General features: G+C 46.6%; 1 protein-coding gene across 1 annotated transcript; it reads left to right on the forward strand.

Annotated features, from left to right (window-relative positions):
- The first annotated feature begins 25119 nt into the window (after positions 1 to 25119).
- Positions 25120 to 47764, forward strand: Eva1a (eva-1 homolog A, regulator of programmed cell death). The gene is given in 3 exon segments (XM_059256732.1): positions 25120 to 25137; positions 25139 to 25226; positions 46450 to 47764. Coding segments are annotated over 3 exon segments (480 nt in total). The 3' UTR covers positions 46824 to 47764.
- Positions 47765 to 72089: the final 24325 nt, after the last annotated feature.

Raw genomic sequence — 72089 nt, forward strand, 5'->3', positions numbered from 1 at the left:
CACTGGACACTAGGTTACAGCTCGTCGCTTTACCAGCTTAGAATCCTGTTTCCCTCAAAGCAGCTTCCTTTGGCTTTGAGAGCTGAATCTGCTTCTTGCTGGTTCTGGGGCCTTGCTCTGTTGGGCCAAGTTTGACTCCATTGCCCTAATCCCTGCACATTTGTGTACTCTGCCTTGGCACTCAGCTGTTCCACACAGAGTTTGCTCACTCCAGCAGGCTCTTCCCTAAACTCTAATGGGATGAGATCACCCTGTGTGGTCTGGGAAACACTCTGATGAGGGCTCCTTCACAGGGCGTATCAGGGTGAGCGCTTTCCTGTCCACTAGTCCATATGAGAACTTGCAGTTTCCCACCCTAGACCCTTTCTGTCACTTGCCCCCTTGCTCCATCACCAGAAGCAGGTTTCCCCAGGCTATTAAAGATGGGAAGGAAAAGCCAGACCCAAGACCTGGGCATCTCTTTTATTTGACATTTGGATAGTCTGACCCAGAAAATGACCTGCTCAGAGTGGTGGGTGGGGAGTCAGTTGGTACCAGGGCCTCTGAGGTCATGCCCCCCATTGGCTTTCTCCATGTGTCATTCTTCCTGGTCTCTGTGAAAGGTACCCTGCTGTTAGACTCCATGCAAATCCCACATTTGGCTTATGAAGAGATGTTTTGGTCCAATATTATGATCACGACCTGAATCTTTGTGTGTCACTTTGAACTTGGAATGCTGGTGTAATGTGCAGCTCAGTGCTCGGTGCTGGAGACACACAGACATGACCCTTCTCAACCTGGTCATAGACCTTGATGTGATAGACACATGATCACCAAAGTGCGATCAGTAAGAAGGAGAAAAATGAGTGTTCAATAGAGTCAGTCCATCTTGCAAGAAGAGTCTAGAAGAAGCTTGCTGGGCTTGGGGGCGGTGCGAGGCCATCAAGGAGCATGAGTATCAGGAAACCCATTCACAAAGCAGGAGATCTAAGAAGGGCTCTGCAGATCTTTAGAGGTTTGGTGGGGACTGGAGGCCCAGAGATGGGCTTGGGGAGGCGTGGCTTGTCAGCAGTCCAACTGTCTGTCCTTGTATTGCTGGGGACAATGGAGTGGGCGTTCCCAGTTCAGGTGTGCAGACTGTGTTGAATGGTGACTCTGCTTTCTATCTCTGCTGGCCTTGTTTCCTCCTGGGGCCAGGGGATCAGAGCTGTGGGGGTGGAGCAGGGACACTGTCTCCAGTGAGCAAAGAAACCGTAGTCCAAAGAAAGCTGAGCCCAGAGGCTGTGCATGGTTGTTTTGTTTTCTTTTCAAAGCCCTGGCTGGTAAACTGTGTGGATGGGCCCTCTAGAGCCCTGGCTTTGGAACGGTTCCCTGGATAGCAACTAGAAATCTGTATGGATGCCTAAGTAAGGGGTCAGTTTCTCAGACTTAGGGAGAGAGGGGCCGAGGTAGAAAGGGAGGAGGGAAAGGAAAGGGAGACAGAGATCCGTGGGGAACAGAGAGCGTGAACTGGAAGAGATGGAGTGTGCTATCCGGGCCTATTCTAATCCAGCAGGTCAGTGGCTATCAGGGGTGACACACTTCCGGGAGCCCAAAGCCTTTTGTGTACACTTACTGCATAAAGCTGCTGCCGCAGGTGATGGACACATCTGCTTGCTGATTCCCTAACTGCTGCAGGCACCTCTGCACTCCAAACTTGACTCTGCCCACCGTTCAACACTCCTGGGCAAATGCAGGCACTTTCGGAGAGACGAGTGAACAAAAGCCCTCGTTAGCACCGGAGGCAAACGTACCCCCACCTTCAGGATGTCCATAAACGGAATGGAGAGATAGGAAGACAGCTCCACAACACAGGGGTGAGCGAGGACAAGACAAAGATGATAACAGTCCAAAAAGTTCCCCGCGAGTCCCAAGATAGAAGAGGGAAAAGACTCAGGCCCTGCTGCCAGCCAGAGCAGGAACTTGTCTCCCCAAGAGACTTTACACAGTACTGACCGCTTCTCAGACCACCTCCCCAAAGACAGTGAGGATGAAGGACGAGGACCACATCCTGACCAGACCTGAGCCGCACTGCTTAGATTTAAACCTGGATTTCACATGAGGACCTGGAGTGGGGAGTGTCACTGGACCTCTTTCTTTCTCTTCCTAATATCTGATGAGCTCTCTTTCATCTGGTTTTTAATGTTTGTTTTATTGTTGCTTAACTGGCTTAGTGAGGGTGGATGGCTGACTCTGGCTCTTTAGAGGCACCAGGGCCCAGGCCTTGACCCTAACAACTCCGGAAACAAGGACACAGGAAATTTATTCCATCTCAAGCTCAGGGGATGGAGGCAGGAGAGGGTATCCTCTTCTGAAGACCATCTAACCTACCCTGGAGAAAAGGACTCTAAGAGGGATGGAGCTTTATTGACATATGTTTGTCTCATTGAGTCTATTCTCTGAGGGGTGTGTGCAAATGTGTGTGTGTGCGTGCATGCATTCGGGTGTGTGTGTGTGTGTGTGTGTGTGTGTGTGTGTGTGTGTAGGAGGAGAGAGGGAGGAATGGAGAGAGAGAGAGAGAGAGAGAGAGAGAGAGAGAGAGAGAGAGAGAGAGAGAGAGAGAGAGAACAGGAACACCACATTCATAGCTAAAAGGCAGACCCAGTACCAGATGCCAGCCATAGACTCAGCCATCCAGCCCAGCTCCAGACTATCTCAGGACAGTGTCTGGCTATTGAAGATAGGCTACATGAGATCTTGCCCACCTGACAATAAGAAAAATGATTTTGCATTAAGCCCTAGGTTTAATTCCCAGAACTGCACAAACTGGGTTTGGTGGAGCATGCCTGTCATCCCAGCACTTGGGAGGTAGAGGTAGGAGGAGGATCAGAAGTTCAAGGTCATTGTCAGCTACATAAAATAAGTGCATAAGTTCAAGGCCAGAAAGCAAGCAAGCAAGAGAGCAAGCCTGTGGGAACAGCCATTTCCTCCTGCTCTCTTTCCCCTCAGGCTTGCCTTCTCTGCTTAGGAGAGGGCTCTTTTACTTTCTTCCTTCTCTTGCCCCAGATTTGATCCCGGAGGCAGCCCGCACTTTGTCCTCCACTGTGAGAGGAGGCGGAAGTGCTACTCAGCAGAGGGGCCACCATAAACTTGTCTGGAAAACAAGGCTTTTGCCAGAACACCCGCAATGAGTGAAACCCCACCCCTTGCCCTGTGCCCTCCTGTCACTCAGAAGGGCAGTAGCCTGGGGGAGCATACTTCAGGGGATCTTCTTCCTGTTCAGAGAGGGATAGTCACAAGGGTTGGCTCAGTCTGTCTCCCCAGGCGCCTGTACAGACAGCCAGCTGTCCTTTGCCTTGCTCGTCTTGTTTGGACAAGACAGGTCACAGCAGCCCTCAGGGTAGGGGCTGGTGGCACCTCTAGGGGAGGAAGACAGGCGCATGACTTTCCCAAGGTTCTCTGGCCAGTGTGCCTGCCTCTGCATTGGCTCCCTGAGGTGCAATAGTGAACCCCTGGATGGGGCTGTAGCATTTACAGGTGTGGATCTGTGTCCCGAGGGACACCTGCTGAAGTGTCCAGGTTCTTAGGTCCCGCTGCAAAGAACTGGACCAGTTGGGCATGCTTAGAAATAGAAACAAACAGTTTGTTAACAAAAAGAAAAGCACTCCCCGGAGTGGGAACGGGCTGGTGAGCTGAGGGAACACCTGTGCTCCAAACAGAGAACTGGCTTTCTCTCTCTTTTGTTTCTGTTTGTTGAGTTTGTTTGTTGAGGCCCAGACAGGGAAGGGCTTCATCTTTCTCTATGAAGGATGACTTTCATATGTTAATATTGACGTCACTTTCTCTGGTCTTCACTACTCAGCTACTGGAAGGGGCTCTGAACTGCCACTGATCTACCGCAAGGACTTTCTCCAGGGTGACCCCCTGAGAATCTTATGCAAATCCTAAAACACCTTGGACATTGTTCCTGGAAGCATGCTGTGAAAGTGGGACATCTTGGCCTCATACAGACGGCTTGGTGGCCTTGCTGTGTTTGCTCAGCTCAACACATCACCATTTACTGATAACTCACATACAAGCTAGGCTTCATTCTAGGCCCTGGAGACAGAGATACACAAGGTACTCTATTTGTCCGAGAAGTCAGAGACCCAGTGTAGAGACAGATGGAGCCAGAGGTAGGAATGTAGCATCTCACTGTCCATCCTTTGTATTGAAATACGTTCTCTGGAAGCAGGGAGTACCCTGCCAATACCTAAATTGCTAAGGCCCACTATGAATGGGAGTTCTCACATATTCCAAGGACTCAATAAATGAATGTCTTCCTAGTTTGTTTTCTGTGGCTGTAATTGCCCAGGTTGGACATTTTGTTATTATTACTTTTTAAAAGGTCTTTTTAATACACAGCTCTGAAAGCCTAGCTTAGCCCTAGTGAAGGCTTCCCTGCAGGATCTTGGTGGTGTAGATGGCATCATATGGCCAGACAGAGCAAGCAATGTAGCTCAGGTCTTGCCCCTTCGTCTTATAAAGTCACCCATGCAGGCGGGCATAGGACCTAATCCATGACTCTGTCTCATCCTAATTGACTCCAAAAGGCCACCTGCAAATGTCATTTACACATAACTTGGGGATGAGGTTTCTAATAAGTGAATTCTAGGAAACACATCCAAGCCATTTTAGATGTGACCATCTGAGATGTAGGGAAAGACAAAGTGATGTGAGCTTCCAGAGGAGGGACACATCAGCCGAGTCTGGACAGCAAGTCTGCAGGTCCAAAGGGAGAGGGGAGGGGAGAATGAGAATAGAGATGTAGGTAGAGGGGCGGATGAGGGTGCTGTGGTGGGAGAGAAGGGAGGTGAGTCTGCCGAAGTGCGAATTCTCCATCGGGAGGGTCTTGATGAAGCATCTGAACTTGACTTTGAAAGCCCTGGGGAACTCCTGCAGGGTTTCCTAGAGGAGAGACCACATCCAGGTGTCACTGTAATGATAGGACTTCCTGGCTGTGGAGGAGACACTAGAAAAGAACCCGGCAGATGTCAGATGAGCAGCCATGATGTCACTGTAGTGTGAGGTGTGTAAAGGGCCTGGAATCTGGAGTCAGATGGACCTCTGTTTGCTTCCCAGACCCCAGCACACCCTTTTGCTACTTGGGCTAGATGGTGAATGAGAGTCTGTCTTCTCTGAAGGCAGGAATTCCGGTTCCTCATTCATGGGTAATACGGCTAGTGTCGGAATTCTGTATGGCATGAAATGCCTCCAATCATGTTTTAGCCGTAATGGGCATGTGATATATTTTTTTTTAATATTGTGGCTATCATCCAAGGCAGAAACTAAGAAGTTTCTAAGACACCAGTAACACGGGTGGAGAACTGGGCACAGACTCAGGAAACACTTGGCACTGAAGTCACCACGATCTGGTGACTGCTTGGATGAAGGAGTACAGAAGGGCAGGAGCCCATGATGACTGGGGCATTTTGGCCAGGGCAACCTGGGGAAGGATAGTAGAGCCATTCATTGGCAGAGGGGAGGGAGGGGAGGAGCGGGGGTGGGATGTGGGGGGAGGGGAGGTGCAGCATGGCAGGAGAGGGCAGTGAGCTCAGTTTCAGACTGGCCAACTTGGAAGCCTGAAGGACAGGTGGTGAGAGGTGTCTGGGCAGATGGCTTCATGAGTTTGGCATTCAAGAGAGGCCTGAAAGAAGATTCATGAGCCAGCTCTTAGCCAGAGGCAGTGAAGTCATGTTACGTGTCATTTGATCAGGGAGAGTTATGGGGTATGGGAAGAGGGCCACAAGTAGCGCTTACTTTTCAATGTTTACCTATTGTTTATTTTAAGACAGGGTCTTATGTAGCCCAGGCTGGCCTCAAACTTTCTGTATAACTGAAGGTGACCTTGAACTTTAGATCCTCCTGCCTCTGGGATTACAGGTGTGTATTACCAAGCCTGTTTTATGTGGTTTATGCTTGGTGAGCACTCTACCTATGGAGCCACACCACTAGGTCCAGATAGTGGTTTTTATGCATACTGTGCATTCTAAAGCCTTATATTAATAATCCTAATTACGAGCAACGAAACACCATCAGGCAGGGGATTGTTGAAGAGTCTGAACTTCAGAATACAAGGGGCACCAAGGAGGACTCCTATTAATGTACCTATTTTATAGCTGAGTAAACTGAGGCACAGAGGTGGTGAATGACTTATCCACATAACTCTCAATGGCAGACCCAGGATTTTCACCCAGCTTGTCAGGATCCATGCCTGTGCCAGACTGCTGTGAGAGCAGGGTTTGCTAGGATGCCACACAGAGCTCCAGGAGAGGAAAAGAGAAGACTCTGAAGGCAGGATTGGAAGGGGACTTGCAGAGAGCAAGACTACCCAGGAGACTGGACTGTGGAACAGAAGCATTTCCGGAAAGCAGGATCAACAGCCCAGGATCAGGTCAAGTTCACGTAGGATGAACTTTGACCAGGGGATAGGAAGGCTATTGAGTGATGAGCTGGTGACGGGGTTATCGAGAAGACCGGGTTAATGAGCAAGTGGAAGGTGAGGAAGTACCACTGAGCTGCACGGGCAATTATTGACAGAGCTCGTGTGGAGGTCAGAAAAGAGAGAAGACAGGCAGAGTCCACACAAAGGGATGAGTTCCAGGAAGCCCAGAAGAAAAGCCCCAGCACATTGGGGAGAATGCCTATGATTGTAGCGGGTGTGGGAAAACCTTCTGGTGCAGCTCAGCTCTTGTTCACCGTGAGAGGATTCACACTGGAGAGAAGTTTTTGAATGTAATGGGTGTAATTAAAAAATTCTCTCAGAGTTTCTGCTGAATTAAACACCAGAGGATGCACATGAGAGAGCCATATGCCATCTCCTGGGGTGAGCATCTCTTTGCTCACTTTCCTTTCCAGAAAGATCTTTGATATTTTGGCCTATGTTCTGGGCCACATGCACAGTGAAATAAGGAAGTCCTGGAGGGGCCTGCTGTACAAGACCTGAGTGAGATATCCAGAATCTATGTGAAAAGCATGTCATGGTGGTGCATGCTTGGAATCCCAGCAATGGGGAGGTGGAGACAGGGGCATGGATCTCTGGGACTCTCTAGCCAGGCTGCCTAGCATACTTGGTGAATTTCAGGCTGATGAAAGACCCTGTGTCAAAAGGAAAAAAAGGGGGGATAGAAAAGGTAGGTGACACTTGAGGTGTTGACCTCTGGCGTCCACACACACATGCACCTATACTTGCACACACATGTGCACACGTGTACACACACAAACACCAAAAGTACCGGGTGGATGTTTCAAACACTCTACCATTCATAGGTGGAGCACAGAAACTTTCTTTCACAATACCCAGTGATGAATCATCACTTGTAGAATCCAGACAGGTAAAATTCAGGGACAACATGCCACCCCCCAGTCCCCACCCCTGCCAGCTCCTGGGGTTTGTCCTCAGAAGGGTCTTCAAGGTACCATGGCATGCTGGGGTGCCTTATCCTCTGTGGGAATAGGCACCTTCTCTGTAGATGTCAGGGAGTTGAGAGTGACTGCTGGCATAGGCCTTGAGGAGGAAGGAGGGGACCCCCAGGGACCTTGCCCTGGGAGGTTTATGGGGAAGAGTCACCTGTTCCTGCCTGGACCCAAGAATCCTGGTTCTTGGAGCCGAGGGGGAAGAGATGGAGATGAAGACTGTGAGGGAGGGCCAGGGTGAAAGGGAAGGTGTGGCTTTCAGTGCATCTGCGTGAATGACTCCGGGTGATATGGCTTCTGTCATTCAAGTTTGTCATATGAGAAAATCTAGTTCCCTTGTAACGATTTGTTGCTGGGCACAGGAACACCGACTCAGCAAGCCTTCCGAGGTGACTTCCTCATCTTGGGGCAAAGACATCTGGGCTTTGGGGACCTAGGATTCTTTTCCTCAGACAGGGACCATGGAGGCTTAAAGCCTTAACTCAAGCAAGAAATGCTGCTTTGTCCCAGCTTTTGACGCTAACATCCCAGAGGCACAGGGCTAGAATTAAGATCTGGCTTCCAACCTTGTAAATATTCTGTGGTTGAAATGGCATCTTTGCTCTTGGAAGTACTTGGTGAAACGGACACACCTTCTCAGAGGGCCTCTGACAGGCTTTCCCAGAGACATGCTGCCCTGAATCCAAAGGCCATGGGAAAGGGCCTTGGGTGTGTGTGTGAGCTTGTGTATGTGTGCAAGTATGCTTGTGTGTATGGGAATGTGTGTATGTGTGTGTCTATCTATAGGTGTGTAGCATGAATCTTAAAGGTACTTATTAATAAAATCAAACCTGAGGCAAGTTATTGGGGTGAATGCTGGAAGATCAGAGAAGCAGAACAAGCCACAGCTACCTCACCTCGCCAGTTCCTCAGCTCATCTTGTTTTCCCAGACTGGAAGCCTCTGAATCCTCATTCAGAATGGATCTCAGCTGAACTGCTGCTCAAAAGCCTGAATGCTTAACCAGGCTCTAGTTCCTGGTCCTCATGCCTTATATACCTTTCTGCTTTCTGCTATCACTTCCTGGGATTAAAGGTGTGTGTCACCATGTCTGGCTGTTTCTAGTGTGGCCTTGAACTCACAGAGATCCAGACAGATTTCTGCCTCTGGAATGCTAGGATTAAAGGCATGAGTGCCACCATTTTCTAGCCTCTGTATCTAGTGGCTGTTCTGTTCTCTGACCCCAGATAAGTTTATTAGGGTGCACAATATTTTGGGGAACACAATACCACCACAATAGGTGTGTGTGTATGTGTCTCTCTGTGTGTATGTATGTGTCTGTGTGTGTGTGTGTGTGTGTGTGTGTGTGTGTGTGTGTGTGTGTCTGTATAAGTCTGTGCAGGTATGCATATCTGTGACTGTATGTGTATGGGTGTATGTGTCTGTGTGTTTCTTTGTGTCTTTACACCTACAGCAACAATTCAGCTGAATTATTTGCTTCATTTTCTTCCTCTGGGTGTCAGAAAACATGAACATGGCGTCTTTCAAAAGTTGTGGTTCAGACTTGGAGGTTTCCTGGGTCTGTGGATGAATGGGGATATGGGCACAGTGCACAGGCCTCTGGCTGGGTGGTGGTGGTATGCACAAACAAGACACTGCGGCAGAAGAGGGAGCAGCCACAGGTGCCTTGCCCCACCCTTCTTTGGTAGACCAGGGGAAGCAGACATTCTTCCCCAGGAGGGTGTGCCTATGGCTCAGCACAGATGTGACTCTGAAGACACCTAACCCTTGATGTGGCTTTTGTCCAATCCTCTGCTTCTGAATGTTCTGTCAAGGGAAAAGGCTGGGCATGTGGAGTGAGTGCAGAGAACAGTGTGTTATATGATAATTAATAGTTTATCATCTATAATAGTTTATCGTCTATACGCCATTATAGAGAACACTGGAGTGTCATGGTACACATGGAAACTTGGGACTGAGGTAGACAGGTACTTTAGACAGGATGCCTTATAGATTCAGCCTATACTGAATGAAAAAGGGTCTTCATGCAGGTGTGATGGCCCACACCTTTATTCCAGCACCCAGAAGGAAGCAGCAGGTAGATCTCTGTAAGTTTGAGGTCAGCTGGTCTATATAGTGAGTTTCAGGCCACACTGGTCTACAAAGTGAGTTCTAGGACAGCCGAGGCTACACAGAGAAACCCTGTCTCGAAGAACCAAACTAAACCAACCAAACAAATAAAACCCAACCAACTAAACAAAAGCTCTCATAACTTGGAAGAGGAATTATTTTAGTTAGGGTTACTATGGCTGTGACGAAACACCATGAGGGAGCGAAGGGTTTATTTGGCTTACACTTTCTCATCACTGTTCATCATGAAGTCAGGACAGGAACCTGGAGGCAGAAGCTGATGCAGAGGCTATGGAGGAATACTGCTTGCTGGTTCACCCCCCATGGCTGGTCCAGCCTCATCATTCAGAGTGCTGGGATTGCAGATATGAGCTACATGCCACATACAATCGTGTCTTTATAGGAGGATGCATTCCATAGGAGTTGCTGAGCCTGCCTGGTGTTTTCATTGAATACCACGCTGGAAAGCTGGAGTGGTAACAGTGTACTTGTGTGTACAGTTTCACAGCATGAACAGACTTGCACGGATTTGAATTGTTAAGGGATCTTTTTGCAACTCCAGATTTCCTAATTGATGACACCTCAACATCTGTGCTGGTGTAGTCATAGTTTTGGCAGGAGACCCTTCATTCTGAAGTAGCACTAACGTAGCCAGCTGGGCCTGTAAACCCACTGGGCCTGTGGTTGTTCACGATGGGCACAGACCACCATTGAGTGTGTCTGTTTACAAGTTTTAAAAAAATAATGTTACGTTTTTATTGCTCTTTTATTTGCGTGACTATTTTGCCCGATATATATCTGTGCACCACTTGGGTACTGGCAGAGGCCCAAGGGGTGGTTGGACCCCCTGGCACTGGATTTATAGGTGGCTGTGAAAGTTGCCTCTGGAAGAGCATTCAATGCTTAATTTTTTTTTATTTTTATATTTTAAGTTTTATTTTTTATATATAAGTGTTTTGCTTGCATATATGTGTAGGTACCAGGCGCCAGCCTGGTGCCCAACAAGGTCAAAAGAGGGATCCCCTGGAACTGAAGTTATTTACAACCCTGAGCCATCATGTAAGTGCTGGGAATTGAACCTGGGTCCTCTACAAGAATAAGTACTATTAACCAATGACCTGTCTCGCTAGCCCCTAATGTTTTTAGAGAGATGTATTTTATTTTTAAATATGTATGTGTTCTTGTACAGGTATTTGCGTATGAGTGTGGGTACCAAAGGTGTCAGAGTCTCTGGAGGTGGAGTTACAGGTGGCTGTGAACTGCCTGATGTGGGTGCTGGAAACTGAACTCATATCCTCTGGAGGAGGAGTATGCACTCTTAACCACCGAATCATCTCTCCAGCCTCTCTGTTTGCAGTTTTAAAAATATTGTCTTAGTATGATGTGGATCAAACATCCATAGAGCCCTTGATACAGATGGGCTGAGTGCCATTGGGTTGGGGAGAAAGATGTAAGACAATGGTGGTCCTGGCTGGGATGTTGAGCAGGGTTGGCTGGGGAAGACCTCTATGTTGTGATCAAGGAAGTATCCAGCTTCGGCTCTGCCCACTCAAGTGATCAGCAGCTTGTTTGTGCTGCTTGGAGCTGAATCTGCATGGAGCAGGCTCTGTGTGCCTACCAGATCAGCTCCCCCCAATGAAGAATGATCCAGGATGTACAGGTGGAGTATGATTTCTTCCCACCCATAGGGTAGCCAGCTCAGCCTAGGACTCCCCCCTAGCTTTCTCTAGATCCCTGCTGGTCTTCCCTGAGACTCCAAGGTCTCTAAGGTTTAGGATTTTTAGTTTCCTTTTAGATTTCTCAGACTCCTTATATGTATGCTCTGGTTTTCACAAGAAGTGTGTCTTGATTTATTCTTTGACAATTTCATGCATGCATATATATTTTTTGATCATATACACAGTCCATTGCCTTCCCAACCCCAGGGAACCCATTCCTCTTCCCAACAGGTTCCCCCCTCTACTCGTGACTTTCGTTTTGTTTCTTGTGACCCTCTGAGTTTAATTAGGGCTGTTTGCATGAGTATGGGCAGGAGCTTATTTTCTGAAGCTCTAGCAACTTTACAGTGGCTACCCTCCCAAAGAAAGTGAATCTGACCGACACAGCAGCTATTACCTGCCAACAGCCCCTTGGGCTGGAATGGGCATGGGCTAGGGTGGTTCCAGAGCCTCCACATCTACGTTAAGTTCTGTTTTCAGCCACAATAGTGTCCTTACAAGTCAAGTTAGGAACTGTGAGGTCAATGCAGCAGAAAGTGTGATCAGCAGGAAAGTAGCCTTTGTGTGTGTGTGTGTGTGTGTGTGTGTGTGTGTGTGTGTGTGTGTGTGTTGTTTTTTTGTCATCTGCAGATGCCTGGGATACATCCGTCTCAGGAGGCCTGCAGTAGAAGAGGAAGGTTTTGTGGATGAAGCCCAGATAGGAATAAAACAGTGGCTAGTGGACCACATGTTTTAACAGGTGTCCTGAATTACAGAGCCAGGGATCTGCCAGCATGTCCTTCCTAGGCTGTCCACAGTGCTGGAAAGGTTGGATGGGGTTCGGTTGGGATTTTTCAGACACGTGGTGGTGAGGCTAGAAATCTTTCCATGCCCATTGTGGTATGGATTTTGTGGTTGTCTTCAATTCTATACAACTATTTCCTGCCAGTCTGTGTGTGTGTGTGTGTGTGTGGGGTGTGTGTGTGTGTGTGTGTGTGTGTGTGTGTGTTCAGTTAGGGAGAAGAGAGGTTTTTGTTGGGTGACTTTCTCAATCATACTTTGTCTTATTAGACACAGGGCCTCTTGTGTCTAAACTGAACCTGGAGTTGACTGGTTTCTGCTAGGCTTGCTGGCTAATGAGCCCAGGAACTTCCTGTCTCTGCCTCCCCAGTGCTGGGATTACAGGTGCACACTGCCATGCTGACTGTTTCTTTTAGTATTTATTTATTTTTATTTTATGTTAGAGTTTGTCTGTATTAATGTATGTGCATGCAGTGCCCACAGAAGCCAGAAGAGGGGATCGGGTCTGTTGGAACTGGAGTTCCTCACCCGGTCTCAGTGTCTTGACTTCCTTTTCATGGTCGACACATTCTGCTTCCTCTGCCTACTTCTTCTTCCAGCCCAAAGTGGTCCCCCTTTGTTGTCAAGGAGTTTCTGACCTGAGGCGGGGGGCTGTAGTGCAGTGGGTGTAGAGATTAGGATCTCGGTCTTGCCAGCAGCACTTCTAAGTGAGCACACTAAGATCTTGAACTTTTGATCCTCTCGCCTCCTTCTTCAAAGTGAGAGACCAAGTGTACCATCTTGCCTAGTTTATATGGTGCTGGCAACTGAACCAGGGATTCATGCATGCCAGGCAAGCACTCGACCAACTGAGCTAGATCCCAAGCAGGTCATTCATGATGTGAACATTTTGGTAATGATTTCTAGCATGTGAGCTCTACAGGACCAGCTGTGAATATTTTTTGGAAATTCTCACTCCCTTTCTGATGCTGTGCCTCACTCATACAGGCCCTACTGGAATGGAAAGCCCTGCCCTCAGGCTGGTTCCAGGAACCTTATGTCCATGGACAGAGCCCAGAGGTGGTAGAAAGCCTGTCTTTAGAGACAGTGTCCTGGGCTTCCCACCGGTTTATCAGACACATTGTAGCTTCTGGTCTTCAGTTTGTTTTGGGGTAAGGGACATGGTCTCAAGTAGCCCATGCTGGCCTTGAACTTGCTATGTAGCCAGGGATAACTTTGAACTTTGCTCCTCCTGCCTCCACTTCCTGAGTGCTGGGACTATAGGTGTGTGCTACCACGCTTAGTTAGTGCTGTGTTGGAACTAGAGCCTGGAGCTTTCTGTGTGTGAGGCAAGCATAATTAGTTATGAAGTATCAATGAAAATAATTTTGTGGCTGGGGTCATCACAACATGATGAACTGGATTAAAGCGTCACAGTATTAGGGAGGTTGAGAACCGCTGCTCTAGATACTCATCTCTGGTTGTGGGAACCTGTGACTAGATATCTGATCTCCACACTTACACTGGAGGTCTTTGGATTGCTGGTTCTGGTGTCTCCTTCTTGGCTCTTTCTGCTGATGGTTGTGTCTTGGGTGTGACGGTGCCATGTGAGCTGCCTGTGTGTTGTGTCTCAGGGTCTGCGGAAATAAACCGAAGCCAAAGAGAAGTCTGGGACCCTCCAGCGCCTCGATGGAGGGGGTTACATCAAACATCTTCAGTCACGTCCTTCCCATTCCGGAGACTTCACATAATTAAAAACATCCCCAGCCAAACACTAAATACATTTTACACATGCTGCTTGAATTACTTTGCAGCCTTATCCCAGGGTGGCTTTCTCAGAGATTAATTTTTTATTGAAATGATTCCTTGGGGTAGGCTGAAGTCAGAAACTGTGGAAACTCAAACATTTGCTTTATACGCTGAAACTTCAGGGTAGGGCTGCTTTGTGAATCTTTTGGGCAGTGTGTGTGTGTGGGGGGGGGCGGGTGGATAGGATGCTCCCTTGGAAAAAGTAGAAGCGCTCTTAACAGAGCCCGTGTGGCATGAGCCCCAGACTGTGTTTCTATCTATTCAGACATAAAACTGAGAGAATGTGGCTCTAGATGCTATCATATGACACGGGAGCGTAGCAGTTAAAATTTTTGCTTAGTGAGCAGTGCTGTGGTTTGGATGTGGCGTGCTCCCCGAAGGCTAATGTGTCGGAGGATTGGCCTGCAGTGTGGGAATGGGGGAGGTGATGGCACCCTTGGGAGGGGGGCCTTGTGTGTGTGGGTCTTTACATCATTGGTGGTGAGTATTAATGGTCTTTCTTGTTGCTGTGACAAACACCCGATACAAACAACTGAAGGAAGGGAACGTTGGTTTTACTTCACACTCTGAGGGTGTGATCCATCGTGGCAGGGACAGCATGAGGCAGGGGAATAAGATGGCATGGCTCCACCATCAGGAAGTAGAGAGAGATGAGCTCTGGTGCTCATCGCTCTCTCTCCCTTTTGTCCAGGCTAGACTCCAGCCCATGCTCACACCGAGAGTGGGTCGCCCCTCCTCAGGTAAGCCTTTCTGTCAGCATTCTCTTAGGCACACCCAGAGGTGTTTCCTATGTGATTCCAAATCCAGTCAAGTTGATGAAGATTGATCATTACAAGGTGTGACTATGGAAGAGTTTAGTATCGTTCAGTTCCAGGAAGCTCTTCAGCTTCCTGTCTGGCCATGTGACCTCTTCCACGGGTCTGTTCCTCCCTTGTAGTGCCATCCTTCATGAGGTGACTTAGCTAAGAGGACCCCACTAGGGTTGGTCACATACTCTTTTGACTTTCATTCTCCAAAACTATGAGCGTCAGCCTTGTGAATATGGTAGATCACATTAATTGGATTTTTTAGTAGCAAACACGTCTTGCATCTTTAGAATAAGCCCCACCCTATCATGTCATAAAAAGTCATGAGAAAAACCCCTCAGTTGCTGTTAATCCTGTTAGCTGATACTGTGTTAAGGACCTTTATGTTTCTGTGCCCTAGGTTTTTGTTTGTCTGTCTGTTTTCTCTTTTCTCTTTCTTTAGGTTGGATATTAGGATCATGCTAGTTTGGTGATATGCACTGGGGAGTAGACGTCTCTCTTTTACTTAGAATATGTATTAATTATTCTGGAAGTGGTAGAATATTAGAGCAAAACAATCTGGATCTGAAGATCAGAGGGTGGGGCTGGGGATAGTTAAACTAGTAATTCACTTTTTTCTTTTCTTTTCTCAAGTGTGTGTGTGTGTGTGTGTGTGTGTGTGTGTGTGTGTGTGTTTCTAGGGATTGAACATAGGGCCCCACACAATGGGAAAATATTATCCCATTGAGCTATGTCTTTGTTTTTTCACTTTTTATTCTGAGATGGGGTCTCACTTAGCTGCCCGGAATGATGGCCCAGACTGTGGCTTAGGCAGGCCTTGAACATCCCATGCTCCTGCCCCCAGCCTCTTGAGTAACTGGGAATATCGGCCCACCTTGGAATTCAGTTTATTCAGTTACAGCATTGCTTGAATCATCTCTGTCTCGATGCGGGAGCTGAGATGGGAGTCTGTGCTTTACTCTGGGGGCAATAGCTCAGAAGTTCAGAGCACCGGGGTTGACCTGCAGCCTCTGTTACTTTCTCACTGGTCTTCGTGGAAGAACTTTCTCCATGCCTTGATTTTCCCATTTGAAAAATAGCAACAATCACGCCTACCTCATGGGCAGAAACATTCAGCCAATTCAAGGGAAGGCCTTGGCGATGCATGCTGAGAATATAATTAGTAATTGGTACCCTGAGCACTGCCTCTAATGGAGCCTTTATGGCTTTCCCTACTGCTACCCCATTGTTGGAATTAATTACTCTTTCCCCACTGCCCCTCTAGCACTTAATTTACATTGCTCTTATACTTCTTTCTTGTTGCGTCTCAGGCAGTTAGACTGAAGAGTTCTCCCTGGGCCACATTCATTCAGTCCATCATTCGTTCAGAGGAAGCCCCCCGGAGTTAGGCAAAGAGGTGAACAAATGTGGACTGTTCCTCTGCATTGTCAGTCCCTGTGAGCAGCAAACTGCTTAGCTAAATAAACGGTTCCAGTGGGCCTTTATTAATATTTACTGACACAAGATTGGCAGGCTATCTACCTTGGGACAGGAAGGTAGTCCGCTCCCTTTCAGGCTGAAAGGCATTCGGATTAGAAACTTCAGTGAGCTGTTCCTATTGGAGACCCCTGCCTAGTCCCAGGTGAAGCATCAGGCTGTTAGATCCCTGTCAGAGCGGCACCAGACTTCTGAGCATGGGGGCCATCATGTTGAGTCCTGCCTTGAGCCAGACCAGGTCAAGCCAGTTCCGTTAACTCAGAGCTTTCGTTCAATGAAGACAGAGTCCTTGTCAGTCTCTCAGGGGTTACAGAAATGCTCCTGATGGTCCAGACAGTGTCAACTCTGCTTGTAAGCCTGGGAATCTTGCCCCGCCCCACATTTTGTTTCCAGTCATGTGATAGGATTTGTGTTCATGTGCTAGGCACTGTGATCACCACTGTTGGGAAACGGTGGGGCTTGAGACCCTGACAGCCAGTCTCCTTCCTCAACAGTCTCTGGCAACACGGACTTGATGGTGTCACCAGGGCTGCCTGGCTAAGGATACTTGCAAGATACACTGGTCATAAAGCCAACTTTCATGGGCCAAGAATTGGATGTGAAAAGCGATGGAAAGTGTAAATGTCTGTGAAGATGCTTGTCCGGGACGTGTGATGGTTTATGTTGATTGTAAATGAGACGATGTCTAGAGTCACCCAAGGGATAAGCCTCCAGATGCACAGATTAGATTAGGCTGTGGGTATGCCTGGGTGGGGGCATCTGGATTAAATACAGCGGGGACACCCATCCTAAATGTGTGTGGCACCATTCCCGCGGGCTGGAGTCCTAGAACTGAAGGAAAAAGAGAACGTGACAGCCCTGGTGCTCACGGCTGTCTGCATCCTGACTGCAAGCTGCTGAACAGCTGCCCCAGGCGGCTTCTGCCGCGGGCTCCCACCATGCTGGACTGCACCCACAAACCATGAGCCGGAACAAACCCTTCCCACCGCCAGCTGTTTTTGTCACAGCAACAGGCACCAAGGTAGAAAGGAAGAAGAGTAGGTGTCAAGGATCTGTAGGGGAGGTGGACCAGAGACAGGGTGAGTTACGTGTGGGGGCAATTAAGTAAGTTTGTAGCAGATAAGGGAAATAGATGAAAAGATGGATAGAGGGAGTGAAGGACTGGAAAGAATAGGAAGACGTTGGAGAAAGACGTACATATACCCATACAAATGCATATATCCACATACATTTGCATATGTGAGCACTCACATCTGTGCATTATGTACATACATATACATACATATCTCTGCATCTACATACACATACGCACATGTACAGGTGGAAGAAAGTATAAAGAGGGAGTGGGGAAGTCTGAGAGAGAATTATGCACACATATGTCATTTCTCTCTATTATTTCAGTCTTCCGCCTGTGTGCCCACTTGTTGTTAATATGTAAAGATGAAGAGGTGTTAAAAGAGGGAAAATGAAGAATGAGTCGTTGTGGGAGTGTGACCCATAGGAAGGAGGAGGTGATCGGATAGATAGTGCTGGTGTCAGTTCTCTAGGCCAGCAGGAAGGCTGGGGTGCCACCAGGAGTCGGGGAGGAGGGTGGGACTATGGGGTGTGTGGGAGCTCAAGTGTGGGGGAGTTGTCTCTGCTTCCTCAGGAAAGCTGGGAGGATGATACAGACTGCAGATGCTTTTGTTGTTGTAAGTGCTGAGTCTTAGACAAGAGACCAGGCAGGCAGGGGGTGGAGTGGTTAAGAGATGGGCCTGGGGGAGAGAGGGGGTGTCAGATAGGTCCTGGTAAGAACTGTGGGGTACGGTTGCAGTAACCAGGCTGTGTGGAGAGAATCACTGAGCCTAGGATGATGTGCCAGATGAAGACAAAGAAGAAAGGGGGTGGGGTCGGGGCTCCCAGAGAGGTTGGTGAACACGGGAGCTTTGACTCCGTCCTGGGGAAGCAGGTTCTGATGGAAAAATGTGATTTCCCAGGGAATCTCTCATCCAGCAGCCACTGAGCATCAGCTCTGCTCAGTTATGGGTGACTCTGGGGATTAAGATACTTCTCTGCCCCTAAGTGTTTCACAGCACAGGACTCAGGGCTGAGGAAGCCTCTCAAGGGGCTGACGGGGTTCAAGAGTGTCACTGGGAATGACTTGCTGCTGGAGGGGCAGAGGTCAGCAGATGGTATGTCTCATGGGTCACCACGAGTGCTCATGAGTGCTACAGAGAAAATTCAGATTTCTGTTGGGTTGGTTATTTCTCTGGGACCGTGAACATCTTCTCCCACAGCCAAGGTCTGGGGACTGTGCCCCAGCTCCAAGTGCTGACCCTGTGTATGTGTGTGTGTGTGTGTGTGTGTGTGTGTGTGTGTGTGTGTGTGTGTGTGTATGTGTTAGCTGAGTTGTAATCACTGACCAAACAATGTAAGGAAGGAATTCTCATCTTGACTCACTGTTTCAGAGGGTTTAGTCCAGGCGTGGCTGACCTCTTGCACCTGGCAGATGAGAATTCTAGCTGGAACCACCAGTACAAGTGACTCCATGCGTCTGGACAGAGCATCATAGTGGCAGGGGTGTGTGGTGGAGGCTGCTTTCCTCTTGGTGGGCAGGAATCAAGGAAAGTAATACAGGAAAGGCCAGGGCAAGATATAATCCCAAGGACATGGCCCCAGTGATCTGCATCCTCCAACTAGGATCCACCTTTTACGTTCTCCCACCTCCAAACGGTCTACTTAGATTTTGAATCTATCGGGATTAATCCATCCATGTACCAGTCAGAGTTCTCAATAGAGCAGACTCACTGGGATGGATGTATATGTATATATGAACTTAAGTCAGTTTCTGTGAAAAGAGTAACAGTAGCTGAGTTATACCTGAGAGCTGTGACCCTCTCGGTGGTTACTCAGTCCTTGAGTGTGGTGTACCCCTGGAGTGTCTGCCTTACACCCGGGAGGCCAAGAACCTGTAGTCATTCAGTCCACAAGGCTGGGTGCCTTAGCAACCCCAGTCTGTCACCGAAAACCTGAAAGGTTCCTGGAGAAGCCGCTGGTCCTTAAGACTTATGATGGAAGGCTGGAAAATGCTGGTTCTGGTATCATCGGCAACAATAACAGCGTAAATTAATTCAGTAGCAAGAGGGACCCTGTCTTAGTTAGGGTTTCTATTGTAAAGAGAAACCACGGCCACTGCAACTCTTATAAAGGAAAACATTGAATTGGGTGGCTCACTTACAGTTTCAGAGGTTCAGTCCATTAACATCATGATGGCACCTGGTGGCGTGCAGGCAGACATGGTGCTGGCTACATCTTGATCAGAGGCAACAGGAAGTAGACTAAGACACTGGGCGGTATCTTGAGCATATGAGACATCAAAGCCCACCTCTACAGTGACACACTTCCTCCAACAAGACCACACCTACTAATAATGCCATTCCCTATGCGCTTACGGGGGCCAACTACATTCAAACTACCACAGTGCCTAAGCAAGCCCAAGGTGAAATCTCTTCCTTCTGCCGCACCCTCCATCTGCACTGCTACCAGAAGATGCTGTCTACAGTCAGGGCAGGGCTTCCCAAGTCAACTTAGGCAACCAGGATAATCCTCCAGTTGAGGCTCCCCACTCAGGTGATTCTAGAGCTGACATTAAAACCAACCACATAATCCATTCATGAAGACAGGGATCTCATTATCAAACCATTTCCTAAAAGCCCATGGCAACCAGACTGCTTTACCACGAGCCTATGGGATCTTTTATATTCAAACCATAATGGCCAGTCCCTGATTGTTTTCATGAGTGTGGACCCATGAGCCTCACAGACCTGTTTTTGCATGTAGCTACAGGAATTCGTACAGAATTTCTGATCTGCAGGTGGAAGGGGATATTGCACACAGCTGGCAAGAATGTAAGCCAGTTGGGCCACTGCAGAAATCAGTGTGGAGGTTTCTCAAAAACTAGACAGAGCCAGGCGCTGGTGGCGCACGCCTTTAATCTCAGCACTCGGGAGGCAGAGGCAGGTGAATTTCAGTGAGTTTGAGGCCAGCCTGGTCTACAGAGTGAGCCAGAACTGTTACACAGAGAAACTCTGTCCCCCAAAAAACAAAAACAACAAACAAAAAACAACTAGACATAGATCTTCATATGACCTATCTATATCATTCCTGGTGGTTTAGATGAAAGCTTCCAAGTCCATGAATCACAGAGGTACTTGCATGCCAGTGTTTATTATAGCAACATTCACACAGTTAAACTATAGAACCAACCTAGGTGTCCAGTGACAGAGGAACAGATAAGGAATGTGACACACGCACACGCACACGCACACGCACACAAAGAAGAGTGAAGTTATCTCATTGGTAGGAAAATGGATGCAACTGGAAAGAATCATACGAAGTGAATTAAACTAGTCCCAGAAACACAAAAATCACATATGTTTTCTCTCATTTATAGTTCCCAGATGTCAGACAGATACGTAAATTATGTTTGTACATGACATGAAAGTAGAAATAAAACTGTCTAAGGGGCAAGGGGGAGGGACTGTTGGGACGGGGAAGGGGGAGAAAACGGAGGGTGTCTCAGTTTGCTTTTCTGTTGCTGTGACAAAATGCTGACCCAGCCAACTTTGGGAGGAAAGGGTTAGCTTGGTTTAACACTCTCACTCAGGATTCATCACTGAGGGAAGCGGTGGGCAGGAACCTGGAGACAGGAACCGAAGCAGAGGCCCTGGAGGAACAGCACTTCCTGGCTTGCTAAGCCTGCTTTCTTGTAGAACCCGGGTCCATCTGCCCAAGCTTCACACCACCTACGGTGGACTGTGCCCTCACAGCACTGATCATTTACGAACACAATGTCCCATTGACTTGCCCACAGTCCAACTGCATAGAGGTGATTCCTCATTTGAGGTTTCCTCATCCCAAGGGACTCTACTTTATATCTGTTTGATATAAATAAAATAACAAACAACAAAACAAAAACCCCAACTAGCATAGAGGTTAAGGGAATAGGGCTGGGATATGCTCACTGTACAATATATAGGTATGAAAACTTTAAAAATTAAGAAAACAAAACAAAATGACAACAAAGGAATTGCCAGTTGGAGAATCCAAATTCAAATGCTAGCTGCATGCCTGTGAGCCTAGAGCTCAGAAGGCTGAGCCAGGAAGATCTAGAGTTTGGGGCTAGCCTGGGCTAAAAGAGAGACCATGTGTTCAAAACAAAACATAAATAAAACAGACAAAGAAAAGAACTAAAGATCCTGTGCTTTAAGTTTCCTGTTCTTCTTTAATAATAGTTTTTATGTGTGTGAATGCTCTGCCTGCCTGCCTGCCTGCATGTATGTGTGCCTTGTGCCCACAGAGGTCAGAAGAGGGAGTTACAGGCCGTTGTGAGCCACCATGTGGGTGCTGGGAATCAAACCTGGACCATCTGCAAGAGCAGCCAGTGCTCCTAACCAGTGAGCTGCCTCTCCAGCCGGGACTTCCTCTTCATTCTCATTTGCATCCCTGTAGAGAGAAATAGTCATAGGAGGGTGCTGCAGCCTCCTTTGTGAAGGGAAGCCTTGACATAAAATCTACAAAACATGCAGGAGGCTGTGTGCACAGGGAGCAGGACACTTGGCAGTCCGGGAGTTCCACCACTGGTCCTGTTTATTCCTCCCACTTACTCAAAAGAAGCTGGTGACAAAGCGCCCCTATTCTGGGCTGAAGAGAGAGGCTTCCTGTGCAGCAGGAGCAGGCTGTGGGAACAGATGTGTCAGAATTTACTGGGTTTTAGCTCCACACAGAGCTGCATGAGATTTTTTTTATTTGTTTGTTTCATGGTGCATCTGGGCATTGCTATCTGGGAACTGAATTCCCTTCCTTCCTGTTCCAAGGAAGTGGCTTGCAGGCTTCACTGATGTGGGGCCAGACAGACTCGTCCCTCACTAGCTGGGTTGTGAGTTTTGGCTGAAGAGAAGGAAGAGGAAGCCGGTGTCTCTGATCATCTGTCTCTTGCTTCCTTTCTGTTATGAACCGAGGAGCCTGGATTCTCCAACTGGGTAGATAAAATCCCAACCCATGGTAACTGGAGAGATGGCTCTGTAGTTCAGAGCCTTGGCTGCTCTTGTAGAGGACCTGGGTTTGTTTCTCAGCATGTACATGGGATTCCTAAACCCAAGGTTGGCTTAGGCTGGACTTGGAAGTAATGATACTCGATCACCTAGAACCCTGTGAACACTTTTGGGCCAGATTGTTCTTTGTGGCAGAAGCCTGTCCCGTATATTTTGGAAGATTTAGCAGCATCTCTAACCTCAACCCTGGATACCAGTGTCACCTTGTGTTGTAGCTATGACAACCAGAAATGATGCTAAATGCTGTCAAATATGTGCTAGCAGGCAAAGCCACCTGGGCTGAGAACCAGTCCTCACGGAGCTAAGAAGGGACAGAGAGCTTCCTGGAGGAACATGGCATAACCCTGTACATAGGAGTGGCTGAATGTTTCTGTCCTGTATCTCTGTGCTAGTGTGTCGATTCACAGTGTGCTGGCCACATGAGCCCACAGGGTCATATAGTACAACACGTTTCAAACAACTCAACTGGGTGTCTTAGAAACAGATTTGGATTTATTAGGGCTGGGGTGGTGCCTAAGATTATGTAGACCTAACAAGCTGCCAATCAGTGTTGATGCTGCTGATTCTCAGATGATGCTCTGGGCAGTGAGGATGTAGGCCAGGGATCTACATGATAGAGTACCCGGACCAACTTGAGATCACTATATGTTGGTTTTTTTTTTAAGGTTTTTTTTTTTTTTAATTTTAATGATGTGTATGTATGTGGGGGTATTTGTCTGTGAGTGCGGGTATCTGAGGAAGCCAGACAAGGGTGTTGAATTCCTTGTAGCCGGAGGTGCAGGTGGTTGTGAGTTGCCCAACATGGGTGCTGGGAAACAAATTCAACTCTTCTGTAAGAGCAGTAGGTGCCTGCCGAGTGAAGATCGCAGTCAAATGCATGGAAAGATGAAGGAGCTTGGCGCCCCTGGGAACTAAAGACAATCTGGCATTGTCGGAGCACTCGGGGAGCTTGTATCTGCATCTGTAGGTGTGTGGCCTGCGGAGGAGGTTCCGTAAGAACCGAGGTTAGAGTCATAGAAGTGCCTGTGTTTGTTATGAAAGTGAGTGGAGACTGGCTGTGGGCTTCGGCTGCAGCTGTGTGATCAAATCTATGTTGTTGAAATATGTCCCTGCTGGTGAGTGGGTACTCGCTTGAGTCAGGAAGAAGAGGCATCCAAATGAGCATGTGGGAGACAGTTGCACCCCTCAGAAGTGAGTGATGTGGCCTGCATCATGGAGCATTGGTGAGAACAGGTGGGAGGGGATGGATCTGAACTGAAGAGTCCAGCAGCTTCTTCCTCTGCCTGGATCCTGGGCTCCTGGAACCTGCTAAGCCCACAAGTGGTGGCGAGGGGCTGGCCAGTGGCCTGGTCTCCTGCTATTTACCTGTATCCTTCAGTGTTCACCTTTCAGGAATGCTAATGGCTAGTGAAGGACATGCCCTGCTGTGGCTCAGAGGCTAGGGGGAGGGGAGTCACCCTCCAGCAGACACCACCCCCGAGCAGGCAGCCTCTTTTCAGAGTCCCTTAGCTCCCATTCTTCATTCTGAAATTCTGAGTTAAAAAAAAAAAAAGTATCGGAGGGTGCCTGAACTGAACTGGCTTGCCCCAGAGATCAGACCAGTGAATACCCTAACTGTCACCACAGAACTTTTCTCCAATGACTGATGGAAGCAGATGCAGAGACCCACAGCCAATCACTAGACAGAGCTCCAGGAGTCCAGTCAAAAAGAGAGAAGAGGGATTCTATGAGCAAGTGCATCAGGATCATGAAGGGGAAACATGCAGGGATGACCAAACAAAACTAGAGGGAACTCATGAAAGTTGAATTAAAGGCTGTGGAGCCTACATGGGACTGGACTAGGCCCTTTGCATGGTGAGACAGTTGTGTAGCTTGATCTGCTTGGGGGGCCCCCTGGCCGTAGGTTCAGAATCCATCCCTGGTGCATGAGCGGGCTTTGTGGAGCCCACTACCTATGATGGGACACCTTGTGCAGCCTTGAGCCAGAGGGGAGGGCTTGGTCTTCCCTCTATTGAATGTGACTCCACATGGGAGGCCCTTGCCTTCTCGCAGGAGGGAGTGGGGATGGGTTGGGAGGGGAGGCTGGGGGCATGGGAAGAGGAAAGAGGGAGATCTTTGATTGGTGTGTAAAATGAATGAAAAAATTGTCTTAAAAAAAGATTGGGTACCTTTTCAGGGGAGTCCACCTACTACCATGTCTGAAACAACTTTACTGTGCCATCCCCCTACCTACTACTCTGCTTTATTGTTTTGTTCTGTTTTTTAAGAAAATCTTCTCTCTCACTTCTGGATTCTGAGATTCCCCCCATCCTTGTTCTAATCCCTGACACATCATTGCCGTGAAATCTCGAAGCTGGGATCCAGGAGCAGACTGAGCTCCCAAGTTTTTATGGGCGTTTTAGAACTGGACACACGGTGGCAGCTGTGGGATGGGCGTAGCTGACCCCTCTCCAAGGGTGGCATATTTTGACCCGAGGGACAGGGCACCTGATCAAAGTACATGCGTGTCATCGGTGTGGGCTTCCAGCAAGGCACGGGAGCAGAGCGGTCACCAAGGTGATGATGTGGCTCTAATGGACTGTCCCTCAAAGATGAACCAGGGAGAATGCAGTGAAGCCTATGAGGAACAGCCTGGGGGTGGGCCGCAGCAGGGCAGAGAAAGGAGAAAAGTCAGGAACAACACGTAAAGTGTTACCGCCTCCTGAAAACCAGGCGCCTCACCCCATCGAAGGACAAGACCCAGATCCTTGTGGCTCCCTGCCTGGGATAGGTGGCTTCCTTTGGGACCCCGGCTCTTTGTTACTGAGCACAGGCTGCTGGAAACACAACCCCAGGAAAGCAGACTGTGTGTGCCTCACTGTTCACCTTATGTCTCCACAGAGGAGAAGAGAGGGAGGGGGCCACGCTGATCCGGAAGTGTCCAGGAGCTCTCCTCCCCATGCCATATGAGGCTGCCCCTCAGCCCCAGCACGGAGCCAGTGGCCAAGGAGCCCTTGGAGATGGCTTTGCTCAGCAGCATCCTGGCAGCCTGTTCCTATATCTCAGGTGGGTGCTGGTGTCTGCTGGCCAGGGCTGTGACCCTGGACTGAGTCCTGGGCTGCTTCCTGCTGGCCAGGTCTGGTCTTGTACTAGGAGAGAAGTGAGTGGTCATCACGGGGAGGCTCTGTTCCTCTGGGTTTGAGAGGAAAGTTTTTCAGGTTCTTATTTAAGTGTGATATCCTCTAATTTAGCAGGTGAGTACTCCCGACAGCTTTGTCTTTCTGGAGAAATGTTTAGCAGCCTTTTGGCCATGGGCTGCCGCTGGCTTCTGTCCTCAGCACATCAACTAATAAGCAAGGTGCTGAGGAGTCCACACCAGCCTGAGGATTTCTGTAGGTTCTCAACCCCACACAGGTTTCTCTGTCTGTGAGTATGTGTGGGTATGTCTGTGTGAGGGAGAGTGTGTGTATATGCATGTGTGTGTATGTGTGTGTGTGTGTGTATGTGTGTGTGTGTGTGTGTGAGAGAGAGAGAGAGAGAGAGTATGTTTATTCATGTGAGTGTGTTTGTGTGTGTGTGTGAGAGAGAGAGAGAGAGAGTATGTTTATTCATGTGTGTGTGTGTGTGTGAGAGAGAGAGAGAGTATGTTTATTCATGTGAATGTGTTTGTGTGTGTGTGTGTGAGAGAGAGAGAGAGTATGTTTATTCATGTGAGTGTGTGTGTGTGTGTGTGTGTGTGTGTGTGTGTGTGTGTGTGTGTGTTGTGTTTCAGGGGCCATCTAAGGTATTTAAGAGCCTTCGGGAGGAGAGGGAGACAGAAGGTACGTGACTCTCAGAGACCTGATGTTAAACTCTTCTTGATTCAAAGTCATGCTCTTCAGCAAGATGGCTGACTTTCTCCTTTTTTTTTTTTTTTTTTTTTTTTTTTGTTCTGGAGACCAGACACTGTTCATATAAAAGGTGCTATTTAATGTCACATGGAAATGCTCCCTCGTTTGAATGATCAGACTTGTGTTGCTGGAGTGAGTGTTTTAATTTTTCATGTTTTGATAACTTGCTTGTATTTTGTTTTGTTTTGCCTGGAATTGTATGGCTACTGTATGAAGAAGGGGCTGATGTTTTGATTCCACCCCCTTTGGGGGAAGAGTTTTATTTTCTGATTTCCTAGCCAGAGTTCATATTGGTAACTTAAGAATTCAAAGGAAAAGCCCAATGCTCTTATTTACAATGGCTCAGCCACTGTAAGGGAGCTCCTGAGGGCTAACCCGTCTGGCTCATTTGTGGTTGGCAAGACGGGGCATGTCTTAGTTACTTTCCTGCTGCTGTGACATGCATTCCGACAAAGCAGCTTAAGAGAGAGAAGGTGTACGTTAGCTGATAGTTCAAGGTTACCCCATCATGTCGAGAAGTCAAGGCAGCAGGAGCCTGAAGCAGCCAACCATATGGTCTCACAACCAGGAACAGAGAGCTGTGAGCACAGGCATGTTGTTACCTGGGTCCAAGATCCTCTGCTCTGCCTAGGGGATGGCTCCACCGTTCCCAACTGAGATTGATTTTCTCACATTAGTTAGCATAATAAATATGAACTCCCAAAAACATGAAGTTGGGAGGGAGTAAGAGTGAGTCTAGGAGGGGCTGGGGGAAGAGGGTGGGTGAATATGATCAAAATACAATGTATGAAAGTATGAAATTCTCCAAGAATTAATAAAATATATATTTTTTAAAAAGAGATAACCTCTCCCAGACGCTCTCAGAGGCTAACCTTAGTCTCGACAACCCCTCACAGGTGCACCGAAGTCTGTCAGTTGACCATTAACACTGACCATCACCAGGCATCTAGTCCACGGCTGCCATATGTCCTGGTTCTTCTTTCATGATGCAGAGAATGCAATCCTTTGCCTTATTTAAGGAAATCTGGTAGCTGCTTCCTCCTTCCTGGGTATCCACACAACAGAGAGATTTCATTCACCTTTTTTTTTTTTTTTTAAATGGAGACAGAGTCCCACAGGCTGTCTCCAAATGTCCCAGGAACTTGTGCCACCACCTGTGGTGGTTTGTGCTGGAGACTGAACCCAGGGCTTCATGCAAACTAAGCTAGCACTCCACACGCTGAGCCACACACACTTCCAGCCCCTTTGCTGTTCCTTTGAGCTGTGCTGGGGATAAAGGACACCAAAGCTGGAGAAGGGAATTCAGGGGCTGTGACAACATGTTTGCACAGTGACCAGAGGAGGCTGTACTGACTCTGTCCTGAATACTTCCCCACAGTGAAGTCGTGGACAGCCGGGGGTCTAGGATTCCCACAATCTGAGGGACACCTGCAAACCAGCTCTTGGATGGAAATGCCTCTGATGAAAGCAAACAGAGTGCTGGACTTTGGCTCTCTGCTCAGCACAGGAGGCACTTGGCGAGTTTCCATTTTGACCAGCCTGACCCTGAGTTGTGACCACTGAATGTGGTAATTCATGGAATTGGCTGCTGCTTACTGGGTGTCTTGTGATCATGTTGAGGCTGAAAAAGCCCATGGCCCCATTTTTCTGTCTACTCCAACCTCCATTTCCCCTACCCCGTTATACTGGAATTAATTAGTATGTGGGATACAGTAAAACTTTTCCTTCTTTTAGGGAAGTGTGTGTGTGTGTGTGTGTGTGTGTGTGTGTGTGTGTATGAGAGAGAGAGAGAGAGAGAGAGAGAGAGAGAGAGAGAGAGAGAGAGAGAAAGAGGCAGGGGGGGGGGGGAGGGGGAGGGATGCTGAGGAGATGGCTCAGCAGGTGAAGGCACGTGCTACCAAGCCTGGCAATCTGAATTTGGATCCCAGGATCCACACGGCAGAAAGACAGTACCAACTCCAGGAAGTTGTCTTCTGACCTCCACGTTCATGCCATGGTGCAAGTGCCCCCCCCAATAAATAAATACATGTGAACAGTTTTTAAATTAAATAAGCATGGACTAAGATTTAAAGTGAATGCCAGAAAATAAAATCTCTTATGTGTAATGAAAAGACAGTGATTAAAATTGATTCCGAGTGCCTAAACAGGTAGCTCGGCAGTTAAGAGTGAATATTACTCTTGTAGAGGAACCCCAAGTTCAGTTCCCCTCACCCACACTTGACAGCTCACAACCTCCTGTAATTTCAGCAGTAGGAGATCTTGTATCCTCTTCTGGCCTCCACAGACACCTGCATGCAGGTGCACATAGCCACATACAAATACACAAATACATAGGTGCACATACCCACACACAAATTTCCTTTTATTCTAACATCAGGACACTCCTCAATTATAACGGCAATGAAAAAAATCTAAATGCAAAGATGAATACAATAGATAAAAATATTACTGTCCTTAAAGAAAATGTAGTAATAGATCAGAAGCAAAGATGTAAAACATGGCAGGAGAACTTGGAATATCTTGACCTTGCCTTGCCTCTCTCCCATGCCCTTTCTCCTCTAGTTGGCCGGTAGTTTCAGTGGGACCCAACACCTCCTGCTTACTCCAGGGCTTCAGTTGTGTGCTGGTTGATCTTCGTTGTCAATCTGAACGGATTGAGAGGTGCCTAGAACTTTGGCACATGTCTGGGTTTGTCTAATAGGTTTTTCGGAGATTGGCACAGGACAGTGGACTGACGAAAAGACTCATCTTGAGTATGGGTGTCTCCATTCCTAGGCTGAGGGTCTAAGTGGAACAAAAATGAGGAAGAAGGAGGAAACTTGTACACAGGGTGGTGTCTTGGTGTTTTCTGCCACTGTCATAAAAACCCTGACAAAAACAACCTGGGTGAGAGAGAAAGAGTTCACGTTAGCTCACAATTCCAGGTTAGAGTCCAGAACCACAGGAGAGTTAAAGTGGCTTGAATTTGAAATGACTAGTCATATCCACAGTCAAGAACAAAGAGGATGAATGCATACATGCTTGTACTCAAGCTCACTTTCCTCAGTCTTCTACAGTATAGGATCCCCTACATAGGGAATGGTGCTGCCCATAGCGGGGTGAGGCCTTCTCACCCAGATGAACTCAGTCAGGACAATTTCCCACAGACCTGCAAACAGGCTAACTTGATCTAGACAACCATCCTTGAGATTCTCTCCCCATAAGATTAAGTTGGTAATGACAGCGAACTGTCACAGGTAAGTGTAACTCTTTCTGAGTGGTGCTTTTCTTGCTGCTGGCATTAATCATTGACATCAGATTCTGGGTTAGTCCATCTTTCAACGGGGACTTCTACCAGCATAAAACCATTCCAGCCCTTCAGCCTGATTTCTGGTCCCTCTTATTCTGGGGCTTTCAGCTGTTCCAACAACTGAGCAGCGGTTGGCTTCCTCGGTTCTCCAGCCTGTGAGTTTTAGGGGTCATATGAGGTGTTTGAACCTCCCAGGAGAGAGAGAGAGAGAGAGAGAGAGAGAGAGAGAGAGAGAGAGAGAGAGAGAGAGAGAGAGAGAGAGAGAGAGAGAGAGGAAGGTTATGTATGTAAATCTGGGAGCCCCCTCTATTTGTCTCTTCCTTAGCTCAAAGTTGTGCTTTTCTGCAAGATGACTGACTTATTGAGGTTGTTTCTGTGGACCAGACATTTTTATACAGTAGCAGCTCTTTGATTACATGGAAACCCTCCTGCCCGCTTGAGTGAGTTTTTCATCTTTTGGTAGCTGGCTTTTGTTTTGTGTCTGTTAGCTGTCATTTCTGGGTGTTGTTTGAAGAGGAAGGGACTGTTTTTTTTTTATTTTTTTATTTTTTATTTTTATTTATTTATTTATTTATTTATTTTTATTAAGTTTCCTTTGTGAGAGGGCTAGCTTTACTTTCTGATTCTCTAGGTAGGGTTGATGTGTGTGCATGTGGAAGCCAGCAGACTCACATGGCCTCTGATCCCAGCTGAGCCTGTGACATGGTACTGTGATCTTGCTGTTTGCTTCTGGATAAATGTTGTCCAGTGTGTGTGTGACATGACTATTACACCATAACTGTTGTAGAATGTCACCGTTCTTAGAACAGCCTCAACATTGAATATTCTAATAATTAACAGTACCAGTTCAACAAAATACTCCCTGAAAAGAAATGATAAACTGCATTGCATAGGCTGTCCTCTAACTTGTGGTGATGCCTCTGCCTCATCTTCACAAGTCCTGGGATTACGATTGCAATCACTATACTAGACAGACTCTTTCTTTAAGAAAAAAAAAAAGTTACTAATGATAAACTGTTGAAATATGTAACATAAAATTTCACAAATTTAAATAAAAGAGTCCCCAAAGAAAAGGCCACAAAGGACCAGAATTGCCGGTTTGCAGAAGGAAAAAATGCAAATGGCTGATAAAACCGAACCGTTTAAAATTCTAGCAAGTGCATGAAAAATGAGGACAGGATGGAAGTGCAGGGAGGCCAGTGCTTGCACGCGAAGCCGATGGAGTCACAGACCGAGGGAAGCTCTCTAGGGAATAGTTTTGCAATATCTGCCCAAAGCCTTACATGTGCATATATTATGTATTTAGGAATCCACTGCTAAGAATTTCTTCTAAGGACATAATTAGAGATGTAGGCAGCCACATTGTTATGAGGACAAGAACTCTCAGAATAATTTTGATGGAAAAAATGTGAAAATGTGTTGAATATGAAATGAAATAGAAATATGTAACTGGTGTGCTATTAAGGGGATAGAGAACATACATGTATAATGTGTGGTACGTGTACTCCTGCTATCTGTCAGTTTTAAATGTACTGCATTCTACTGTGATTTGTATGTGGGTGCTGAGATCAAGTGGGTGTCTGTGTACTTTTATATTATTTTGATTACCTCTGTTTTTTTGTATGTTGTTTCTGTGTGGTACTGGGTGTGCTGGGGCATGTATATACATGTGCACATGGAGACCAGAGGATGACCTCAGCTGTCATTCTGCGGGTTCTATTTGGTTTTTTGAAACAGGGCTGCTCTCTGGTCTGAAATTGGCAAAATAGGGCGAAGCTGGCTAGTATGCCCCAGGAATCGGCCTGCCTCCGCATATCGGCGCTGGGGTTACGAGCAAGCACACCCATGCCTGGATTTTTTTTTTTTTTAATATGGGTTCTGGTTACCAAACTCAGATCCTTGTGCTTGCAAGACAAACACTTTACTGACTGAGCCACACCCCCTCCCCAGCCTGCTTAGCTGTATCCTGTAACTTATGGGTGGCGCCTTATAGGAATAATATTTGACTAGACTATTAATTTCTAATAGTGTCATACATACATTAGTAAATTCCCATTTCTCTGCTTTCTTGCGCTCCATAGCTTCTAGACTAGACTGCTCTTTATACCTACTCAGAAATAAGATTCTTACCTGTGTCGTCTTTGTAGACCACACCCCATTGGTTAGATCAGTCTGTTCACCCCTTGTGGTCCTTCCATTGTGTTCCCCTTCATGGCCCCCGGCACTGAGTTAGTTTGAACTTCATCTTGCATTTGCCCAAATTACCACAGTGGTGTTGTCCACCATCTTCCTGCCTCTAATCCATAATTTGTATTTCTGTAGCAGAACGATCCATCTAAAGTGCACGAAATACACTTCATTTTGTTGATGAAATTCGCTTTATTTTGTTGCTGTCTTTGAGCTTGCTATGCAAGCAAGCATGAGGATTGGAGTTCAGATCCCCACCACCCACATAAATGCCAGTGAGTGTGGCGCCCTGCCTGCAATCCCAGAACAGGGGAGCTGGAGGCAGGAGATCCTGGAGCAAGCCGGCTGGCTAGACTAGCCAAATGGGTGAGTTTGGAGCCTAAGGGAGAGATGCTGCCTCAGCGTGTAAGTGTCAAGGAAGACACTAGATGTTAACCTCTGGCTTCTACGTGTATGTGTGCACACACATGTAAGCATGCATACACATAGGCACACATCACAGGCACATACACATACCAAAATAATCCAGATGCTTTGTATGCTTTAACTGTTAATGCTTTTTGTTAGCTACAGGTAGTGTAGAATCTTAACTTGGTCGCTGTGGAGTTCTCTCGCCCCTAGGAGACTGGAGAGTTCTCTCACGGGTGGAGTTCTCTCACTCATCCACATTTCCTTGATTTGTATTTTAGTCCTCCTGTCTCAGCACTTGTATTTGAGGGAATTAACATTTCCCATCTTAACTATTGCAAGCAACTCATGAACCAGAATATAATGCTTTATAAAGAGGATAATAATGTCATTAATAATAATAGCCTCATTAATAATTTCTAATAGGGTCATTAGAAAGAATAAATGGAATAATTACTCATTTTAACTTAATGATTGGGCTCTTTAGTGTATATGCCTGGCTCAGGACTCCATTCTTTCAGGGTTTTCCTTGAACGTTACCTTCTCAGTGAGTTTCTTGCTGGTAACTGTCTACCTGTTCCCATCAGCACACTTTGAGCACATCCTGTCCTTTCTCCTTATCACCCTGTGAAAAGACATAGAAAGAAGTCTAATCTCACGGCTGGCCCTCCACCCAGTTCCGTTCATGGGCTTTGGTGTACCCTTCTCGTCACCTTTCCCCTATTTCATAGATGAGTAGTGAATCAAATATACTGTCTGTGCTTGCTTGTCCACTAAGCATTATGTCCTGGAGACACTCGGGTTAGCAGAGAGTAACCGTCCTGGTTCTGTTAGACAGTTGCCTAGTTCTCCATTGCACAGACGGCCCCAAGCTGAGCCAGCCCTGTGCAGATGCCAGTGGGGATGGCTCAGACCTTTCTCAAACAGACCAGTGATAAGTAACCACAGCATACATGTTCAAGTGCATTTCCAGACTTGGTTTCCCAAAGAACACTGGCTGGATCACGTCCCATACGCATTCAAAGGAAAAATGTCACCAACTTGCCGCCTAAAGAGCTTTACTAATCTTTTTAAAGAGAAGTATGCAAAGCCCCAGAACGGTGTTTTCAGTTGTTTTTGGAGTTTTGACAATCTGATAGATGGAAAAGGCCCCCTAAATGTAATTTAATTTCTGTTGGCCAGGGGTCAGCAAACTTTGTTTTCCTATAAAATGCCAGAGAGTGTTTTCAGCTTTATGGTCCAGCTTATATCCTACCAATTTAACTCCACTGGAACATAAAAGCAGACAAAGGCTATATAACTGAACAGACATGCCTGCTTTTCATTGGAGCTTTGTTTATAAGTACAGGAGTCACGTCAGATGTAGTTTATGACCCACAGTGTCCCAGTCCCTGTTCGGGGACATTTTTCATATACCAAGACCCATACCAATTGCTTTTTTTCCCTGTGAATTGCTCAGATCCTTTCCAAAATTTATTTGTTAACTGTTACTTACTTTGTTTAAAGATATTTATTTCTTTATTTTAGGGGTACAGGTGTTTTGCCTGCATGTATATGTACCACCTTTGAGGAGGTCAGAGCAGGGCATCAGATCCCCTGGAACTGGAGCTACAGATGGTTGTGAGCTGCCATGTGGGTGCTGGGAATTGAACCCTGGTCCCCTGGAAGAGCAGCCAGTGCTCTTAACTGCTGAGCCATCGCTCCAGCCCTGTTGCTGTCTTTCTTAATGCTGTTTCTAGGTATTCTTTATATATTGATCCCATGTCTCTGCTAATATAACAAATATTCTTTTCTAATTTGCCATTTGATTTTGTGTATAGTAGTATATTAGTAAAGAGGTTTGGTGGATCACTAAAGGTAAGTGTGTGTGTGTGTGTGTGTGTTGTATGTGTGTAATATTTATACTCTTGTTGTTTACTGAGATAGGGTCTCATGTAGCTGTGGCAGGCCTTGAACTCCTGACCTCCCAATTGCTAAGATTGCAGGCAAGCTCCACTACTTAGCTTATATGTTTTTCCTATTATATATGTGTGTGTGTGTGGTGTAAGTACATGTTTGTATTGGTGTGTGTGTGTGTGTGTGTGTGTGTGTGTGTGTGTGTATGAGTGTGGCTTTGTGAGGTGTCGATGTCAGGTGTCTTCTGCTATTGCTCTCCACCTGATTATCTGAGACAGGGTCTCTCATTGAATCTGGAGCTCACTGATTGGCTGGAAGAACTCCAAGTGTCTGCCTGTCTCTACCACTCCAACACTGAGATTACAGGTATAAGCCACATGCCCAGTTCTTATTATTACATGGATGCTGCAGATTGAGTTCAGGTGCGCATGCTTACACAGCAAGGACTTTATCGACTGAGCCAGTGCTCTAGCCCCCGGCTTACAGTTTTTGTTTAACTGGTAACCTGCAGATTCAGCTGTCCTGACAGTGCAGTAGTTTGCCGGAATCTGGCTAGAGTTTCTCGTGAGCTTGGTGTGAAGGAGGTGGGCTTTCAGCAGTAGAGGGCCTTAGACTTCCACAGCTCAACTGAGCGGGTTACACATTTGAACATGGGAGAAAGTGTTGAAATTTCAGGCTCCTGTTACTGTCTGAGAGCTGAGGACTTCGTGCCCTGAGCTGCTGAGAGGTTCCAAAGCACTTGGCTCACAGTGAGACTGTGGCATAAAACAAGTCCCCTTTAACTGAACGGTGTGCTCTATAAAGTTTCTCAAAAATTCGTTATTATTTATGTATTTTTAAACTTCAAAGGGATTGTGTGTGTGTGTGTGTGTGTGTGTGTGTGTGTGTGTGTGTGCGCCCCCCCCCAAGGAACCCAGATGATGGTGTTGGATCCCCTGGAGCTGGAGTTGCAGGCAGTTATGAACAACCTGACATGGGTTCTGGGAACCGAACCTGAGTCCTCTGCAAGAGTAGCAGGTGCTCTTAACTACCAACCCATCTCCTCAGCTCCCCAAATTTTAACAGTTGGGGTCTCCCTTGCTAGGAAGAGTTTGATGAAAGAGGATTTGCTTTCATGTGAGGCTGAGGGCCAGCTTTGAGAGAACACTTGGCAATATGTATGAGGAGCTATTGTGATGTACAGCCTGTTTGACGCAGATTCCTTTCTGAGAATCCCTGAAAGGCAGTAAACAATAAATAAGCAAAAAAGGAAGCAGTATTTGACACAAAATACTGCTATCCTCCTTTGATTTGATTTTATGTGTGTAGGTGTTTCACCTGCATACACACATGTGTACCATGTGCATGCCTGGTGCCTAAGGTGGCCAGGAGAGGATGTCAGATCCCTTGGAACTGGAGTTATAGATGGTTGTGAGCCACCATGAGGGTGCTAGGAATTGAACCTGGGTCCCCTGGAAGATTAGTCAGTGCTCTTAACCACTGAGAAATCTCTCCAGTACTCATTATTACTATTTTTTTTAATATTTATTTTAGCCGTGGTGAACATGTAGAGGTCACACCACAGCCTGTAAGAGTTTTTTCTCTCCTTCCACCATGTTGGTTCTGGGGATCCAACTCAGGTTTCAGGCTTGGCAGAGAGCACCTTTTCCCACTGAGATACCTTGCTGGCCCCGTTTCCTATTCTTCTGAAGTTATTTCATCATATATGCATACATCTACACACACATATGCATGTAACACACATACTGTTCAGATGTAAAGTGTCTCTCACAAGGCTATGTGTTCTGGCTGGGGGTATTGTTATGGCGGTTTCTGGAAACTTCAGGAAGCAGAGCCTCGTTGGAGGAGTATGTCACTAAGGGGTCCTTGTAGATACTTTCCCCCTGGCCTCTTCCTGTCTTCCCGTCTACTTCTTTTGTGCCACGAGGTAAGGTGACCTGCTGTGCTCTGCCACGCACCAACACTGCCATGATGTCTGTCCACGCCATCATGGATGGAACTCGCCGTCCCTCAGTTTCTGTTGCTGTGATACCATCCCCTGACTAACATGACTTTAAGGAAGAAAGGTTCCATTGCGTTGACAGTTGCAGATGACAGGCGGTCATTGCAGGAAGTCGAGGCAGTGATTTGAGCAGCCGTCGTATATCATATCCACTGTGAGAGCGGAGAGAAATGAAGGCACCCGTGCCTACTGCTCTGCTTTCCTCTGTTACACAGTCCCGGACCCATGCCCAGGGAATGGCGCTGCCCACAGTGGGCTTGAGTTGCTCACGTCCATTAAGATCAGCAGGACAATTCTCCACAGGCAGATCTGATCTAGATGGATCCCCTTTGTGACTCTCTTCCCAGGTAATTCTGCATGGTGTCAAGATGACAGTTGAAACTTCGGTTCTGAAACAGTGAACCAAAATAAATCTTTAAATCGTTTATCTTAAGTATTTTGGTGACAGAGACAAAAAGCTAACTGATAGCACATATCCATATCCATAGACACGTTCACACACCCAGACATGTGCCACGCTTATGAACATATAATAAATGTATTAACAGAGCTTTTAGAATTTTTATTCATGATTTAATTTAAATGTCATTCATGATTTAAAGTATTCATCGTATTTATGATAAACACACGGATTGGGTTCTGAGAACCCATAGTGACTCATAGTTTCTGCCCTCAAATTTCTCACTGTCATGTGGAGAAGGTAATGGCCGTATAGATAATTATAGCAGAAGTACATAACGTGCTACCTAGCTGGAGAGACTGATTAAACTCAGACAAGCATTGGACTGTAGTCTCCAGCAGTGGAAAAATCGGAGTCAGGTATGCATCTCAGCCTTCCTTCCCCTTCCTTTCTCGGGCCCCAGGGAAGCCAGTTAGATTTCTGTTGCTGTGATGAAACACCGTGACCAAAAGCAACTAGGAGGAGGAGGAGGAGGAGGGTTTATTACGTCTTAGAGGTCACAGTCCATCATCAAAGGAATCCAGGGTCAGGACCTGCAGACAGGAGCTGAAGCAGGCATGGAGGAATGCTGCTTGCTGGCTTGCTTCCCTTGGCTTGCTCAGCCTCCTTTTTGACACAGCCCAGGCCCACCTACCCGGGCATGGCACCTTCCACTGTGGGCTGGACCCTCCTCTGTCAAATAGCAGTTTAGACAATGCCTCAGAGAAATGGCCCGAGGCCAGCATACAGGCAGTTCTTCAGGTGAAGTTCTCTCTTCCCAGGTGACTCTGCTTTATGTCGAGTTGACAAAAACCACTGAGTAGGCTAAGGGGAGAGAAAGCCAGCCGTGGGCTGGATAAGAACTCGGGGTGTGGAGTTTTCCTGGTAGGGTGTTTACTGCCTAGGAGGAGGGAGGAAAAGGTGAACGGGACCAAAGGAGCAGAAGTCAGAGCTGGCCTGGCAGGGACAGATTCTGTGTGCAGTATTCCTCAGTCCTGAGCAGGACAAGCCTGGAGTGGAAGAGACTGAGGGAGCCTCCCTCGACATTTCAAAGAGGCCTGGAGTGTTGGTGGAAGACTTCCCTTCCCTATGGTGTGGGACAGAATCCCACAAAGAGCCATCTGTATAATGATGGAGAACTCAGTGAAGACATTCTGCCAAGTCTTGCCTGATTCCACACAACCCTGCTACTCTCGCTAAAGCCCACTTTCAAAAGTGCGTTTCCTTCCCCCTTAAAGACTGAAAACTATGAGGACAAGAAACGTCAAGCAGAGAACATGGTATGCTGGCCTGGAGACCAGCTGACCAGGTCTGATCTGGGCCTGGCCTGGTGTGGCTGCTCCTTCCTACAGTTTCCTGGGCATGATCTGACTTCCCAGCATGCAAATGAAATCGGCCTCAGAATCTCCGCAAAGGGCCTCTTCCTGCTCATGGAAACAATGACCCTGCAGGAAGCAAGATAGAGTAATACATTTATTTTTATTTATTGAAGGAAAACAGCCAACAAAAGCCCTCTTCCCCCTGCTTCCTGGCTAATTCACAGATGTCTGAATGTGGTCAAGACCAGGGTGGGTCATTGGCCAAGAGGGAAGTGACCTGGAGCAGGAAGTATTAGAGGAGAATGAAAACAAACAGTCTAGAACTGGAGTTTGACGGAGGCAGAAAAGTGAGTTAGCATGATTCAGATTACACCAGCTCAGAAAACCTGCCTTGAAGCATCAGCTTGGGGACATCCGAGATGCTGTATGCAAAAGAAAGTGTTTTCTGATGTGAGAGAAAAATTAGTTAGGCTAGAAAGAGAATAGCAGTTTCCAAAGTGAGGCCCACTGAGTAGGCATGGTGGTCCATGGCTATAATCCCAGCACTCAGGAATCGGATGTAAGAAGAACAAGATTGTAAGGCCAGCCCAGGCAACATAACAAAATCCTGTCTCACAAACAGACAGACAAACAGCCTAACAACAGTACAGGTCAGGCCTGTGTAGCAGGTCTGTGAAGGCAGGGTATGGAGGTCAGAATGATTGCTTTCCTGCTGTTTGTTTCAAGTATGGCTTTCCATCTCATGCAAGTAAGGACATGGGTCACCTCGGTCTTACTGTTTTAACCATGGGTACCAGTACTTACTCACTGTCCTAAATTGTGCTACTATTTAAAGATAGAAGACTAGCATAAAGACATTTTCCCAGACCCTGGCAAAGGTTAAGTAAATGAGAGCCCCCTCTGTCTGTCTGTCCATCCATTTTCTTATCTATCTTTGTTCTATCTCCTGTCTACCCATCTGTCTTTCTTCCAATCTACCTATCTATTATCTATCATCTATCACCTGTCAATCACCTATCAAACTTCCTCTTTGCCTTTTTCCCACCTTTCCTTCCTGTTTTCATCCCTCTCTCCCATCCCTGAGAGTCTATGTGCGTGTATATACAGTATGATGTATTTCTGTCTATGTCTGTGAACATTCTTCGGGTTCTATGTTGGGCTATCTTAGTTTCTTTCCATTTTCTGTGATCAAATGACTAGTAAGAAGCAACAGAAGAGAGGAAGGATTTGTTTGGGTTCATATTTGAAGGATAAAGTTTATCATGGCACAGAATTCATGGCAGTGGGAACCTGTGGCTGACTTACCACATCTCAATGGATTAGGAAGAGGACAGGATGTGGGACAGGGCTGTCCATCTGCAGGCCCACCCATCCAGTGACCCACTTCTTTCCACTGAGCCCACCACCTAAAGGTTTCATAACTCCTCCAAATAGCACCACCAACTGGGAACTAGGTGTTCAGACGTAAGCCTGGAAGAACAGTTCACAGTCAGACTATAACAAGGGGATACAAAGTGATTCTGCTTGTGATGGGATTGGGAAATGAAGAACTTGTGTCTGATCAGTGTTGGAGCATGTGATCAATGTGACTGTGTCAAAATTCATGGTCTGAGACCATGATATTGTAGTGAATAGAGGTAAGTCTCCAAGACATGGAGACAGGAGCTTTAGCAGAAATCATCCATTGACTACATTAGTGGCCTGAACTCTCCAGGGGTCTTTAAAGGTAGTCTACTCCAAGTTTACTTCTGACCCATCAGTGTGGCTGTTTGAATCAGAGCTCTGTGTTCAGATCCCCCTCACCCTTTTAAATGCCAGGTGGACATGGCACCCTGTACTTTCAGTGCTGGCAAAGTGGAGACAGGGGTGCCAGGAGCAAGCTGGCTAGCCAGAAGAGCAAACTCTGGGTTGAGAGACCCTGCCTCAAAAGTAAAGTGGACAGCAGCTGAGGAAGACCTCCGATGTCAGCTGTGGACCTCCACTTAAACACGTACACATGTGTAGAGTCACTACACACAAGCACACAGGAAACTAAGAACTGGAAATGACTTGGAAAAGGCCGTGTTAGTTCCAAGGAGCTCTTGCCTCCTGACTGTCAGTATTTTATTTTACACCCTGGCCATGTCTGTGCTTGATGATAGCTCACTGTGATACATACAGTTCACGTGTGGAAGAGGAAAGGGCATCTTTAGGGAGAGTCTTGGGGGCTGGTGGGGGTGGGGGCAAGTGAACACATTGTCAACCACAAGTGCCTTCTCAGTTAAATACAGTATGGAAAGAACCAAGAAAATGTCTGTCAAAGTCAATTGAAATCTGTTTTGTTAAAGCCATCCATGAGGCTGGCATGGTGCATGCCTATGATCTCAGTTCTTAGGAGATGGAGGCAAGAGGATCAGGAGTTCAAAGCTGGCCTGGGCTGCATGAGACCCTATTTCGAAAATACAAAATAAAAACTTTTAAAAAATCGTCTGCTACCCTTCCCCTCTTACACAGGCTTTCCACTGTGAAGACAGCTCACCCTGGAGTAAAGCTCACAGCCAGAGCCTAGGCTTTCTTAGACTCAGCAATACAGGCAGGATCAGTGGTCTAAAGGGCCCTGGTGGCTGTGTAGTAGAGGAAGGACTCTGGGCTCCCTGACAAGCTGTCACTTCAGGTACAATGACCTTACTTCTGTCCTGTGCAGATGGTGGCAGGAAAATCAATGGTGGTAGCACTTGAGGATGGGTGTTTGAGGCTGAGTCCAGCCTGCTTTAGAGAGAATGGAGCTGTTGGATCTTTCTGCACAGAGCAGCCAGGCCAGGACACGGCCCCTGGGAGAGGTTTGATTCTGGTAAACAGCAGAACTCATTTTCCAGCAAATAGATTTTCATTTTGCTTTTTTCCCAGCGATACATTTCTGAATTATCACTGGAATGAGGTCTGATAGGGCCACCCAAATAGCCTCTCTTGCCTTTCAGAGATCTATCCCCTGAGCCCTGACTCAACCCTGCCTCGTCTCTCTCTGCATCTGCTCTAGTGTGGGGCACACACCACCCATTCACTCCATTCCAGTTATTTCTCTCTCTGTCTCTGTCTGTCTCTGTCTCTGTCTGTCTCTGTCTGTCTCTGTCTTTCTCTCTCTCTCTCTCTCTCTCTCTCTCTCTCTCTCTCTCGTGTGTGTGTGTGTGTGTGTGTGTGTGTGTGTGTGTGTGTGTGTTGCACTTACCTGTGAGGCCGTATGTGAAGGCCAGAGACTGAAGTCAGTTGTCCTCCTCTCCCAGACTCTTCCCCTTAGTTTTTAGGACAGGGTCTCTTGTTGAACTCACTGATTTGGCTCAGCTGTCTGGCAAGTGAGTCCCTGGGACCTACTACTAGTCTTTGCCTCTCCAGAGCTGGGCTTGTGGCAATGTGCCCATATCTCAACTGTTAATGGGTAGTGGGAATACGAACCTAGATCCTTATGTTGGTGCAGCAGCTGACGCTTTACCCATTGAACCAGCTCTCCAGCCCCTTCCATCTGAATTTTATCCTGTGCTATGGGACTTGAGGTTCTAGGAGGCTGAGATGGACCCAGGGTGAAGTGACTGATAGGACTGCCCTCCTCCTGCTGCACAACAGAAAGATGATTCATGGGCTTTAACCTCATAGAAGGTTCTTTTTCGGTTTTTCAAGATAGGGTTTCTCCATGTAGTTTTGGTTCCTGTCCTGGATCTCGCTCTGTAGACCAGGCTGGCCTTGAACTCACAGAGATCCACCTGGCTCTGCCTCCCGAGTGCTGGGAAAAAAGATGTGCGCCACCACCGCCTGGCTCATGGAAAGTTCTTAATTGCCTAAGTCACATCCCATGTATCTGAGAGCTTACTGACTTTCTACTTTTGCTCAGGCCCAGGATCAATGAGTCACTGAGTCAGACTTATCTCAAGCTGACATTATTAGATAGCACATTGTCCTCAGGTGAACGTGAACTAATCTTAGATGTGCCTGCTAGTTTGGTCAACTTGACACAAACCTAGACATATCTGATGGAGGAATTGCCTCCATCAGATTAACCTGTAGGCAAGTCTATGGAGCATTTTCTTGATTGATTGATGGGGGTGGGTAGCCCACTGTGGCTGGTGCCTCCCCTGGGCAGGTGGTCCTGTGTTATGTAAGAAAGAAAGCTGAGTAATCTGGAGGTAAGGGGATGTCTGCAAGCCGGAGAATAGCATTCCTCCATGGCTTTGGCTTAAGTTCCTGCCTTCAGGTTCCTGCCCTACTTGAGTTCCTGCCCTGACTTCCCTTAGTGATGCACTATTATTACTGGGACATGTAAGCCAGACAAACCCTTCCCTCACCAAGTTTCTTTTGGTCACTTATTGTTTTATTTGTCACAGCAATAGAAAGGAGGATTTGCAAAACCCAGAGACCAAGAGCTTAACCCTTCTCTTTAAGATTCACATCTCATGCTTTCCCGGAGAGCGACACATCTTTCATGCCTGTGTACCCGCTGGAACACTTTTCCTGATCTCCACATGGCTATAACTCATCACAACCATCAACTCGTAGCTCAGAAACTGTTTTTTATAGGAAGCTTTCTCAGATCCAATGATATTCATTTATCATTGCTATGACCAAACACAGGAAATAATTTAAAGGCTGGAGGATATCTTTTGGCTCATTATTTCAAAGATTTCAGCCAACCATAGTGGGACACTGTGGCAGAACATGGCCGCTTACCTTACAGAATCCAGGAAGGAGAGAACACTGTGCTCTAGGGTCCTGTTTTCTGTTTTCTTTCCTTTATATGGGTTCCAGGGATTGAACTCGAGGCTTGCTCAGCAAGCGCTTTTATCTGCTGAGCCATTTTGTCAGCTCCATCTTTAAATCATTAACCTGTAAAAATGTCAGAAACAGCTTACAGGCTATCAATAAACAATTCAGTGAACTGTATGGGTCTGTTCTACAGAGCACTCTTCTATCACCATAAACACACAAATCTGAAAATCTCACTAAGAAACGCCCCCCCCCCCACACACAGGCAGGGTCCTCATGTAGCTCAGGCTGGCCTTGAACTCAGTAGCTGGGGATGAACTTAACCTCCTGGTCGTCCTACCTCTACTCCCAGAGTGCTGGGATTACAGGTCTGTGCCACCATGCCTAGCTTTAAGTTTACAAAGCAATTCCATGTCATCTGTGATCTCATTTCTCTTGTTTGAAGCTACAAAAATAACATGTTGATTCATTTTCCAAGTGACTACAGAATGTGGAAAAATTGATTTGCTGATGTGTATGTAAATCTTGTCCGTCTAACCATGCCCTGTGACCTGGGCCGCGCATATCTTCATGAAAAGGACTCTGTTCATCCTAATGGTTCTCATCTGTTGAGTGCATACCACAAGAGTCACTGAGGGCCCTGCTGAGTGTACACCTCATCTATAGAACAATTAGAGTTTTCTCTGGCGGAACTCTCCAGGCCCGCCTTCTCTTTCAGTGAACTTGATGAGGTCATTCCTCAATGCCTATCCTGTTTTTAGATGTGTGATTGATTACATGAGTGGTCCATGACTGTATACTAATTATCCCAAACTTAGTGTCTTAAACAGCACAGATGGCTGGAGAGATGGCTCAGTAATTAAGAGCAGGTACTGCTTTGGTGGAGGACCTGAGTTCAATTCTCAGCACCTACAGCAAGCAGTTCATGACCACCTATAACTTCAGCTCTCGGGGACCTGATGGCCTCTGGCCTTCTAAAGTACTTACACCCATGTGCACATGATCCCCCACATAAACATAAATGTAGATATGAGTAACTATTAAAAGTTGCACACACCTCTAAGTTTCTGTGGTTGTGAAAGCTGTGTGTGGCTTAACTGGGCTCTCTAGTTCAAAGCCCCTCGGAAGACTGCTGGAAAGCCAGGCTTGGACCACCTCACCTAGCCTTTTTCTGAGGACGATTCATTTCCAAACTCACCCACCTGGCTGTTGGCAACATTCAGTCCTTTGAAGGCTGTGAGCGAGAGGCCATTGTGGGCTCCATGATGCTTGGACCTCTATATGAACAACTTAGCCACAGTGGCTGACTTCATCTTCCTGAGCAAAGAGAGGGAGGGAGGGAGGGAGAGAGAGACGAGAGAGAGAGAGAGAGAGAGAGAGAGAGAGAGAGAGAGAGAGAGGAGAGAGAGGAGAGAGAGAATGAGAATGTGTGTGTGTGTGTGTGAGAGAGAGAGAGAGAGAGAAAGAGAGACGAGAGAGAGAGACACGAGAGAGAGAGAGAGAGAGAGAGAGAGAGAGAGAGAGGAGAGAGAGAGAGAGACGAGAGAGAATGAGAATGTGTGTGTGTGTGTGTGTGTGTGTGTGTGAGAGAGAGAGAGAGAGAGAGAGAGAGAGAGAGAGAGAGAGAGAGAGAGAATATGAGAATGTGAGGGATGGGTATTGAAGCTTTGTTCGACCTCATCTTAGAATCACCTATTGCTTTTGCCATAGTGTGTGGAAATAAGTTAGTAGGGCCTGGGAAGACAGCTCCTTCAGTGAAGCGCTTGCCTGGCAAGCATGAGGGTCTAAGTTTGATTCCTAGAACCCACATTTAAGAAGCCAGGCGTGGTGGCATGCACTTGTAATCCCAGCATCGGATGGATGGTTGGAGACGCCGGGTGGCTCACTGGTTGGCTCCCCTAGTCTGCTTGACATGTTCCAGGCCAGCAAGGGACCCCGTCTCAAAAGAGCAAGGCAGCTTGTGCTTGAAGAGTACCCAGGATTGACCTCTGAGTTCCATATGCATGTGCACACACACTCACACATGCACGCACACTCACACATGCACACACACTCACATGCACACACTCGCACATGCACATACATGCGCACACACTCACACATGCACACACACATGCACACACACTCACACATGCACACACACTCACACATGCACACACTCTCAAACACCCACTCACGTTCATCCACTTGCTAGTCCCAGACTAAGAGAAGAGGTTGATTGACCAAGGGCATGGATACCAGAAGGTGGGTTCACCTCACGGTGATTAGCAGTAATTTAGAGGCTTGTGTGAGTGAGTTGGCGGACAGAAACCTCAGGCACTCAGGAAGACCATCTTCATAAAGACTCATTGCTTAAACTGAACACAGTTGCTCAATGAGGGAAGGGCTAAATTATAGTTTTACTATCTTTTAATTTCTTGCGTCTTTTAACTTTAAAAATTCTTCTAAACTTTAGTATAAAAAAGTTGTACACACACACATACACACACCAAAATTAACCAGACCCAGAGACTATACATAACTTCATTTTGGAAATAATTTCAAAGTTAAAGTTGAAAATAGTGATAATCTCACATACCCTTGCCCCCTCTAACAGATGTGTTGTTGGCCAGTTGTCAATACCAATTTATCTATCTATCTGTCTATCTATCTGTCTACCTATCTATCTATCTATCTATCTATCTGTCCGTCCATCTATCCATCCTGCCTTTTTTTGTTCTTTTTCATTTTATTACATTTCCGTGTGTGTGTGTGTGTGTGTGTGTGTGTGTGTGTGTTTTCCAGTGTACTGTCCCATGACACACCTGTGGGGCTCTGAGGACAACTTGAGGGAATCCATCCATTCTTTCTTTCCACAATGTGAATTTCTGGGATAGAATTCAGGTCTTCAGGCTTGGAGTTAAAAATCTGTGTAGCAGGAATCTTAGAAGGTCTTATTAATAAGCTCAAACCCAGGAGCCAGGTATTGGGGTGAATGCTGGAAGATCAGAGAAGCAGAACAAGCCACAGCCACCTCACCTCACCAGTTCCTCAGCTGATTCTGTTTCTCAGACTGGAAGCCTCTGAGTCCTCATCCAAATGGATCTCAGCTGAACTGCTTCTCGAAAGCCTGAAAGCTTAACCAGCCGAGTTCCTGGTCCTCACGCCTTATGTACCTTTCTGCTTTCTGCCCTCACTTCCTGGGATTAAAGGCTCACTTCCTGGGATTAAAGGTGTAAGTCACCATGCCTGGCTGTTTCCAATGTGGCCTTGAACTCACAGAGATCCAGACAGATCTCTGCCTCTGGAATGCTAGGATTAAAAGGCGTGAGTGCCACCATTTTCTAGCCTCTGTATTTAGTGGTTATTCTGTTTTCTGATCCCAGATAAGTTTATTGGGGAACACAATACCACCACATTTCCTCTTTTTTTTTTGTCTAAAGTTTAAAAAAAGCTTATAACTAAATACAAGAAAAACTATCCAATAAGTATATACAATATATACAATCAAGAATTATATTAATGATGTCTAGTCTATTAACATTTGACAGATTCAGATAAAAATTCCATTATATATATTAACAATGTCCAGCCCAGTAACATTTGATAAACTGAGACAAAAAAATTTCATTACTTATCCTATTTAAAACAAGTAGTTCCTTTTTAAAAGTAGATTTAATAATCTCCCTTTTTATCTTATTATATCTATAGTCTCTTTTTTTTCTTTTCATAATAGATTCAGTAATCTACCTTTTGTCATTTTTATATCTTGCCCTTTTTCTTTTTAGAGTAGATTCAATGTTCTACCCTTTTATGCTATTACTTCTTTATCTTTTTTCCCACAGTAGATTCAGTGATCTACCTCAAATCTGTATTCACTGAACCATCTTGCCACCCTCTGTTGTCTGTTTGAGATAGTCTCACTCCGGCCTCGAATTCCCAGCAATCCTCCTGTCTCAGTCTCTCAAATGCTGGGATAATTTATAGGCACAAGCCATACTATTTGTAAACATTATGACATTTGTTCCTGGGAAGGCTGGTACTGGTTGCCGTCCAAGCTCAGTTCCTGATGAGAGCATGGGCCAGCGTCCCTGACCCTACGTGGAGACATGGCTCCTGTCCAACGCATTCTCTTTCTTCTCCCTGCAGAGAACCCTGAGCGAGCCGCTCTGTACTTCGTCTCTGGTGTGTGCATCGGCCTGTTCCTGACCTTGGCCGCATTGGTGATGAGGATCTCCTGCCACACTGACTGCCAGCGGGGTCCACGGAGGAGGTGCTTGCAGGACCATGAGAGCAACAGCGACAGCAGCGACAGCGAGGATGGCAGCGAGGACACAGCCTCGGACCTGTCGGTGCGCAGACACCGCCGATTCGAGAGGACTTTGAACAAGAACGTGTTCACCTCTGCAGAGGAGCTGGAGCGCGCACAGCGGTTGGAGGAGCGCGAGCGCATCATCAGGGAGATCTGGATGAATGGGCAGCCCGAGGTGCCTGGCACCAGGAGCCTAAACCGCTACTACTAGGACCCCAGAACCTCTGCAGGCTGCCAGGAAAAGAGTGGGTTCTGCAGGCAGGGACGGTGTGCATAACGGAAGCCAGCTCGGCTAATGTGTCTGGAGAGAAGCACAGGGCCGGCCTGCTTTCCCAAGGGCATGGGGGTTTGCTTTAGACTCTTACCTCTGGAGAAATAAACAATCCAAGCAGGGGCATCTGCCTTTCCAGGTCTTGACACCCACATGGGCACACAAGCCCAACCTTTCCAGGTCTTGGAATGGTGCTGAGGTTTCCTCTCCAACCACGTGACAGCGGTGTGATAAGCTGAAAGGATGGATGGACCTTCTTACTTTCTGAGGCGCTCAGAAGTTTGTGCAGACTTACCACTGTGCAATTCCTTTACAAAAGGAAAAAAAAAATCTCATAGCTAGAGAGCTGAGGATATCAGGGTGAACTTAACCCAGAAAATGCAATTTTCTAAAGGATTCCGGGCAGTGGAAGTGGTTTTGATTGAGATAGCATGATCAATGCTAATTATTTAAAGCTAATTTTTAAGACGAAAAAATCTTGGCAACCTCTGCATTTTAACTGACACCTCAGGGATTAAAATCCTCTTTTTTAGTCTAGTTCCCACCTCAGTCGTGAAAGTGAATAGAAGTTACTGTATTGTGAGACGTGTTGGTGACTTAGGGTACATCAATAACCTCAAAGGATAAAGGGTTTTATTTTTTAGTAGTCTATAAAATACATATTGACATGTGTATTTGAAAATGCTGCATAACAATAGAAACCGTGTGTCCTTCCGTTTTGGAGAGAAGAAAAGTCTCTCATGACTTCAGAAACTCATATTTAAATCATAGTTTGTTTAAAAGAAACAGTTTGGAATTCCAAGAAAAGAATGGAAAGCAGAGGTGAAGATTAAAGCCCAAATGAAAATGGTATCTAAAATAAATATTCCGTGAGAATCTCCTTTTGCTTCATGTCCGTCTGTGTGGTCACACATAAGCCTCTATGGTTACCCGTGCTTATGGGCAAGTATGGCCTCTACAGGACCCCTGAAGGATTAAGAATTAAAAAAGCATCCCTTGTGATAAGGGTTCTTTATGTAGGATATATGTTGTGGTTGAGTTATTGTTAAGCAGATAGAAGAATTGAAGATTTTCCGAAGGCAAGAGGTAAGATAGTGACCCCACCCCCAGCCCCTCCTGGAGAGAAGTTGGTAGGGAGGGAAAGCGGGCAGGCCCTAGAGAAGGATGGGAGGATGACTACCATATTGGAAACTGGGTGACGGGATGAGGCAGCAGCTTCTAGGGCAGTGGTTCTCCGCCTATGCATCTCAACCCCTTTGGGGGTCACATATCAAATATCCTGCGTATCAGATATTTATATTATGATAATGATTCATAACAGTAGCAAATGTATAATTATGAAGTAGCAATGAAATAATTTTATGGTCGGGGGTCACCATAACATGAGGAACTGTATTAAAAGGTCACAGGATCAGGAACCTAGAGGTCTGTCAGAGGGCTCCTCTCTCTTGCCATGGACTAGGACCCTTATTGAGTCCAGCTGCATGATCCAGAGCCTTTTTACTGGGAGGGCCTCCTCCTCTGCCCATTGCCTTATCACCGAGTCTAAGAGGTGAGCAGGAAGCTTGCCATGGAGTGTGTAGCATTTTGGGAATTCATTCTTAGTCACAGGGGCTAAGAACTATCTGCACACTCACAATATCCAGCTGCCAAGGGCCTGTACATTTGCCTGAAATCTTCTGTGGCTAGTCTGAGTATAAATACCATTGAGATTCGCTTCCTTTGGTCAATAAGGAGTGCTAAAGATCATAGTAAGTCATCCTCTCTGGATCAGTATGTGCACCCTTGTCATTTGAGTCCCTTGGGACCAATCACAGGGATTTAGATTTCCTGGGATTTATATTTACATCTTTAGTCTTGGTCTCCATCTTTTAGAAAAATGGAAGTCAGTATCTACCTTCATCTCCAGGGGTAGCCCAAGCTGATCACAGGGGAGGTTCTGACCCTCGCTAGACACAGAGGTGGATATGCTTGACAAGACTCTAGGCCACAGAGCTATGCCAGTGCAAGATGAATTATCGTCATACAGTTTCACCATGTCCGTGATGTTTCCATGATTAGGGTGGTGGAGGCACTATCTAACGTACGAGAGATACTGGTAACCAGCGGTTTCATTTTCATATAACAAGAATTCCAGGTGTTTTTTTTTTTAACTATCCAGTTTCATATTTTAGGTTTAGAAATATAGCACAGTTCCTGGTTTTAGTTTCTGTACAAGATCTCTGTGTTTGTAATAGAGAGATACCCAACTTAAGAGAATGTATTGATGTCTAGAACTCAAAGGGATGGCTGGGTTCAAAGGCTCACATACTACCAAGAGGTTGTTTTTTTTTCCTAGCTCTGCTCACCTTTGTTCGTTTCTTTGTTTCTGCTGCAGACGCAACTGTACTCCACTTGTGTTGACTTGAATGCTAAGCTTCTGTACAGCACATAGGGAATGGTTGTGTGTGAATGTGGGGGTGGGGGTGGGGAGAGGCAGGGAGGGGGAGAGATCATAGAAGGGTTGTGTTGGCTACAAGTATAGATAGATCTCTGATCTATAATTCTACTGAGAAGTACCGGCTGACAAAAGGGTCTCAGGTGCCCAAGAAAGCGTCTCTGGATGTAAGGCATCGCCCACCCACTCCCCTTAGGTGCCTCTTTCTGAGCTGAGCAGCAGAAGTAGCTACTGTCCAACTCACGACACAGCCACACCCACTCTCCTGAATCACTGCCACTGTCAGAGTGTGCTGTGGGCACTTCCAGATTTACAACATTCCAGTAGGACACAGGAAAGTAAGGCCTCACTGCATGTAGGGAAGGGTGGTGGAGCCTAGCTGTATAATGTACCCACCCATGGGATTCCATAGAATCCATGAGCTTCATAGTACTGTTTTCTGTCATTAGGTTTTGAGGGATTTGGCGACACAACAGACAACTGTGTAATCCCATGCTATGGATCAATGGTCCTTCTAAATTCAAGTTGAAATTCAATTGCTATGGAAACAGTGCCGAGAGGAGGGACCCATGTGAGGTATTAGGTCACGAGGGTCCTCTCACCGAGGCAGTGAGTTCTTGATAAAAGTCCCCCGAGGCAGGACTGATGTCTGTCTCTTGTGAGGGCTTGCCTTTCTACTGTGTTACAGTGCCCTGAGAAGAACCTGGAGGTGTAGCTCAGGGGATGTCTCCTTACCTTTGGACTTCCAAGTCTTGTTTAAGTGACCAAAAAAATCATGGCATCACACTCGCCTTCCTTGAGGGAATACCCTACCCATACTTTAGCAAGTGATAAATGGTCCCTTAGCCAAAAGCAGGCTCCTCCTCTCCTTCCTTGAGCCTCCCAGGTAACGAATTAGCAAGCCTTCAAACTTTCACCACAGGCACTGTGGTAAATCTTGGCCGTCAACCTGACTAGATAGATAGACTGTTAGGAACCCTGAGCCACTGGTGGAGTACATTGCTGGGTAAGTCTGAGAAGGTGTTTTCAGAGAGGATTGGCAGGGGGGTCAGCGGCCTGAGTGGGGAAGACCCAGCTTGAATGTGGGAGGTCCATCTATTACATCTCGACCCCAGATGGAACAAAACCTGCCGGTTCTCACCCATACACCTGCTCAGCTGTTTCTGAGTGGCGCATGCTTTGCTGATCTCGTCTCGCACAGACGTCGGGCTACAGAGCTCTCAGCCTTCAGTGTAGCCTGGAAGTACTGGCCCTCCAGTGGCCTCCAGGCCTTCAGTCTCACAAGGAGGTCTTCTCGTTCTGAGCCTTCTGGGTTCTTACGTTAACAGCTATTGGGTTTTAAGCTTTCGTGCTTTGGTTGAAGTTACCTGATGTTTATAAGAGATTTTTATCTATTTTTTTTAAAACAAGAACTCACATTAGATTCAAAGTCTACTTGTTTTGACAGTCATCTCTCTGTGAGGAATATTTTCTGACTTATTTATGTGTTTATCACGATGTCTCTCTCTCCTCGCATTCTCTCATTTATTTGCATGGGCACCTATCTTGGATTCAACGGTGCTGAAATAATACGCATCCAGCCACTCTGCCCCTATTACCATGGCTGAGCGCTTCACCCAGCATGCACTCATCAGAACGGCAGTTCTTAGTCTGCCTTGGGCAGAGCAAAACTAGCCTCGTGTCTTAAGTATTTCTTCATCTTCATCAGTCCATGCTGCCATTGCACAAATTGAAAACGAACACCTCTGAAGAGTTCTGGGTAAACAAGGGGTTCATCTTATCATTTGCCAGCCTCAATCAGCCTTGCTAGGTCAGAATACATCATTTCCTCGCTCTAAACGTTGTGTTTAATACCTTAAAGGCTAGTGTCGAGCCTACCAGCTTTTATGGGGTCGATGGTCTCTCCAGGTCTCTTGTAAATTCACATCACAACTTTAGTAAGTGTACATTTGAAAATTGACAACTGTAAGTTAAAAGGTATAAATTGCTTTTCTTTTAAAACTTTTGTATGGAAATATCTTCCTTCCTCTAGATAAAATCACATGTTCCCGTTGCTTCCCTGTGGTTTCCAGAACGTTCTTGCTGTATGTGATTTTTATGAACGTGTCTTACTATTTTGTACTCTGAGCCCCTGACAAAGAACCATACTGCCATGTTGATGCAAGAGCACATCGCTCAATGCAAAGAGGATAAGGGATGGTTTATTCTGGAACCAAATTTGAGGGACCACGGCCTGGAAACACAGACTTAGGTTACCCCAATGTGGAAGCAGTTTCATGAAGTTTTAGAGTAGCAGGGGAAAAAAAAAAAAAAAAAAGAAAGAAAGGCGTCCATCAAGGCTGTGCTGCCCAGTTCTTATGTCACCTTGACCCAAGCTGGAGTCATCTAAGAAAAAGGAACCTCAGCTGAGAAAATGTGCCCACTAGATTGACCCTTGGGTAAGCCTGGGTTGTGTTTTCTTGATTGGTGGTTGATGTGGAAAGCCCCGTTCATTGTGGGTGCTGCTACCCCTGGGCTGGTGGTCCTGAGTTCTATAAGAAAGCCGCCTGAGGATGCCATGAGGAGAAAGTCAGTAAGCAGCATTCCTATATGGTCTCTGTATCAGTTCCAGCCTCCAAGTTCCCACTCTCCTTGAGTTCCTGCCCTGTCTTCCCTCATCAGTGAACAGGGATGTGGAACTGTAAGCTGAACTAAGGGCCCCCACCCCACCCCCACCCCCACCCCCGCGCAGCTGTTTATGATCACAGTGTTTCATCACAGCAGTAGAAACTCTAAGACAAAGACAATTGAAATTCCACACCGGTGGATACGTTAAGCGGCAGTTACAGCACAGCAGAGAAATCTCAGCTACAGGCTTCAGATGCTATCTGATGACTCAGCATTTTGGCGGAGGGAAGCTTAGGGTTTGGTCAAGTTAATACCTTCCAATGGTTTTTCTCTGTAGGTAGGATGCTAGGTCTTGCTAGGAGCAAGCTGTTGGGTGACACACAGGTGAGACAATAACTATTCAGTAGGCTAAAGATTGAGCAAGATACATTGTAATTAGGCTCTGGTTCTGCAACATTCCAGTCTCTCCACAGTTATTGACGTTTTAATCAGTCAGTCAGCCTTGACAGGCAACTTCTGTTCAGTAATTCTCATTCACAATACTCGACTCTGTGTTCTCAGTGTACGCATAAGACCCACCTCAGAGTAGTACCTCCTTCAATATTGCTACTTGTGCGTGCATGCATGCGTGCATGAGGGTGTGTGTGTGTGTGTGTGTGTGTGTGTGTGTGTGTGTGTGTGTGTTGAGACATGGTTTCTTTGTGCTGCTCAGGTAGACTTGGCACTCCCAAGTGGCTGGAAACACAGGTGCACACCAGCGCACCTAACTAAATACTTTGGAACTTCTAAAGGGATGAGTAAAGTCTCAGAGTACAAGAGCTACAATCTTCTGCAGCGTGCTGTTCCGAGAGCCAGCCCTGCCTGTGACAAGGATTGTTTCCTGAGGTCATGGACATTGGTTTTATCCGCCCTTTCACTGCTAACAGTTCTGTATGTTGTTCAACTTCCGATGCCCCTCGTCCTCCTCTACATTAACCGAGATGCCCGAGTGGTGGGGCTGTCCAATTTCAGTTGTCTGGAGGGTCTCTGAAATTTCTTCAGAGCTTAATTAGTAACCCATCAAGTCCAATCAGTGCTGACCATATATATGCTAACGGGTGCGAGGCCATCCACTGGGCATGGGCAGCCTCCCAACAGCCACAGCCCAAAGAAAACTGACTCTCCCTTCCCCAGCAGCCGTCAATCACCGATAGCTCCTCAGCCGAGGAGGGGGGTCTTCAGGAGCCGGTAACCCATCCCTGAGTTTTTGACTGGTTTGGTCTTGTGCAGATCACCACATCCACTGTGAACTCATGAGGGCAATGGTCCTATCACGTCCAGAAGACAGGATTTCACAGCGCTCCTCGTATCCCCGGGCTCTTACATTCTTTCCATTCCCCTCTCCCTGAAGTCCCCTGTGACTTGGGTGGGGTTTAGAAACAAAAGGGAGAAGTCATCCTTCCACCACAGTGGTTGAAGGGTAACCTCACCGATGGCCGATGTTTAAGTTCTTTGACATTGAACAAAGGAAGGGAAAGGTCAAAAACTTGACTTCTGGGAGTTGTCCTGTGAATCTACATAGTTGTCCTATCTGCCTACCTCCCTGACACGCCTGCTTTCAAGACCATCTGTCCTCCCTATCTAGTCTGAGGCATTTGACTCCCAGACACATTTAGTAAATTTTTAATGAGAAGCAAACATTATTTGCCCCCCCCCAGAAGAAACCATGGGATCGAAGTCTGTTTTTTCCTATGATCCATTTCTTTTTTGTTTTCTGTGTTCAGTCATAGACAGACACTTGGGCCCCTGATCGAGCAGAGAAATGAAACACAGCCCTTCACTTTCAGCTCTCATTAGACAAACCAGTAGGAGTCTCTGGGGGGGTCTAAGAAGAAAGATTTCTCTGCTTTAGAGGTCATGATATTAGGCAGTCAGTTTAGACTCACAATCATCAGGCCCCTCCATAGTTAAAAAAAAAAAAAAAAGACCAGGTAATTAACCAAAATCTTCCTTTATTGTCTTAAAACCAGGTGCTTATTGCTAGTCTTTTCATGGGTAGCATCTGCTGCAACATACCTTGTTATGACATCAAACCAGATATATGTTTTTAAAAATGAAAAATGGTGGTCATCACCCTGGTTGGTTGATCACCCTCCAGTGAATGGTTCTACAGCCGTGAGTATATAGGCAACAGAAATTGGACTCCATGGCTTATTGTTTTTTTTTAAAAAAAGAGGACACAAATTGAGGGGTAGATTTAGGAGGAGTAGAGGTAGATCTGATGAACATACATTGTATGAAATTCCCAGAGAATTAATAAGAATATAATATTAAAAATAACTTAGCAGGAGCTGATCTCATTAAAGACAAAACAAACAAAATGTTAGCTATTGAGATCAAGAGCCACAGAAAGCAGGAGCTACTGAAAGCAGGTGGGATCCATGGAGGGTATTCCCTAGTGAACTTCTAGAATGGAAAGGGTGAATTTGTGAATCAGGAACTGTGGTAGTTTGAATGGAAAATGTCCCTCATAAGCTCAGGCATTTGAACACTAGGTCACCAGTTGGTGGTGCTGGGTGGGGAAGCTTAGGAGACATGGCCTTGCTAGAGGAAGTGTATCACTGGGGGTATGCCTTGAGAGTTTAAAACGTCACCCCCCCCCCCCCTTGCTGTTCATTCTCTCTGCTTCTTGATCTCCGAGCTTCCTGCTCTTACCCCCAGACCTGCTGCCTGGTGCCATGCCTCTCCACCATGATGAACTCTTATCCCTCTGGAACTGTAAGTAACAATAAACTGTTTTTTCCGTAAGCCACTCTTGGTTTTTTTGGCATTTATCACAGCAACAGAAAAGTAATGGATGCAGAACCTCTGGTAGGAAGGGGACTCATGAGCACAGACATTTTCTCTTCTGGATTCTACCTTCACTTTGCAGGAGTAAGCTTTCACGTATTTATTCTGGAGGGACAGATGGAGGCCCCAGACAGATGTTCCCACCTTCTTGATAGCTCCTCTTGATTGTGAGCCAGAAAGTAAACAAGGCATCCACAAGTGACAGAGGCGAGATGACAAAGACACTTAGCTGAGCCACATCCTCCTTTCAAGCAGTATTTTAAGAAGCTGATGGAGCAGAATTCAGCAAACTTCAGTGCATGGACCGAACTCGATTGTCACCTGTTTGTGTGGCTTGCATTCGAAGAATGGCGTTTTCATGTGTAAATAGTTACATTTCAGATGGTTGTATAGGGAGCTAAATTTTGTAGATACACTCTATAGACATCTACAGGAAAGGTTTGGGGGCCTGTAAGAGGGCTCAGCAGGTAAAGGTGCTTACAACGCAAGCCTGATGACCTGAGTTTAATTCTCCAAATCCATGCGCAGGTACAAGGAGAAAATGACTCAGTAAAGTTGCCCTTTGATCTCTGAATGTACACTGTGACAAGAGTCCCCCATCATACACACACACATAATAATAATGCATTTGAAAATTTGTGAAAAAGAAACAAGGCTTTTTGATGTCCATTGTAGAGTAATGGCCCAGGGACATGCATAGGAAATAAGACCAAAGCAGAACCTTGTACTACACCTCCCCCCTCACCCCCATAGAAGTGTGGTGGGCTGAGAAATACCCCTCCCATATTTTCACAGCAGAATCTTTGGAATCCTTCCACCATTTAAACCACGTGGTTTCCATTCCAGGCAGACTCTTGATCTCCCACCTCTTGTGTGAAGACAATTTTTCCTGCAGCCAATCAAGAACTCATCTGCTCATTACCTTTTCTGCGATTTCCATGCAGTGGTATCCTTGGCAACAAGGACCTTTAGTAGATGCACGAAATTCAGGAAATTGAAATGGGGAGATGATCCTGTGTCCCATGGGTGGCTCCAGTATGATACCAAAAATCCTTATAAGAAGGGTCAGGGTCAGAAAAAGACACGTGTGACAGCGTAAGCCAAGGTTGGAATGATGTGGTCATGAGCCAGGGAATGCAGACAGCTGTAGAAGGCTGGAAAAGGAGTCCTTCTTTCATGTCTCCAGAGATAATGGAACGGGGGTATCCCTTTTTCAGTCTCCAAGACTCATTGCAGACCCCGATCGCCTGCAAACTGTAAATAACAAATTTATTACAGCAATGATATGAGGCCAATGCTTTCACCGGTGCTGTGCTTCTAGGGCTGGAGATGAACTGGAACATTTCTTCTCCTCTCACAAAGCGTGGTGAGTTCCTATAGGCAAGCTGGGTGGGAGACTTTGGGAAACTGCACAGGAAGCTCAGAGTGTAGCAGATAGCCCTAACCACAGAATGGTTCAGAGAGCACTTAGAAAAGGTACCCAAAGTAATGGAAAGGAGCTGGTTGGTAGACTGCTTCTCTAGCACGCATGAAGCCCTGAGTTCAACCCCCAGCACCACATAAACCAGGCATCAGTGGGAGGAAGGAGAATCAGAAGTTCAAGGTCATTTTTGGCTACATGCCAAGTTTAAGGCTAACTAGCCTAGGCTACACAAGACCCTTTCAGAGACAGAGGTGTGAGTGGGGGTAGGGACCAGTTCTCCTGCTTTCACTCCCTCAGGGTAGGCTCTCTCACACCTCCACCATCAGGGCCAGCTCTACTGTGTTGCCCAGGTGAGGATCAGGGGTCACTCTTCCGATGCAGCTGGTGAGGGGCAGGAGCAACTGTCCAGCTCTTATGATCTCAGGGCCTGCTCCTCCCACCTGCCTCGGGCATAGAGGGGTAGGGGGCATCTCTCCCCCACCCATGCCGCCGTATGGCAGATAAGGAGTGGAAGGCCACACTTTTTTTTTTTTAATTTTTATTTTGCAATACAATTAAGTTCTGCATACAGGCACAGATTCCCTTGTTCTCCCCCCTCCCGCCCCCCTCACCTTCCCCCAAGCCTGCCCCCCATTCCAATCTCCTCCAGGGCAAAGCCTTCCCCACAGACTGAGATCAACCTGGTAGACTCAGTCCAGGTAGGTCCAGTCCCCTCCTCCCAGGCTGAGCCAAGCGACCCTGCATAGGCCCCAGGTTTCAATGCATGCAATGAGCACAGGACCCAGTGCCACTGCCTGGATGCCTCCCAAACAGATCAGGCCAATCAACTGTCTCACCCACTCAGAGGGCCTGATCCAGTTGGTGACCCCTCAGCCATTGGTTCATATTTCATGTGTTTCCGTTTGTTTGGCTATTTGTCTCTGTGCTTTATCCGACCTTGGTCTCAACAATTCTCTCTCATATAAACCCTCCTCATTCTCGCTAATTGGACTCCCAGAGATCCACCTGGGGCCTAGTCATGGATCTCTGCATCCAGATCCCTCAGTAGTTGGATGAGGTTTCTAGCATGACAATTAGGGTGTTTGGCTATCCCATCACCAGAGTAGGTCAATTCGGACTGTCTCTCAACCATTGCCAGCAGTCTGTTGTGGGGGTATCTTTGTGGATTTCTGTGGGCCTCTCTAGCACTTTGTTTCTTCCTATTCTCATGTGGTCTTCATTTACCATGGTCTCCTATTCCTTGTTCTCCCTTTCTGTTGTTGATCCAGCTGGAATCTCCCACTCACCCAAGCTCTCTTTCCCTCGACCCTCGCCCTTCACTACCCCCACTCATGTCCAGGCTGTTCATGTAGATCTCATTCCATTTCTCTGTCATTGGGCGATCCCTGTGTCTTTCTTGGGGTCCTGTTTTCCAGGTAGCCTGCCTGGTGATGTGAGTAGCAGTCCAGTCATCCTTGTTCCACATCTAGTATCCTGTTATGAGTGAGTACATACCATGTTTGTCTTTCTGAGTCTGGGATACCTCACTCATGATGATTTTTTCTAGGTCCATCCATTTGTTTGCAAACCTCATGATGTCATTGTTTTTCTCTGCTGAGTAGTATTCCATTGTGTATATGTACCACATTTTGTTTATCCATTCTTCAGTTGAAGGGCATCTAGGTTGTTTCCATGTTCTGGCTATTACAAACAATGCTGATATGAACATAGCTGAACAAGTGCTCTTGTGGTGTGGTTGAGCATTCCTTGGGTATATGCCCAAGAGTGGTATAGCTGGATCTTGGGGGAGATGGATTCCCAATTTTCTAAGAAAGCGCCATATTGATTTCCAAAGTGGTTGTACAAGCTTGCATTCCCACCAGCAGTGGAGGAGAGTTCCCCTAGCTCCACATCCTCTCCAGCATAAGGTGTCTTCAGTGTTTTTGATCTTAGCCATTCTGACAGGCGTAAGGTGGTATCTCAGAGTTGTTTTGATTTGCATTTCCCTGATGATTAGGGATGTTGAGCAATTCCTTAAATGTCTTTCAGCCATTTGAGTTTCCTCTGTTGAGAATTCTCTGTTTAGTTCTATAGCCCATTTCTTAATTGGACTGTTGGGCATTTTGATATCTAATTTCTTGAGTTCCTTATATATTCTGGATATCAGTCCTCTGTCAGATGTGGGATTGGTGAATATCTTTTACCATTCTGTAGGCTGTCGCTTTGCTTTGTTGAACGTATCCTTTGCCCTACAAAAGCTTCTCAGTTTCAAGAGGTCCCATTGATTGATTGTTTCTCTCAGTGTCTGTGCTACTGGTGTTCTATTTAGAAAGTGGTCTCCTATGCCAATGCGTTCAAGACTACTTCCTACTTTCTCTTCTAGCAGGTTCAGAGTAGCTGGGTTTATGTTGAGGTCCTTGATCCACTTGGACTTAAGTTTTGTGCACGGTGGTAGATATGGATCTATTTGCAGCCTTCTACATGTTGATATCCAGTTTTGCCAGCACCATTTGTTGAAGATGCTTTCTTTTTTCCATTGTGCACTTTTGGCTTCTTTGTCAAAAATTATTTGTTCATAGGTGTGCGGATTAATGTCAGGGTCTTCAATTCGATTCCATTGGTCCACATGTCGGTTTTTATGCCAGTACCAAGCTGTTTTTATTACTGTAGCTCTGTAGTACAGCTTGAAGTCAGGGATCGTGATGCCTCCAGAGGTTGTTTTATTGTACAGGATTCTTTTGGCTATCCTGGGTTTTTTGTTTTTCCATATGAAGTTGAGTATTATTCTTTCCAGGTCTGTGAAGAATTGTGTTGGTATTTTGATGAGGATTGCATTGAATCTGTAGATTGCTTTTGGTAAGATTGCCATTTTTACTATGTTAGTTCTGCCTATCCATGAGCATGGGAGATCTTTCCATTTTCTGACATCTTCTTCAATTTCTTTTTTCAGAGACTTAAAGTTCTTGTCATATAGGTCCTTCACTTGCTTGGTTAGTGTTACCCCAAGGTATTTTATGTCATTTGTGGCTATAGTAAAGGGTGATGTATCTCTGATTTCCTTCTCCGCTTTTTTGTCCATTGTATATAGGAGGGCTACTGATTTTTTTGAGTTGATCTTGTATCCTGCTATGTTGCTGAAGGTGTTTATAAGTTGTATCAGTTCCTTGGTGGAATCTTTGGGGTTGCTCAAGTATACTATCATGTCATCTGCAAATAGGGAAAGCTTGACTTCTTCCTTTCCAATTTGTATCCCCTTAATCTCTTTATGTTGTCTTATTGCTCTGGCTAGAACTTCAAGTACTATATTGAATAAGTATGGGGAGAGCGGACAGCCTTGCCTCGTTCCTGATTTTAGTGGAATTGCTTTGAGTTTCTCTCCATTTAATTTGATGTTGGCTGTTGGCTTGCTGTAAATTGCCTTTATTATGTTTAGGTATGTTCCCTGTATTCCTGATCGCTCCAAGACCTTTATCATGAAGGGGTGTTGGATTTTGTCAAATGCCTTTTCAGCATCTAGTGAGATGATCATGTGGTTTTTTTCTTTGAGTTTGTTTATATGGTGTATCACATTGACAGACTTTCGTATGTTGAACCATCCTTGCATCCCTGGAATGAATCCTACTTGATCATGGTGGATAATTGTTTTGATGTGTTCTTGGAGTCTGTTTGGAAGGCCACACTTTTTAATCCTTCCCAAATAGTTCCACCAACCGGGGACCATGCATTCGAGTAAATGATCCTATGGGGGGACTTTCTCATTCAAACCACTGCAAAAAGGAAGAAGTCATGTGAGAAAGGAGAAACACAGAAAGAAATGTGGCTGTCGGGGCTGGAGAGACGGCTCAGCAGTTAGAGCACTGACTGTTCTTCTGGAGGACCTGAGTTTACTTCCCAGCATCCATCTCAGGCAACTCACACCTGACTGTGACTCCAACTCCAGGAGATCCGACACCTTCTCCTGACCTCCACAGCCACCTGAACTCAAGTGCACATACCGACCCCCCTTCCTTGCCACCCCAGTGCATATACATAATTAAAAAGAAATACATCTTTGCAAAAGTGTAGCTGAAAGCCAAAGGCAGGTAGATGACTGAAGAACTCTGGAGTAACCGTTGCATTGGCGAGCCTCGTGTCCCCAAAGGCTTCCTCCCATATGTCTAGTTGAAACTTAATAGCATCTTCATTGGAAGCCAAACAGAAGCAGAAGGTACTTAAAATTGTAAGTGTATGCATGTATGTCAGCCATATGAACAATGTGGCTTCCTCTCTAGTCAGAGCCTCTACCTTCTCGTGCCTCTTAAGTTCAGATGAATTTTCCTCCCCCTAACCATTAATCCATCTGCTCATTATATTTTCTGAAATTTGCACATAGTGGTATCCTTGGCAACCAATGATTTGCCACAAACACAACATTTGGAATTCAAAATCATGTACTTATTCTAAAAATTATTCTCCGTACAGCCTGGTACCCCTTGACACAACATTTCTCAAATTATGCTCTGGAGGTCACCAGCTACTGTGCCCTGCCTGACCCCCACCCCAATTCATTTAAACTGAGTATGTGACATAGATTAAAACTGAAATTTGGGGTGGATTTCTATTTGTTCTAGGTCTTAGAAGAGAATCCAATGCAGAATTACCAATTCACAGAAGGTTAGGTCCGTAATAATACAAACCTTCAAATTATTTGTCAGTACACACACACACACACACACACACACACACACACACACACACACGAAATCCTCTGGGAAGTGGATGAAGCTTGAGTGAAGGTGCATTGTTGACGTGAGCACCGCCATGTTAAGGACGCCGCTGTCTTAGACCCACAGGAATAGCGAGTCCTTCCCTAGTCAGGTTCAGAGGAAGGTCAAGGCCCTTTCCTGGTTGGAGGACAGATGTTGACAGTGTGCAGAAACTACCAACTTAGGCTTCCCCCTCCCAGACCCCTACTGATACCTCCTACCCAGACTGGCTAGCCCTCTTCCTTCTCCTATCATGCTGTCTATGACAAATGATGCTATATAATAAAGGTGTGGAATTTCTAGGCTTCTGTGGGTCCACCTCCATCAGAGAGCATGGTCCATTCGATTCCAGCTTTTCTGTATGTGTGTCTGGCATTTCTTCAGTCTCCATTGTCCCAGTCAGGTCAGTACTAAAGCCATGTCGCAAAATCCAAAGCTTCGAGTAGTCTCCCTCCCTCTGTGTGTGTGTGTGTGTGTGTGTGTGTGTGTGTGTGTACTCATGCATGTGTGTACACAGGTGTGTGCTGAAGTTTATGCACACATGTGTGTGGCTGTCAGAGATTGGCATTACCCGATTACTTATCCATCTTATTTTATTTATTTATTTATTCATTCATCCATTCATTCAAAATTTATTATTTATTTATTTTTTTAGGAGATGTCTTTCACTGATCCTGGAGCTCACAGATTCAGCAAGGCTGCCTGGGCAGTGAGCCCCAGGGATCCTCCTGCCTCCACTTCCCCTGGGTTACAGACGCATGCCATAGTGCCTAGGTTTTACATGGATGCTGAAGATGGAGCTCAGAGTCTCAAGCTTGTGGCAGCAAGCACTCTATCCACTGAGCCAGCTCCCCAGCCTTCTTGACTAGTTTTTGAAACTGTGAGTTAAGTTACATGTGGGTCCAATGGCCTTCAATGTCCTCTTTCCCAAGATGTCTGCAGCCACCATCACCAGCTCCTTCTAGGTGACAAGGGCAGTACATGGTCCTTACTTCTTCAGGGATCAGAAAGGAAGCAGGCATTACTGAAGGCTCCCTTGACATATATGATGCTGGATTCGATCTCCTTCCCTGCCTGTAAAAGTATGAAGAGTTACAGGGTTGCTGGTACATCCTGGTTAAAGGGGAAGCTGGCCCTCGAGACTCAGCCCTGTCATTTTGCAAATGAAAAGGCCAATGATTTATTACCCGAGCTGCCCTATTCCTTTACAACCAGTGCCTAAAAGGTGTTTGTGTGATAACATCTTGATTGTCTTGTCCATTACAGTCTAGTTTTGATGAACTTGATAAATCATATTCACATCACAAAGCCATGCCTGTGGTTCCCCATCACCCGGAAGGAGATAGTGATCGTGGCTGCTGCCATCTTGGGAAATGGGACACTGAAGCTCATTGCAACCCCATGTAATTCAGTTCCTAAAGCTCAAAAACTGCTCAAGAGTTTTGGGAGAACTTTCCAAAGTAGCTTTGAATCTGAGTCTTTTATGTGGATTTTTCCTGTCAAATGCTGTTTGGGCAGAAAGTGCTGTGGAGACTTGCAGGCAATTCTGGTGGGGTTGCTATGGCTGCGTGCATCGGTTGCTTTTCTGTTGCTGTGATAAAACACTATAACCAAGGTAACTTCTAGAAGTAAGCATTTATTTGGGGTTTATGGTTCCAGAGGACAAGGGTTTGTAATGGTGAGGGCAGAGGCAGCAGGCAGCAGGCAGCAGGCAGCTGAACTTGGAAACTAAGAGCTTGCATCTCAAACCAAAAGCACCACACAGAGCAAACAAACTCAAATTTGAAACGGTGTGAGTCTTTTGAAACCTCAAAGGCCGCCTCCAGTAATACCCTTCCTCTAGCAAGGCCACACCTTCCAAGCCTCCCCAAAAGTGTCACCAAATAGAGAGCAATTTTTCAAAGGCCCAAGAATAGAAGGGGGCACCTCAGTAGAACCAGACACTGAGGGAGGTATGAATTGTTAAAGCACTACGTTGAGTTATTCTTTGCAAGGCTAGTCGAAGTCACTAGTGAAAGCAACATGTCTTCTGTGGCAGAAAACTAAACAAGAAGATAACTTACGGTACTACTTGAAGATTATGTTATTTAACTTGAGAAAAAAAATGAAAATGTTGAATGTTTATAAAGAACTGATATTTTAATACTTCTGAAGTCCCTTGGCACCGATTCTGGAATTTTTGCTGGCATCATTTCAACCATTATTTGCTGAGTGCTCACTGTATTGAGACTCCGAGAGGAGATAAGAATGTCTTTGGTCGCCACTTTGCCGACTATGGTATGGTAATTGCAAGACTGACGGATTGGCGGGATGAGAGCCTCTGAGGCTGGGAAGAAAGCTAGTAGCTTGGAAAAATGGCCAGGGAGCCACATCTAGTCCCCTGACATATCAATTCTTAGGAAAAACTAAACTCTGTGACACAAGAAAATGCACATGCTTTAGCTTTTGTTAACTAAGCGGAACAGCTCCTGCGCATCTGGAGACTAACGTGCTCAGAACCTTTGCACTAGTCCAGAACTTACCGGTACCTTCCAGTTTCTGTCACATGAGGCTGTTTCTTCTTTATTAAAGTCCTCTGTAACAAATAACACATTTATATTAACATAAATGTAAATAATACATTCACATTTAAGAGGAAACCTCAAGTGTGTGTGTGTGTATGTGTGTGTGTGTGTGTGTGTATACATGTGTGTGCAGGAGCATATGTGTGCACATATATGCGAATGCAGTCAGCTGTCATTTCTGGGGGCTTCCCCCCAGAATGGCTTTTAAATTCCACCTTGAATTTAAAAATAAAGATTTATTTATGTGTTTGTTTATTTATGTGCGTGCGTGCGTGCATGCGTGTGCGTGCGTGCGTGCGTGTGTGTATGTGTGTGTGTGTGTGTGTGTGTGTGTGTGTGTGTGTTGTGCCTGAGTGTATGTCTGTGTACCATGTGTGTGTAGGGCCATACCCTCAGAGGGCAGAAAGAGGTGTCAGATAGCCTGAAATTGGAGTTACAGATGGTTGTGAGCTGTCTGATGTTGGGGCTGGGAACCAAACTCAGGTCCTCTGGAAAAGCTACAAGTGTTCTTAACCACTGACCCATCCTGCCTTCAGCCTGACCTTGAACTTCTTGAGTTAGAGTCTCTCATTGGCTTGGACCTAGCTATGTAAGCTAATCTGGCTGGCCACTCAGGCCCAGGAATCTGCCTGTCTTCACTTTCCCAGAGCTGGGCTTATCAGTGCACACCCCCACACTCAGTTTTTAGTGTGTGGACTCTGAGGGATCAAAATCGGGTCCTCGTGTTTTTATGGGAGGCACTCTGTTGACTGAGCCAACTCCCCGGTCTCCAAGGGAATCTTATAAAATGGCTATCTACCATTCTAGATTAGGAAAAAATAGTCTGTGTGATGCAGGCTTTCAGTTTATTCAAAAACAAAATGATCGATGACCTAACAATCCTCTTATGAAATATCCAAAAGGTTCTGGAGTTGGGCCCAGAGCAGGAGGATGAGCCTCGGCTGGAGGGAACAGCGGAGAAGCTTCGGAACTGGAGAGATCTGGGGACAGTGAGTAGTCCCCACTGGTTAGAAGCAGAGCACTGTGAACAAATCTAGAAAGCCATTTGGAGCTCTTTCCAAGAACCTTAAGAACCCAGAGAATAGGTTGGGAAGGATGACATTTGTCCTCCAGCGTGGTAGCCTGGAGACTCATGCTCTGGTTGGGAAGGACGGCATTTGTCCTCCAGTGTGGTAGCCTGGAGGCTCATGCTCTGGTTGGGAAGGACGGCATTTGTCCTCCAGTGTGGTAGCCTGGAGACTCATGCTCTGGTTGGGAAGGATAGCATTTGTCCTCCAGTGTGGTGGCCCAGAGGTTCATCCTCTGGTTGGTAAGGATGGCCATTTGTCCTCCAGTGTGGTGGCCCAGAGGATCATGCTCTGGTGTCTTTTCTCATTGCTGTGATCAGAGAAATAGCTTTAAAGAGGAGGGATTCATTTTCCTCATGCTTACGGAGCTTCTGGCCTAGGCAGAGGAGGCACGGTGAGCTTCATAGCAGGGGGAGCATGGGACTCGGGCTCTTCCCCTTTCCACGGCAGAGAAAAACCAGAGAGCCCTCTGGCTGAAGCAGGGCTATGTCATAACCCTCAAGGCAGGCCCCTGACATCCTGTAGTAGCCAGCTAGACCTCCCCTGTCTCAAAGGTCTCACAGCCTCCAAATACAACAGCGCCAGCTGGAACCAAGTGTCCAAACACGAGTCTGTGGTGGACACACACACAGGGATGCCAGCATGGTGTCTCAAGAAAGACTCTGCCTGGATGGGGAAGGCTGGAGTCTGGAAGGAAGGGTTTAGTCAGAAGACTACCAATAGCGTTGGTTCAAGATGGTCAGTAACTGATTAAATGTTGATGAGGGACAGGAAGGGAAAGGAGACTCTGGAGGGTGACACTGAAATTACTTACATTTGAGGTACCCTTGAATTTAGTGGTAAATAAAGAGACTGACGTCTACACAAATCTCTCCTCTTTCTTCCTTTCCTCAGAGGTTGTATTTGGAACTAACTGGCAAGACCACCCACAGAGTAGGAGGCTTGGTACAGTGTGTATGTGTGTGTGTGTGTGTGTGTGTGTGTATGTGTGTGTGTGTGTATGTGTGTGTGTGTGTGTGTGTGTGTGTGTATGTGTATGTGTGTGTGTGTATGTGTGTGTGTGTGTGTATGTGTGTGTGTGTATGTGTGTGTGTGTGTATGTGTGTGTGTATGTGTGTGTGTGTATGTGTGTATGTGTGTGTGTGTGTATGTGTGTATGTGTGTGTATGTGTGTGTGTGTGTATGTGTGTGTGTGTGTGTGTGTGTCCTTAATGGAGAAGCTGTTTAAAAGAAACAACCACGGTCTTGAGAGAGTTTGAGCAATAAATCATAACAATGTCGTGACAGTAATCTAAGATTCAAAGGGCTTGGGAGACCCAACTGTCAAACAGTCGGGTGACGGCGCCTTAGCTCTGAATGAGCAAGCACACATCTACCGAACAGCAGGACCTCAAGGTTACTGCGTAAATGCCCGTAAATGCCGTGGGGGTTGCAAGGATCCCTGAACTGAACTCCGCTTAAGCAGCCTCCCTCCTCCGTGAGCACTCAACTTCCCTGGAGACTCTGGTGAGAAGATGACACTAATTCCACTCAGGCAGCATGGGTCCTTCTGTGGCAGTGGACCTGGGAGACAGGGGAACCTCAGTTAGGGAAATGCAGGGAACACAGTGTTAGGTAGCCTGGCAGAGGTGATGAGAAGGGAATGGAGGAAGTCTCAGTGTCTGCAGTGAGTCAGAACAGCGGATTATCAGGGAGGGTGGGGCAACGCCATGGAAAGAGGGGTCCTCTGCCATGCCACAGCAGTCCTGAGAGAAAATGGTCATTCGCCTTATCACAGTCTTAACGTTTTATGAGTGTGTGTGTGTGTGTGTGTGTGTGTGTGCATATTTGAGTGCGAGAGTGCATGTGTGCATTGGGGGGATGTTAATGTGTGTACATATACACGTGGGGCCAGAAGTCAAACTTTGGTGTGGTTCCTTACATCCATCAGGCTGTTTGAAACATTGGTTTGGGGCTTGACATTCCAGCAGGCTGGCTGACCAATGAAGCCCTGGATTTGCCTGTCTCTGCCTCCTTAGAGCTGGAATTCAAGCAGGTAACACCATGCCTGACTGTTTTGTTTTTTTTGTTTTTTAATTTTATGTGTATGGGTGTTTTGCCCTCATATGTGACTGTGCACCATGTATATGCCTGGTTCCCACAGAGACCAGAAGAGGCTGTTGGGGCCTCTGGAACTAGACTTACAAACAGTTGTGAGCTACCATGGCAGTGCTGGGAATTGAACCCAGGTCCTCCGGAAGAGCAGCCAGCATTCTTGATCTGAGCTACATCTCCTGATCCCTGGCTTTTAAAATTTGGGTTCTGGGGAGTGAACACAGGTCCTCCATGCTTATTCAGGAAGGAGTTTACCAACTGAGCCGTGTCTCCAGCCCTGAAAGTCACACTTTATATATGAAGATATAAACTTATCCTAAAATTATGACAGCTCCCAAGGATAAAAGCAACCAGAGTGCAGCTGTCTGAATAAAAAGAATTGTTTTATTTATTTATTTTTAAACAAGATGGAGTAAAACACAAATTGGTTCGATGTCCAGGAAAATTTCATTATTGTAGCTTTGAATTTTCTAGTAGCCTTGTGGGAAAAAGGAGGGAAATTTTGACAATCAAGCAGTTCAATTAAAGAAAGACAAGCCAGGCATGGTGACTCAGACCTGACTATTCCCCTCCTTGGGAGGGTGAAGCAGAAGGATTTACCGAGAGTTCAAAGCCAGCCTGGACTGAATAATGAGACCTGGCTACAGAAGAACAACATCAAAGTGGGTTTAAACTTTCCTCTTTAAATTCCAAATAAAGAGAGTTGAATCTGCTTGTGAGAAGACACACGTGTTTAAAGGGAGGGTCTGAGTATGGAGAGGGCAGAGGGGAAAGCTGAGGGGCGGCATCCAGGCCACACAGCTCTACAATTTGTGCGTTTTCTTCCTCCTAAAATGAGCCCGTCACATGCCATGCTTTCTGGCATGGCTGCTGGCTTTGTAAATGTACTTTTTGTTGTTATTTGCATGTGCACGCATGTGTGCATGCCTGTGTTTGGATCCATGTGCTCATGAGAGTACACATGCAGGTGCACGTGTGTGATGGTTAGAGGGCAATCTCTGACGTGGTCCACTTGGATTTTTGAGACCATTGGCCTGGAGCTTGTCTCATAGGCCAGGCTAGCTGGCCGTAAGCACCAGAGATCTGCCCATCTCTGCCTCCTCCATGCTGGGATTGTAAGTACACATCAACATGCCTGGGTTATTTATTTCGTTAGTACGGGTGCTAGGGATCATCACGCTTGCACAAGTGCTTTACTAACTGAGCCCCAGCCAGCGTTTCCCAGAATTTCCTCATGCTCCTCTGGATAAAGCCACACAGACTGGGACATTTGTCCTGCTGAGACTCCTGGCCTGGCCTCCCTGTGCTTGGAGTAGAACAGAGCACTTAGAGCCACTGCTTTGCACTCTTTAGAGTGATAAAGATGCACACCAGGGTGGCCTCTGCCTGCCACTCTCCTTCCCTGTCTTCTGAGAAGTTATGTGGCTCCTGCCCACTGTGGTGGGGCCAAGCGGTTTTCTTTCTGTCCTCAGCAGCTTCTTGGTCACATCCACGAATCCTGCTGTTACTCCGACCCACACTTTCTCATTATCCTCTTCACACTTGGTTACAGTTGTGCACATAGTGTGACCACCCCTCGGCTCCTGCCCTCCACATCGCCAGGCACCAGAAGCCACACCATGATGGCATTCGTGCCTTTCTGGCTTGCTGTGGCACCCCCAACACTAAGCCCCAGTGCCTGGCAGAGAAGGAACACTCAACAAACATTTCATTTACTTAACGGATATTTATTTACACTGTTCCCAGGAGAGTGGCATGATTCTCACAACTTGGGATAGACCAGTGAACAACACATCTAAAGGCGGCGGGGGAAATGAGGAGCCATCGATTCAGAGGCGATACAAAGGGACAGAACGTTCCTGGGGTGGCTGGTCCTCAAGCTGGAATGCGCCCCAGAGCTTTGGGAAACTTAAAAAGTATGAGTAGGTCACGGGCAGGATCTCCCTCCTCTGGACCAGTCTTCAAGACCACACTGCCCTCCACCATGCCCAGCCTTCAAGACTGATGCTGGGGAAAGCCGGGAGGACTATTGATGAATGGGAGTCAGGTTTCATGTTCAGGTTCAAGGGGGGTGACCTGCAAAGTCGGGCAACCGTTAAAGAAAGCGTGGAAGGAGACCAAACCCAAACAGATGAGGCTGCTTCCCGTCAACCGGAAGAGGCTGGGGTTGACTTTCGGCAAATGCTTCGTTGCTGAGCAATTAGGTGCCATCAGACCCTCACCCATGCTGGCTGACATAACCTAACATCTGCTAATCAGACTGGCCACCGTGGAGAGGATCAGGAAAGAGGCCCACTCTGAGGGAGAGGCCTGAAGACCTCAGCTGCTTCAGGTTCAGATCTTCTGCTCCCCCAACCCCCACACCTATAGCAGTGAGCAGAGAGCCAGTCTGTTTTCCTGCTGCTCATAATCTTTGTGACTTGAGGTGTGTCTGTGGGTGGGTGGAAGTCACCATCTCCTGAAAGCTTCCTCACCCCACACAACTTTCCTCTCTCACTCTCCATTCCTGGGTGATGTGTGAATTCGGGAAAGAGGGAACACTGGAAATTGGAGAGAAGAGCAATTCTCTCAGCCCCAGACGGCTCCCTGAATGCCAGCACCCCTGTACTCAGTCTGTGTTCCCTAGGGTCCAGGGTGAACTGTAGGGTGACTACCCACCTTCCCCTGTGCCTCTAATACCCTTTGATGGTCTGGGCTCTCCCAAACTCTCAGCCTTGCTTTCTTTCCTCGGTAGCTTCCAGACATTGTGGTCTGGATGTGTCTTTTCTCAAACCCGTGTGTTGACAATGTGATGGCATTCAGAGGTAGCACCCCCACGAGATGATGAAGCCACGTGGTCCTCCTTTCTCACTGGGGTTGAGTCCCTGGTGAAGGAGGCTTCCTCCAGTGCTTGGCTGGCTACACACTCTCAAGAGGTTTTGGTTCGGGACTCAAGGGGAATGCCGAGACATGCTATGCTTTGAGCAAGACATTGATTAGATGTACTGTTAATGCTGTGGACAACAGACAGACAGACAGAAGTATGGCTGGGGTTCTGATAAGAGTTCAGGTTGCTGTGGCAAGGGGAAGGTCCTTTATAGGTCTCAGGGAAAGGGGAGGGGCTTCATGCCATCAGCCTGTTTTTATTCCAGGGTGTGTGTGTGTGTGTGTGTGTGTGTGTGTGTGTGTGTGTGTGTGTGTGTGTGGTGAGGAATTCTGGAAGGAATGTTTTACTCTGAGGATGGAGGGGAGAAGGATACATCTGGTTAAGGGGTACCTATTATATGGGTGGAGGATGTGCCACCACCCACAGCCTCTTGCTAGTCCCAGAAGTCTGGCAACTTGAGCCTGGGAACTTCCTTGGAGAAAGCAAGAATGGTCTTTGTCACTCTCTTGGAATTGGGACACCAGGGGAGCCTCTTAGGCAGTTAAGGACCCATTCATAGATAGGCTCTGGATGGGTGGGTGGGGGCTTGCTATTTCTTCTACACAAGCTTAATGCAATATACATTTAGCAGAATAGCGCCACCCTTAGCTGAGGTGTATTGGCAAATGATGACTGCTACAGGAGGGAAAGTCAGATTTCCTCAGCGATGACAGACGTGACAGGCTACCCATGCTCCCGTGGGTGGCATTACGTGACGCCCATACAGGGAGTACCAATGGACTCCATGGGTTTTTGTTTGTTTGCTTATTTTTGTTTGTTTTGTTTTGTTCTGTTTTTTTTTTGAGGCAGGGTCTCACTATGTAGCCCTGGCTGTCCTGAAACTCATTATGTAGACCAGGTTGGCTTTGAACACACAGAGATCCACCTGCTTTTGCTTTCCGAGTGCTAGGATTAAAGGCATGCATGACTGCACCCAGCTGGACTTAGTGCATTTTAAAGCAGAGTACATGATGTTGAGAGGGACAAGTGGCGATAGGCATGGGGGAGGAACTGCAGGGGGGTGGGGTGGAATGGGGGTCGATCTGCTCAAAATGTACATGCAGCTCTGAAATTCTCCAACAATAACAAAAAGGAGAAGAAAAGAAAGGCACTGGGACTCATCATGGAAACGACACACACTTGGGGACACCTCCTCCAGAACCTGCTGGCATTTGGCAGGAACTACAGTTTCCCAGGAGGGTTTGGGCCATGAATCCTGTTTTCCCTGATGTGGAGTTGTTTTCTGTGTACTTTGTGAACATCTTACTGTCAGGCTGCTGATAGGAATCTTGACTAGTATTCTTCTTATCCATGGTTCTAGCATTGTCTTGATCTGAATATGACACACCCATCCATTTTGATCCACTTAAGATAAAGGCATGGCTGCAAGCCTTCTGTGAGGCTAGAAAAGACTATGCTAAGGCAAGAAGTGAAGATAGGTGATGTTGGATATCTGAGGATTATAGTTTAATATGCAAGACCTTGGTGCTCACTCCTGAGTCGCCGCTTGAAATCACACAACTGTTGGAGCACTGGTATTTATTCCAAGATTCTATTCATCCAGGCACCGGAGTAACTTAGAGAGTAGAAAGTAATTTTATAACTCCACGGGCACACTACGGCAGAAACATAGACACATTTATTTCTTTCCATGATGTCAGAATTTACTGAATAACAGTAAATTCACAAGTTTACCTCTTCAGTTGACTATAACCCCCAAGTATACCTGATTTCCCTTCATCATTGGCGCTGGCAAACACAGTTATTTTAAAAACCTCCAATCTTTATTAATGTTAACTCTCAGACCACACATCACACATCAGCGTAGGTTACAGGATGTCTACAGAAGGGATAAAGAGGATGGAGATCTCAAGGTGGCCTTGCTGGAGGTAGAGGCAGGGAGCCAACTCAGAGACAAAGAAGATACCGATGGACTGGGGTGGAGGTTTGCAGAGCCGCTGCCAGGGCCAAGGCACAGCGGATCTGAGGACCTGATTGTGCTGTAGAGGTCTAAAGGAAAAGCACAGGGAACGGCTGGGTCAGATGATCATCTGGACAAAGAACTGCAATTTGAATGGGCTGCCTCAAGCAGTGGTGACCAAGCTCCGCCACACAGAAGCCCCAGGACAGTTAGGAGTTCTCTGTCAATCCCTTGACTGAAATAGCAGAAGACAGATGGGATGTTGGCGGGGACCATGACTGCAGCAGTTGGGTGTCTTCCCCTTTATGGGGTCCAGATGAGGATGTTATACTCTGCTTGGGTCTAGTGTGTTCCAAAGGTTTTTAGAGCTGTTTTTTTCTGGTATCATTTCAATGTGCCCACGTGCTCCTGTGTTCCTAATCTACTCCATATGTTTATAGGTGGTAGGAACCTTTTTGTTTTTACAAATAAGTTATCAGTCTGTGGCCCATGGAGCTGCTGGGTAGTCGGGGGGTGTTTGGGTGTACAAGGAGACGCTGTCATTCTTTCCAGCATTTGTGCTCACAGTGGAACCAAAGGCTCGCTGGTAAAACGGCATTACCCAGGGCAAGGCACAGCCCGAAAGTCACCCACAG

The sequence above is a fragment of the Peromyscus eremicus genome, chromosome 3 (assembly GCF_949786415.1).
Source record: "Peromyscus eremicus chromosome 3, PerEre_H2_v1, whole genome shotgun sequence".
In the NCBI taxonomy this organism is placed as follows: Eukaryota; Metazoa; Chordata; class Mammalia; order Rodentia; family Cricetidae; genus Peromyscus; species Peromyscus eremicus.